At 36.4% G+C, this 72,089-nt stretch overlaps 2 protein-coding genes across 3 annotated transcripts in view; both read left to right on the top strand.

Moving 5' to 3' along the window:
* Positions 1–21,173, top strand: part of LOC141495136 (muscle, skeletal receptor tyrosine-protein kinase-like) — a 123,391-nt gene extending 102,218 nt beyond the window's left edge. The window contains exons 8-9 of the mRNA XM_074196119.1: positions 2,757–2,881; positions 18,466–21,173. Coding sequence (XP_074052220.1) covers positions 2,757–2,881; positions 18,466–18,699 — 359 coding nt within the window. The 3' untranslated portion in view covers positions 18,700–21,173. The remainder of the gene's footprint in view (positions 1–2,756; positions 2,882–18,465) is intronic.
* Positions 21,174–32,859: 11,686 nt separating this feature from the next.
* MUSK (muscle associated receptor tyrosine kinase) lies at positions 32,860–71,768 on the top strand. 2 transcript variants are annotated; one of them, XM_074196494.1, is made up of 9 exons: positions 32,860–33,017; positions 37,732–37,907; positions 38,752–38,775; positions 53,601–53,689; positions 54,137–54,296; positions 55,260–55,452; positions 56,441–56,632; positions 59,256–59,404; positions 69,187–71,768. In XM_074196494.1, the coding sequence occupies exons 1-9, from the start codon at positions 32,938–32,940 to the stop codon at positions 69,867–69,869; spliced, it is 1,746 nt and encodes a 581-aa protein (XP_074052595.1). In that variant the 5' UTR covers positions 32,860–32,937; the 3' UTR covers positions 69,870–71,768. The 2 variants fall into 2 exon arrangements, with proteins under 2 accessions (XP_074052595.1, XP_074052596.1); XM_074196495.1 differs by lacking the exon at positions 38,752–38,775.
* Positions 71,769–72,089: the final 321 nt, after the last annotated feature.

Below are 72,089 nucleotides of genomic sequence, written 5' to 3'. Positions count from 1 at the left end.
TACTGACTCAAAGAAACAGAACAAGACACCTTTCACAAACTATGGGACTTAAAAAAGGATTTTGTTAGGGAAAAGAAAACTGTTTCAAAGTGATAATTCTTAATTTCTTGATTCCTTGATTCCTTCCTTCCTTCCTTCCCTCCTTCCTTCCTTCCTTCCTTCCTTCCTTCCTTCCTTCCTTCCTTCCTTCCTTCCTTCCTTCCTATCTACCTATCTGCCTATCTATAACCTACATGTTGTTTCTTATAGCTCAGACTAAAAGTCATTTATCAGCTGAGAAGAACCATGGTATGGTAAATTGCTGCAATCTTCAGCAAAATAAGACATAGGGGAAATTATTATTGTTTATATTCTTTTCCTTTTTTAATATAATGAGGATACTAGTAAAACTTAACCTTGTACAATTGTTGGGAAGACCAAATGAAATCATAATTGAAGAGTTTAGCTTAGCTCTACATTGTACATGCATCATAAATGCTATAAAAGGGGTAGATATTATTACTTATTTTCACTGGAATATATATTTTCATCAAGATAAAGTCTAATGTTTTATATATATATATATATATATATATATATATATATATATAAATGGAACAGAAACTAGACTAATGATATCATTAATATGGAGGAAATTCTCAGTAAAGAAATTCCCTCTAACAGTAGAGGTTGGCACCTTCTTTGTAATTTATTCAGAATCACACAACCCATAGGTGACAGATTGAATTTTTTCACTTTTCTGGGAGCTAGCTCTCTGTTTATTTTGTCACCTTGTTACGGCCACCTCAAAGACATGCCTATATATAACCAATATATAGGTAGATGATGAACACAACAATAGATTTTGACATATAATAGTAATAATGATAATAATAATAACTAACATTTACATATAATCTATTATACTAAGTGTTTTACCTTATTTGATCCTTACAACAACTGTGGGAACCAGGTGCTCTTATTATCTCAATTTTAAAACTGAAGAAACTGAGGCAATGTGATGTTAAATGACTTGGCCAAGGTCACAGAGCTAGGATTGAGACTGAATTTGAACTCAGGTCTTGAGTTAAAATCACAGGCATTCTATATACCTAGTTGCTGAGCATGCTCAAGTGCAAGAGAGAGAGAATGAAAGCATTTTTTACATACATATCCTTTTACAAAAGGTAGAGATGATGCAGATATCACAGGAGCCATATATATTGTGATATGGAGGTGACCTTACATTCGGTTGTGCCAGGGGAATAAGATACCTGGTAAGTTCTACTAAGCTGGAAAGACTTTAGATATGACCCTAGCAAAAGGATGCTTGCTGCCCTAGGAAAAACATAACTAAGTACAGAGTACCAGAAAATCAGCTACTAGAGAATGAACTGTGTGACTGTGATGAAGTTGAAATGGTTGTCAGTTCTATATTTCTCTTTTCTGCATCTATTAATGATGATGACAATGTAGTAGGTAATTGGGCAAATAATGGTCACCAAATGGTAGACATCAGCTTTGAAAGGATTATGTTATTTTGACCAGATGACATAATGAAGGAAACAGCTCATGACTGACCAAAAGGCTGAGACATAAAACACGGAGTCATTGTATGAAATTGATAGTTCAGAGGTGAGCTCAATTCTGCACTGATCAGTCCAAGTTTGGGAGGTAACAATCCCACTTTAGTGGGAAAGAACCACCCTTGGGTAGATAAGAGTTTCTCTCTTCTATTCCCCTCTATGTCATTAAAATAATTTGACTAATCAAATAAGCTAGATCAATAAGAGATAACGTATCCATACAAGAAAAGAGTCACACAGATATCAGCTAGATGCAGAAATATAGTACCCTGAAGAGGGAGGCATCTGTGAAAATTATGAATCGATAAGAATATCAACTCTGAATTGAAATAAAAAAGGACATTAAGACCAGAAAAAGCCAGGAGTCATATTACTCCTGTGTCACACATGAATCTTATATAAATGCATTTAACTTCACTGTGTACATGGATCCATTATGTATTTTGGGGAAATATATCCCAAGATTTTGAAGAGACATGTTTTGTCCCAGCTATTTCTGTCATACCATTCTTTTTAACATCTCTGGTAAAATGAAATAAAATTTTTTATCTTATTTACTTTCACATACAGAAAATATGAGAAGGGTTATAGCACTGGAAGTCGAGAATGATCACCGGATCTTGATAGAATCACAATCATTTTTCATTGAGTCATATTGGTAGTCTCAAAAGAGGTCCTGCCAAAACATTGATGAGTAGTTTAGGAGAATAAAATAACACTGAACTGGAAATCTGAAGTCTCAATTCTAGTCTCAAATTCACTTTTAAATAGTTCTATGACCTTGGACAAGTTATTTCATCTCCATGGTTCTATTATTATGTGTGTAAAATGCCTGAGCTAGGCAAGATGATTTCTTTCAGTTCTATCAATTTTATCATTTGAAAATTATATATTACATACTGAACTTGAGTCATGCTTTTCAGTTAGAGGTAAAATTACTACTGACATAGAAGAAATCTCAATGAAGCCAAATGGAATCCATCTAGAGAAAGGAATAGGCTTTTTTTCTCAATTCTGGGGTTGTTTGTATTAGTTCTTTCCTCAATAATCATCTCATTCCCTTGTGATCTCCTTTCCTATTGTGACTTATGGATAGTGGGATTTTTTAAGAAGTATACAGCTAATTCCTTGGAGCTTTGGTTGAAGATATACTTTCAGAATAGTCATGTGGCTTCTCTATCTCCTTAACAGTGTTTGCCAGAATTCTGCGGGCTCCTGAATCCCACAATGTCACCTTTGGCTCCATAGTGACCCTACGCTGTACTGCAACAGGCATTCCAGTTCCTACTATCACATGGCTTGAAAATGGAAATGCTGTGAGTGCCATTTCTATGTCTCCATGGCTAGGGAAGACTGGCTATTGGCTTTTAAGTTGTATTATGTGTTGGTAAAAGTCATATAAACTTCTGCAGTTATACAAAGGTTAACATTCATTCCTTGATTCTTTGTCTTGACCAAGTCTTGAGTAGTCTCTATCATTGAAATCATGATTTGGCATAATATTTTTGGAGGTTGATAGTCTAAAATATATAATAATAAATAGAAATAATAATAGTTATCCTTTATACTTAGAAACCCAAATACTGATAAAGGAGACTGGAAACCTTGAGTTCTCTTCTTTTTCCTTCTACTGTTTTCTTATAGCCAATGGACAAAGTTAAATTCTTACCTCCCAGGGTTGTTGTAAAGATCAATTGAGATAATAATTATGAAGTGTGTACCATAATATCTGACACATAGCAAGTGCTATATAAATATTAACTATTATTATGTATATATTATGCAGTTTAATTCTTTTTTAAAAAGGCCTTAGAATAGTTATTATTGGGGTGGCTAGGTGGTACAGTGGATAAAGCACTGGAGTACCTGGGTTCAAATCCAGTCTCAGACACTTAATAATTACCTAGCTGTGTGGCCTTGGGCAAGCCACTTAACCCCATTTGCCTTGCAAAAAAACAAAAAAAATAGTTATTATTGCCATTTTGCATTTGAGGAAACTGGGTCCTGGAAGGTTAGGTCAATGAATCTGATTATAAAGATCATGTTTTATTAATGGCAGAGATGTGACTAGATCTCCAGTCTTCTACTTTCCTAGTCCAGTATTTTTTTTCCACTAAAGAAGCTTGTTTCTATTTCTTAGGCATAAGATTACAAATTGCAGAGTTTGAAGAGATCTTAGCAGTTATCAAGCCAGCTCCCTCATTTTATAGATGAGGAAATTAAAGTATAAACTAGATAGTAATTTATTCAAGGTCTTACAGTCAAGTGTTTGTGACAGGATTTGAACTCAGTTCTTCCTAATTTCAAATCCAGAGGTTGAGGAATCAAAAGAAGCAGGAAATTTACACAGATTTCCAACATAATTCAAGATGTGAACACAGGCCTTGGAATCGATTAAGGGCTATGGTGAGCCCTAGCTATTAGTTTTGTACTGTTCTTACCACATTAAAAATAGTTCTGCTTCTAAACCTTTGGTGTTAAAAAAAAAAAGAGTCCATCTTCCTCCTCACATAGATAATGGCAGCATCCATGGAGAAAGCAATTTTATTTTTTCCAAGTCCTAATATGTCTGATAGACCCATTATTACAGTCACCATCATTTTCCCAGCTTTATGTATTTTGCACATTTGATGAATCATCGTGTCACTCTTTTTCTATTCCATATTTAGTCAACACAAAATATTTGTTCTAGACTACATATCTTATTAGTACTCCTCATTTTTTCCTTTAAGGTGATAGAAATGTCCATTATTTCAAGACAGGTCAAATAGGAAGACAGAGCAAGAAGAGGATATAGAAGTTTTTCTTGTAGGTTCCAAAATTATATCCATAAGGAGATTGTAACCAAATGAAGGAAGTGTTTGATCAAGTAACCTGTGTAATGCATATAAAAGAGGCCATAATGTCCCCTCAAAATCATGCCTATGAAAACATGTTTAAATGTGCAAAATACAACATAAATGCCACTCATTTTTACTGCTTACAAATATCCATTTTTATCCATGAACAAGGAAGCATATTTGTGTTTTAAGTTGAAAAAAAAGAAATAAATGTCAGTTAAGAGAGTCAACTCATCCTTCAGGAGTATGACTGCCTAAAGAAGAAGCATTGGACTTGGACTACACAATACTTTTGTTCATATTCATTCTCAGTCACTTAGTAATGACACAATGTAGGACATTTAAACTCTTTATACCTCAGTTTTTACATCTGTAAAATTTGTATTTGGATTTGAAGGTCACTAAGAGACCTTAAAACTCTAGATCTATGATCTTGCCATGATGGAACTAGTGACTTATTAAGGTTCTTTCTAATTCTATAGCCATGACATGATTACAAATAATAAGAATTGTTGTGGAAACTATTAGTTTTACAATACAGCCTCAGGACTTCATATTAGATAAAAAGCAGGAGTGCAAAACCGTAAGAGCTTAGAATGAAGCAACAAAGAGTAGGATGGGATAAAGGGTGAGATAGAGTAGAGAAGGAAAATGAGTACAGTCTCAAGAAAGAACAATGAGAAGACAGTTTGAAGTTGGCCATCAGAAGAATCATGAACTGTAGTAGTAACTGGTCACCACAAGATGTCATTATTACAGATAGTATTTAAATATTCATATTTCCAGATAGAGCTAATATTACAGGCTGGGTTTTTATGAAATGTTTAATATTGATATTGAATTAGAGGGCTTGAATAGGGACTGAAGAATAATCTTATCACTGTTCAGCTTTAAGACATGCAACTAAACCATCTCATTGCTCAATCTCTAGAGATCTCTAAATATTTCTGATGGAAATTTATTCCAACATCTCAAAGTTCTTTCAGTTATAAAGTTTTCTCTAATGTCTTTTCTATGTCCCCTGGCTTTTTTCTTTCTTCTCATTTTGTATTCAGTGGGTAATCTTATAATCATAGAATCTTAAAGGCAAAAGAGGTTTAAGAGCTATTTAATCTAATCTATCCTTTGGAGATAGGAAATTAAGCCAAGAGAACAATTTCATCATTGATTTAGGTAGGTATAATATGCCATTCAAATCTGCAAAAGACAGAAATCTGGGATGGCACTGGATGGCAATCAGGATCCAAAAGGATCCTTAACACAATAGAGTATTGAGCTAAATCTAATAAAGTGATATTCAAAAGGGATTAATTGTAAAGTCTTATACTTGGGTTCAAAAAATTAACTTCATAAGTATAATTGAGTAAGAGAGACATAGAGGAAAGCAACTTATTATTTTGGAAAATCTCGAGGATTTAAGTTCAATATGAAGAAGTCATATATGTTGGGGCAGTCAAAAACACTAATGCAATATGGGACTGCATAAATAGGAAGCTGTCTTATAGAGAGGAAAGATTAGATTTCTTTTTCTCCTTCCCCTCCCAACCCCCACACCGTTTAGTTTTAAAGAGAGAACTGGAAGAATGGAGTAGAAGTTACAAAGTGGCACCTTTAAACTGATGTCAGGAAAACTTGCAAACAATTTATCTTTCTGAGAGTGGAATGGGCTATCTGAAGTAGTGATGACTTTCTCCTTGGAGATCTATCAGCAGAGGCTAAATGATCTCTTGATGTATATTTTATTATGAGATGTCCTTTCATGGATGGTTTGAACTAGATGACAAATGAAGTCCATTCCTTTTTCAAATTGTGTTATTCTATGAAGAAGGTAATTGATAATCACTCCTACCTTGAGCCCTCTCTGAACAAAACCATAAAGTAAAAACATTTATTTTCAGAAGTCCTCATACTTTGAGGGTCCATGATGTTATTGCTCAGTCGTTTCAGACTTTTCATGACCCCTTTTCAGGTTTTCTTGGTAAAGAAACTGAAGTGGTTTGTCAACTCCTTCTCAAGATCATTTTACAGATGAGTAAAGTGAGGCAAACAGGGTGAAGTGACTTACCCAGGCTCTAGTACATGTCTTAGGTCAAATTTGATCTCAAGTCATACTAACTCCTGGTCTGGTGCTCTATTTGCTATGCCATCTAATTGCCAAGAGGGTTCATAGAATAATCAGTTTAAAGCTGGAAAGGGACTTTCACCCTGTCTCTATCACCACTTTATTATTCTACAGATGAAGTAAGTCAAGGCTAGAGACATTTAGTGACTTTTTCATAATCATAAAGGGAGCTAATAGTAGAATAGGTCATCTTAATCCAAAGCTATAGCTCCTTTTACTATCGGGCCTACATCTCTCTTTGACGGTCTATACACTCTTATACTCTTGGGCTCTTTCTGGTGCTTTAGACCTTTTAAAACTCCATCTCATATCAAAACTCACCTGTGTCCTTTTCCCTCCCCTTTCATTCATTATATTTCAGGACGTTGGCCAAACTGAAAACTAATTCTTGCTGAAGTGTTAATGGAGAAATGTGTCTGACCTCTTCTCTAAGTAACACATTTTATAAGGATTTGGGCTCAGGTGCTCCTGGCTCCAGGGCTGGTGCTCCATCCATTGTGCCACCTGGCCATACCTACAATTATTACTATTTTTTTTATTTTAATTTTTTCTCTCCCCTTTATCACTCAAGCGAGTCTATATTTTTTTGGGGGAGGGGGTATTTTGTTTACTCTTAAACAAGAATATTTTATTAATGTATAAAAACATTATTTGTACAAAATGAGAATAAATAAATATTAAATATAGAATATCTTATGTGAAAAAAATAAGTAGGCTTTCTATAAGCGATACCTCCACTTCTTTTACCACTCAATCTTTTCTTAAACTCTCTGCAGTCTGGCTTTTGACCTTATTATTCAACTGAAATTATTTTCTCCAAAATGGTTTATTATTTTTTTCATTGCCAAATCCAATGACCTTTTCTCAATCCTCATTGTTCTTGATCTCTCTCAAATATCTGACACTATCCCCTTCTCCTTGATATCGTCTTCTTTCTAGGTTTTTGTGACACTACTCTTTCCTGATTCTCCTCCTTCCCCTCTGACCTCTCTTCTGTTTCCTTCACTGCATCTTCATACAAGTCATTCCCATTAACCACTGGTATAGCACAGGTCCTGTCTGCCCCTCTTCCCTTTTCCCTATATACTATTTTGTTTAGTGATCTCATCATAAGAAGTGGCTTTGTGCAAGGGTAGGAAATAAATTGGTGACTGGAAGAAGGCCATTTTAGAGAGATGAAGAAGCAAAGTGGAACTTTTATAGAAATGATATGACCAGAAATCATTCATTAGACAGTGCTGGTCCAGAATTTTATTTCCTGTACTGGCTGGAAAAAACATCTCAGAAAATCCTGCATTGGCATTTTTTTGCTTGAATCTTTCTCTATTCCAAGTGAATTCAACTATTATCTCTGTGCAAATGACTCTCAGACCTTCTTGACCAGCTTAAGTTCTCTCTCAGTCTCCAGTCTCACATCTCCAACTACTCATTGGACGTTTTGAACTAGACATTTTATAGACATCTTAAACTCATTATGTTCAAAACTGAATTCAGTTAAGGTCTGTTAACAAACCAGTGGAGTCAGAGTCCTATCCCAAGGAGCAACTGTGTTAGTGGAAATTATAGACACTGTTGCAGTGCAAAGAATATGTTTTAAGTCTTATGTTATCATTCAAATTCAAAACAATATAAGTATTAATTCTTTGTATGGGGTTTGCTTTTCCTTCACAGTCTTAAATATTCATTCCCTTGCTTTTTTTTCTTTTCTAGGCTAATCAATCAATAAGCATTTATTAAATGCTACTATGTACCAGGTGCTGGGGAGTACAAAAATTGAAATTATATCTATCTGCAAGGAACATAGATTCTAACCCAGAAATAACATGCATAATAGGTTTATGCAAATGATATTTTAAAAAATACAAGATGATATAGAAAGGCAAGGTAATTGCTTCAAGTACAAGATGGCAATTAACAGGAACCAAAAATCCTAAGAGATATAGAGGTGAGGAGAAAATATATTCCAATTATGGGGAAAAGACAATTCAAAGTCATGGAGAAAGGAGATGCAATATCATATGTAAGAAACAACTCTTATTGTCATGATGTTTTCTCATAGCACCTATGACCTATCCTCTTCATCATCTTAATTACTCTCTCAGGATCCTTTATAAGTGTTTTTCTTATTTCACAAAAGTAACAACTTTTACAAATAAATTCCATGCTCTAATAAAAAGCCAACAAATGTTGAAAAATCAGGGTGGGAGAAGGACTGCCTCCTGGCTCCTACATATTGCAATTCTGTTTACTCATTCCAGTGAGGCTTTTTCTTCAACACACAGTGTCCAGATCTCAGCCCAGCCAAAGCAGCTGGGACAGAGAGGGAAGGGAGTGAAAGAACTGTGAGGGAGGCTGCCCAGCAGGGTGTGCCCCTCAGAAGGCTTTTCAGGAAGGACAGTCTCCACCACTCTGGTTATAGTCACAAGCTTGATGAAAGAACCCACGCTTTCCATAATAATGAAGAGTTTCATAAAGTGGATAGAGTAAGCGAAATTGGTTAGGTCTCAAGATGAGGAGGAGGAGGAGGAAGAATGGGAGACTAACCAAAGAAAAAGGGACAGGAGGGCTGCAGTAAGGCCTGAGGAGTAACAAAAAAATGTTAATGTAGGACATGAGAGATATTTTTCCATCCAGGGCAGGAAATCAGATTCTGGATTGGCCCTGTCTAATGAAGGACTTCTGGTCACATCATTTTAATAATATCTCCTCTTTGCTTTTTTGTTTTTTGAATATAATCTTCCAGTTTCCACATCTTTTTTTCCTCCTATACTTGTACAAATCTACTTCTTCTTTGTCTTATATTTGTAAAGTTCCTCTCCCTCTTTCTTAAGTGAATTCTAATCCCTGTGCACTATGGCAAGGCATTACATGAACAAATTTCTACTCTCAAAAAAAGTAACTGCTATATTTGTTAAGTAACTTAGATTCCAGTAGAAATGGAGCCCAAGAGTCTGAGTCTGTTGATGCTATTTTCTTCAAATTATCAAGGTCATTTTCAATTCTATTCCACTTTGCCAAGGGGTTATATAAAGTCTTTCACAGGAAGAAAGGAAGGATTGTAGTTACAAACTGTTCCACTATACTGTAGGTGAATGAACATTGGGGTACATGTCAGAAGACCTGGATTTTATTTGTGATGCAACCACTTAACTGAGATACCTTGAGTATGTCCCTTTCCGTCTTTCAATCAAGCAACAAGAATTTATTAAGTGGTCAGAGGAACCATGAAAATAAGGAGTTTATTGTCTACTCCAGTGCAAAGACTTGGGAGATGGTACAGCATTCTTAGGAGATATAATATGATAGGAAATAATTTAAAATTATCTAACACATCATAATGTAATACAAGGTTGAGCAAGATTTTTAAGGAGTTTTAAAGTATCACAACAAGATATTGCACTTAATCCTAAATGCAATAGGAAGCCACTCAGTCTTCTAGAGCATATTAAAAGGCACATTCAGACCTGCATTTTAGGATATCAACTTGACAACTATGTGGAGAATGAATTACTAAAGGGATAAGCTGAGTGCAGTTACCAATTAGGAGGCATTTCAGGTTCTCTGAACCTTATATTCCACATCTATAGAACAAGAGGGTTAGACTATTAATCTCAAAATTTCAGGCAGTCAATCCTTGGGCTTTCTATAACCCACAAAAAGTTGTCTTTTTTTCCAGTAAAAAGAAACAAAGATTCATATAGCAATGACACAAAAATAATGAGTAATAAAAATTTAAAACAGAATGCAATGTTAGTTAAACATCCAAGAATTTTCTTTCTGAGATTCTGTGAGTATCTGCTAGAATAGAAAGATGTTATAATTAATTGTGGTTTGGGCTTCTTCAGGTTGCTAATTAAAACCAAAATCTAATAAGCCAAGGTACTGCTAAGGAAAGGGACAGAACAGCCTCAGGACTCCAAATGCTAAAATAGAAATTAGGTAGACAAACAGTATAGCTCCAAGAAAGAAGTCAAAAGTACATTCAATGTCCTTCTGGTCAGAGACAGTCAGTTACTATTACTGCCAAGTTTTACACTGGTAGAGCTACCTAGGAACAAAAGAAAACTGAGCTGTATGAACCAATACTAAATTAAAAGTAGAAGAAATTAAACTTATTGCAAAAATCTATTGGTAGGGAAGCAGCCACAGCTGTAGCATAACAATAGCAATTTCCACTGGGAAGTGCACTGTAAGTTCACAGATCTGATACTGGCTAGTGGGAGTAGAGAAGAGGAAGAATAGGAAACAGGCAAGGAACAATCAATGAATCAACCTAGACCTGAGTTGAAGCTAGTGTCCAGTAGCTTTATCTGCTGGAGTCCTGAAGGTTCCAAAAAAGCATAAACACCCCTTTTCTCACTTTTGTTGATCATGCTGTGAAACCTTTGTACATCTGTGGCCAACAATCAGACCTATGTATGTGCCAGAGACTTCAGGAATACCAGATGGCAGAACCTCATAGAATTTAAAAATCCTGTGCCACTAGTTCATTGAGTTTTCATTAATCTTTTAAGTATGGATAAGGTCTGAGTCGAAGATAGCCTTATTGTCACAATATGGAGGAAAATGAATTATAATATTCTCATAGATCTAAAGATTTAAGGAGTCTCAGAGTCATCAAGTTCAACTCCTTTATTTTAAAAATGATGAAATGGAAATCACAAAATCATGTTAGCAAAGGTTGGGTTTTAACCTGAGATCCAAAATGAAGACAATATGGGACAACTGTTCATTCAGTCATTCACAACCAATTTTTAAAGCATCTATATGTAAGAAGATGCAGAGATTAGTGATCGATCAATCAACATTTATTAAGCGTCTATTATGTTACAAAAAGAGGCAAAAGACAGTCCCTGCCCTTAAGCAGTTTACAATCAAATTAGGGAGACAGTATGCAAACAAAAGTGCAGGACCTGAGATCTGGAAGACTGGAGTTCAAATCTTGTCTTATACACTTACTAGCTGTGTGACCTTGGATATCATTTAAACTCTATTTACCTCAGTTTCCTCAGCTATACAATGGGAATAATGATAGCATCCATCCCCCTAGGGTTGTCCTGAGGATCCGATGAGATCATATTTTTTAACATAGTAAATGCTTAATAAAGATCCCTCTCTTTCCCTCAGCCAAGAGAGATTTTTTTTAAAGAAAGATAAGTGACAATCTTTGCCTTGAGAGAGTTTATAATCTATGACTGTTCTCTATAGGAGATTTAAGACAAAGACAGCCACTAATTCAAAATGTATGATGATAAAATTACAAGAAAATTAATAGTTTTGTGAAAGTTCAATGGGAATCTTAAAAATGATTTTTTTAAACAAAAAATGAATCTTAAGGCTATACATTGAATGGAACCTTTAAAGGCAGCAGCACTAAATATTAAAAGTCCATTCTTTTAAAAATTCAAATTGAAATTCACCATTTTCCTCACACTGCTTCATCCTTCTTTCCTTTCTAGCCAATCTCCAGTATTCTCAGTGACTATCTTCTTTGTATGGAAATGCTTCCAGAATCAATGTTCAAGGCAACATTAACTCCATAATTTATGTGATGGGGACATTGGGATTAAAAAAAATGAACTACCATAGATTTAGTCTTAGAAGGAGCTCTTCTAATTTTATCTCTACAACTTCTACTCTTAAGGAGTTACACTTAGAGGTTAAATTACCTGCCTTTAGTCACAGAACCTCTATAGTCCCAGGCTTGAATCAGACTTTCCTGAGTTGAGTGAGGTGTCTTTGAATGTATAGTTTGAAATTCTGTAAAAAAAAAACCGTATATATATATTTAAAAAGACATTTTCTAAACTTTTCACAGCACTCTTATGGATAGCAGCTAAGGACTAGAGACAAAAAGATCTGGAGTCAAAAAAAAAAAAAACCTGAATTCAAATCCAACCTTGGATACTTACTATCTCTGTGATCTGGGCAAGTCACAACTTCTGCAGGTTTTAGCTTCCACAATTCTAAACTGGAAATAATAATTAACACCAATCTCCTAGGGTTGTTGCGAGGATCAAAATGAGGAAATATTTATAAAGTGATAGCACTGTACTTGGTCCAGAGTAGACACTATGTAAATTCTTTTTTTCCCTATCCTCCTAATTACTTAGAAGAGCAAAGAGTCACAGAAGTAGAAAGGAATTTAGAGACCTCTCTAATTCTGCAGATGAAGATGTTATAGTTAGAAAAGAGAAGGAATTTGCCTTAGGTAATACAGCTAGTGTCTATCAGTCATATAAATTGGGTTTTTGGATTCAAGTTATAAAAAAAAGCTTTACTCTTTCTGACATTCATTTAAATTCAAGGGATACTTTAATAGTTTCTATGAGCAGAGCTTTCTAATGGCTGCTGAGGGAGATGCAAAATCTGCATAAGATATCTTGGTGACCCTTTTGCAGAAACTGGATAGATGGAGAAAACATGGGGGATTTGTTTCTGTAGATACTTTGATGCCACCATTACCAAGTCTAAGTCTAAAATGACCCTAAGTTCATTACCCAAAGAACCGTGAGAATTGAAACTTTTTCAGTTGCCCCAGAAACAAAAATTCAACTTCCTCTAAAGAGTAGTTAATTCCCCTTCTCCCTTTTGTTTTTGTCAGTCATTACTAGATACTCAGGGAGGAAATTTGTAGCTGAAAAGAACACAGAGATTGAAACCTCAGTATTTATAACAAGAAAAAGGGATCTCCTTGAAAGGGCATCTTCTTCAAAAGAAAATGTTTACATATTTTTTCTGAAATTTACTGAACATTGCCGTGGGAAGAAAGTCTTGTATATGGTATGTGGTGGGGGGTTATTCCAACAAACAAATCAAGTCAGGTAAAACTCAGCAAACAGAATAGAAAATTCTAACAATAAGAGTTAGTTTGTCATTGTTGTTGCTGATGATGATTTCATGGCAGAGATACTGTAGTGGTTTGTCATTTCCTTCTTAAGCTTATTTTACAGATGAGGACACTGAGGCAATCAGGGTTAACTTGACTTGCCCAGAGTCACCCAGCTACTAAATGTCTGAAGTCAGATTTGAATTCAGTCTTCTTGACTCCGGAACCAGTGTTCTATCCTCTGTACCTTCTAGCTACCTCCAAAAGAGTCACATTTGTTCAATCATGTCTGAGTCTACATGACCCCAGGGACCGCATTGACCACAGGGTTTTCTTGACAAAGATCCTAAAGTGATCTACCATTTCCTTCTCCAGTGGATTAAGGTAAACAGAGGTTAAGTGGCTTGCTCAAAGTCACACAGCTAATAAGTATTCATAGGTCATATTTGAACTCAGATCTTCCTAACTCCAGGTCCAAGGATCTATCCACTGAGCCACCAAGTTGCCTAGAGCTAGTTTAGGCAATAATAAATAATATGCAAAAAATCTTGAGTTTTTTCTGTTGTGCTTTCTGTTGGTGTTTTTCTGTTGTGTAAATGTCCCCACACAAATACCTTATGATATTCTTCATATATTCCTAATGATAAATTGAGCAGAACTGATGGACTTTGGAGGTTGGAGGATGGGGTGTAGAAGAAAAATTCTGTGATATCTCTGTTTTTTCTAGGGACATTCCTAGATAAAGTTGCAGCAGCTGCCTATCACCCACTAAATAGCTGTCCCCACCCTGCTTAGCAAGGAAATTACTTTTTGTACATTGACCTGTCCTGACATCTCCTCACCCAACATGAAGTGAAACCCTTCAAGTGAATTAGATTGTAGATCATCCAGTTATTCCAGGCCAATTTCCCTGAGTTGCCCTGTGGGGAAGTTTGATTGCTTAAAAAAAAACAGGGGGTTTGCCTGAACTACCCAGACATAATAATATCCTCAATTCACTACTTTACTTTGCCTGGAGAGATCTAGCCTAAACACATGCCTTTGATGGTTCCCTCTTGATATGACAGGAGACCTATATGGAAGGGAGAGAAAAGGTGGGTTTTTTTAGGTCATTTAAAATGTTAAGCAATTGGTCAGATGAACACTGGAGAAAGAAAAATAAACTCTAACCATAAGTAACAGTTTTCAGTGCATGAGTCACTTACAGAATAAACCCAGGACCATTTGAAACATAAGGGAAAGCATTTAAGAGAATTCTTAACAGGCTGTGGGCCCCTGCAACCCTTACACTTAGGTTAGGGCTTAACTGTTTCAGCACCTGGATGGGGTCCAGGAGATTATGGGTCTGAGCAGGGAGGAAATTGCTGCTTCTTCCTATAAGACAGAGCTCTTAGGGAAGACACAGGGGAAAGATTGAACTAAGTGTGAGTTGTGAGCAACCTTAGGAAAAGATCAGAGGATTCCTGTCTATTTGTTATAAAAGGTAACTAGATTCTGCAAAAGGGTAAAAGCTCTTTTCAAGAATTTCCAATAACATAAGAGTATATTATTCACATAATAACATTATTAGGCATTTACTTCCCATTTAAAGACAAGCATAAAAGATTTGGAACTGGATTGATTGAGTGTGAGAATTTTCTCTTTTCTGTAATAGCACCCCCAAAGAATCTATCAACTTCTGTCATTCAAAAAAAATTATATTGGTGTAATGGGGAGGGGGGTAGAGTGGAAAGATATATTTGGAGTCTAGAAGACTTAGGTTCAAGTCCTGACTAAAATCTAAAATGCTTATTATCTGTGTGACTCCCAGCAAGTCATTTATTCTCTCTCTCTCTCTCTCTCTCTCTCTCTCTCTCTCTCTCTCTCTCTCTCTCTCCCTTAGTTTTCCCAACTAAAAAATAGAAAAATAATAGTTCTGCAAACTTGATGTCTTATGAAGTTGCTGTGAAGAATTTTCATAAGATTATGGATAAAGCACTAAAATGAATCTCAGGGCCATTTAATTTGCCCTCTGCCATTTAATTAGAGGGCCTCTGAGATTCTTTTCAGCATATGAAAATTCTTATTAAAAGTTAAGTAACATGTCCAAGATCACATAGGTTTTTGTTGTTGTTCAGTTGTAACCAACTCTGTGACTCCATTTGGAGTTTTCTAGGCAACAAAACTTGAGTGGTTTGCCATTTCTTTCTTCAGCTCATTTTAGAACCAAGGAAACTGAGGGTTAAGTGACTTGCCCAGGGTTACACAGCTATTGAATGTCAGAGACTGGTTATGCATTTAGGAAGATGAGGTTTCCAGATTCTGAACCTAGAGCTGTAACCACTGTACCTTCTAGTACCTCTTAGTAATGAGCATCAAAAGTAATTTATAAGCTGCAAAGTCCTAAATCATTGATTGAAGATAGTTGCTGAAAATATGAATAATTATAATCTTTTCATAGCTTATTCCATGGATACCAGGATGGGTAAAAATTAGGGTCCTGATAAATACAATAACCTAAATTGAACTGTAACCTTCATCTTTATGACTATTTAAAGAAGGTTTTCTCTCAGCACTGCTATTTCCATACAGATGTTAAGGAAAATGCCCCAAAATTCAATCTGGCAACGGAAACCTCTCACAGATAACAAAGTACCTACATCCTTCTTTAAAGTAAAAGCAGAGTTTTGTGATTACCATTAAGGGCAATATTAAGTCAAGAATTGGAAATGAAAAAAAATTAGAATTCCAAAAATAATTAAAGCTAACCAGATGAAATTCTGTTACCTACTTTTTTTTTAAATTCTTTTGCAAGGCAATGGGGTTAAGTGGCTTGCCCAAGGCCACAGCTAGGTGATTACTATTAAGTGTCTGAGGTCAGATTTGAACTCAGATCCTCCTGACTCCAGGGTCAGTTCTCTATCCACTGTACCACCTAGCCACCCCATTACCTACTTTTAAAGATAGGACTTGCTGCTGGCCCATATAGTGGCTTTGACCAGTGCCTCTAGAGAGGGAGGAAAGGAAACCAGATTTAGTTTAGGGTCTCAGAGCTGTTGTTCTGATTCTTCTTCTCTTGGCCAATGTTTTCAGCATGGCTTATCCTCAGACCAACTTTCTTATACCTTCCCCAGTAATTCAGAAAAAAAGAAAACACAGAGAGAGAAAAGAGATGTAGGAGAAAGAAATGGGGAAATAAAGATGGAAGTAAGAAGACAAGGTAAAACATATATATATATATATGTATATATATTATATACATATATATATATATATATGTGTGTGTAAAGATTGATGATTACAAAGACTAGCAACTAAAAATGTCGATTGACGCACCTGGTAATGAGGACTAGGCTTAACTGAGCTACCAGACTACATAACTACATAACTGTAACTTGATTACATAAATGGAGTTTGCCTCTGAAATCTCAGGACAAATAAATTGACCCTACAGAGCTAGCTAAATGTAGGCTATATAGGTAGAAGACACTGGTTCAAAGCAATATCATAGTATCTTAGAGGAAAAATCATCTTTCATATTCCTTTATTCTCCATTTTGGGGACATTTCTTTTCATGGGAGTAAAACTTGAGGCTATTTATTATTATTAAACTTTATTATCATCAAGGCAACAAGGGATAGTGGAAAATAGCCTGACAATAAGACCTGGGTTCAGATTCTACTTCTCTCATTTCTCTGTGACTTCAGGAAAAGTCATTTGATTTTTCTTAGTCCCTATTTTTTACCTCAGTAAAATGAGAGTATTGGTCTAGATGACTCCAAGGTTCCTTCCAACTTGAAAACTGCTCCAAATGGTAAATGACTGCCCTCCCTACCCACCCCTCAAGACTTTCCTGCTATTAGGGAAAGGGAGCTTACTGTCTCAGAAAAGGTGTTGGTATGGGAATCAGGTCACTTGAATTGTTCCCTTAATCTTGGCAGTAATTTCATTTCATCTGAGAAACTAGGACTTTCGTTCAGAACTTCTGATCTCACTTAAGATACATATTTTTGATACATGCCCTTCTGTAGAACTAATATCTATGATTTTGTTTCTTTTTACAAAGATTTCTTTTATTAGATAGGGTCTGAATAAAAAGATGCATAACACCTGTGGCTGTAGCTGTAGCTGGGCTACAAGCCAGCCCAAATAGCCTTTATTAAAAGGTTTGAGACAATGAATATGTTTATGTGGGTCTCTGAGAGGTATTGAGAGGTAGTTCACCTCTGACACATAGTGACTGAATGACTCCTGGGCAAGTTGCTTAACATCCCAGTGTTCTGGCAACTTAGACTGTTAAGTCCCAAAGGTTTCTGTAGACCTGTTTCTATAAGGAAATTTCCACACCTAGAGTTCCCATTCATAAAACTGCAATTCTCCTAAAAATAAATAAATGGGGCGTGGAGGTGAGCTAAAGCTCTTTCTTTACAAGGATTCTGTGGTCTTAGAAGCATTTGTGTAAATGCATAGAAGGAAATTTAGAAGAAGACACAGATAGGACAGCTTTAAAACTAAAGTGTTAAATTAGACTGGAGATTCATAACTTTATATATAGTCTGTTTCTGTCCTTTGTATTAGCAACTGCTTATATTTGCTGGTGTTTCTCAAAGTCAGAACAGCAAAAAAGTATAAATTACCTTTAAGAAAAGTTTTAAATTAAAAAACAAAAACAAAAAACAAGAACCCATTTGGTCCATAATATCAGCATCATTAGTCCTATTTTACAAATGAAGAAAATATGGTAGGCTAGATAACTTACCTAGTGACATAGTTAGGAAATGTTATGGCCTAGAATCTGGTCTTCTAGCTTTAAGGACCAGTAATATCAGCATAATTCTCCCTATTTTATAGATGGAAAAAAAATGCATTAGTCTATGTAACTCCCAGTGACAAATAGCCAGGAAATGTTGCATCTAGAATCTAGATTTCTGGCTCTAAGTTCCAGTAGTATCACAATATTATCCCTATTTTACAGATGGAGAAAATGTGTTAGTCTAAATAATTTTCCCTGAAACACAGAGCTAGGCTAGAAACTAGTCTTCGAGCTCCAAAGGCCAGTTCAGTTCAGCAATGCAGTATACTTTTAATTTATTGACCTACTTCTTTTTCCATGTCTGCTTTCATTGCCAGGTGTCTGCTGGGTCCATTCTAGAAAGTGTGAAAGACAGAGTGATTGATTCCCAGCTGCAGCTGTTGATCACCAAGCCAGGCCTGTTCACTTGCATAGCTACTAACAAGCATGGGGAGAAATTCAGCACCATGAAGGCTGCAGCTACTATCAGCATAGCAGGTATGCCTGGAAGCTCAAGCTTGTACATTGGCAGTTTGCATTCATCCAGTGGTGGAAGAGGAGTGAAAGAATGACTCAACTCTGTAACCTCTTGCACAGGAATAAATTCCCTTTCCCTACAGCCCCTGTTTTATTTCTTGCTTTTGGGTTGCACTTCAGAGGTTGATTCACCTGTCATTGGGGAACCTATGTACAGCTTCCTTGAAGTCCTAGTGGAATCTATGTGAATTTAGCCTTCCACAAAAAAGAGACTTCTTTAATGACTTTCTTTCCACCTCAAAGTCATATGAAAATTGCTAGAATTAACTTCTCTTACCTTGTTTGGTATTATGGAAATGGTCTAGGGATCCATGTTGTTGTTCGATCTTGCCCTACTCTTCATGACCCCATTTGGAGTTTTCTTTGCAAAAAAAAATCTGGAGTAGATTGTCATTTCCTTCTCTAGTCATTTTATAGATAAAAAGAGATAGACCAGGAAACCAAGGCCCAGAGAGAGCAAAGGGTTTGCCCAGGATGCCACAACTAGGAAGTACCTAAATCTTCTATCTCCAAATTCAGTTCTTTTCATTATACTAAGGTATCTCAAGGAAGTAGAACTGATGTGTCACTTTGGGGAAAAGTGGAATTCACCTAGAAAAAGTATCACAAAGAGGGGTCTGTGTGGTTTAAGTCCTATTTTAAACTTATTAGAAACTACCATGAAGTAGCTTCAAAGTCAGGAAGAGTAAGGTTAAGTCATACTCATTGGAGATTTTGGGCAAGTCACAACATTTCTCAGTTCCAGGCTCTGTGCCTATCCTAATCACAGTCAACAGACATTCATTAAACCTTATTATGTGCCAGATACTGTAGGGGAAAAGTGCTTAGTACATAGTAGGTGCTTAATGTTTGTTGACAGCGAACTTAGCCAAGTAGTAGCTCAGAATTAGGAATACCAGGAGCCAAGTCTCACTTCAGACATACTGTGGAACCTCAATCAAGTAGATTTAACTTCTTTGTGCTTTAGGCAATCCTCTACAGGTTGCTTAAGGTGCCATCTTGTATTTGTAGAAGGAACTTCTTCATCTACACATTTCCTGTACCAAGTAAATCCCAGTTCCATTCCCTACTTAAAAAAACAAAAAAGAAAAACAGTACCCCAAAATGGCAATGAGTATGGTGAATACTAAGTTGAACTCTTTTGAATCATGAAGACCTGTATTCCAATCTTGCTTCTGACTAACTGGCTCTGTGTCCAGACTTTAATCTCAGAACCCAAGGGAACTCTCTAGTGCTCTAAATTACTGAGAAGATATGACCTCTTTGGTCACTTAAGTTTTCATTGTTTTTTTTTTAAATGAAAGAGCAATGAAGTTCTTACCTTCCCAAAGGCAGGATTCTGGGACTTCTTAAGTTTCCGTAAAACCCTAAGCTCTGTGAATTTGTAATATGCCCTCCCCCAAGAAGCCTCTCAAAGTATGCATGGGATTCCCAAAGATGTAAAGTGTTTATCTAACAGGAAGTGTCAGGCTTAGAGAAATTCATCTGATGATCAGAACATGTCTGCAAAAGCTCTGCAGGCTAGGGGTTTGCCCAACATGAACCCTAATCCTGATCTCAAGCCCAGAACTCTGGGTGTTGCTATCTTTGTTGCAATGATAAGACAGCCATTCACTTCTCTGCTCTGCACAGAAGATGAGAAACAGTTCTCTTTGGATTACGTGGCTCTTGTGTGCTCACTGGAACTCCCATTAGTACTGAGGTCTAAGGAGGGGGCCCTTCTAACTAGTTTTGTTATTTGAGATATGGGGTATAGTCTGAACAAAGGAGGATTGGAAGATGAATGAATGGAAAAATCATTTACATAACATGTGCTTTATAAATATCTCATCTGATCCTTAAAGTGATCCTGTTATCATCCTTATTTTACAGTTGAGGAAACATAGATAGATTTTTCACTGAGATCTTCCTAACTCCAGGGCCAGAATTCTAGTCACAAGGCCTTTTGAACTAGCTGTGTCAAGGGCCTTCTGAATCACCCAAACCTTCATTTCAACTGAACAGTTTAATGTTCATTATTTTCATCCCACAGTAAAGTTTTTCCTCCCACTGAGGTAAAGTATATCTGTGTCTCTCCTCTCCAGGCATCCCTGGAATTATCAAAGATCTTTACAGTAGGATACTAGCTCAAGTATCTCTAAATGAAATAGGTAATGGAGTTGGGGCACTAGAATACAATCACACACCTTTTCTCCCTCCATCTCTCATATATCTTACTTTACATTTAAGTAGATGAAGTACAGTGGGAAGACCACTGACCCTGGAGTCAGAAGACCTGGAATCAAATTTGGTCTTGAAAGCTTACTGCTTCTGTGACCTAGGATAAGTCACTTAACTTTTCTAGCACTCAGTTTACTTATCTGAAAAAGGAAAGGATTAGATTAGATAACCTCTGAGGTTCCTTCCCCTCTAGATCTCTGAAATATAATGCAATATAATGCAAAAAAAACTATACCTCTAAACTAACATATAAAACTGACATAATCATCAGATCCACTTGGGGATAACAAGATATCTATATGTGTGTGTGTATAAATATATATATATAATTATATGTATACATATATAATATATTCTATATAAACATATATCATATACATATTTGTATACACCAATAACACATATATGCAAATAATATATACAGAACAAATACTTTATATTATAAACCCATATATACATATACATACACATACATATAATGAGGGTCTGGTTTAAGATGCCCCTATGCAAGTATTGGAAAAAATAGCATGATGAAGCAGATAGAATGTCCCAAATTTGAATCCTGCCCTTGATATTTACTAGCTGTGTGACTTTGGGGAAATCACTTAACTTTGCTGAGCTTCAGTTTCCTCTATAAAATGGGAAGTTTCATTCCTATAATAGCTATTTCACAGAACAGTTACTCCTCTTTTCCTTACTCATTCATTTTCCTCTAGTAACGTTTTGACATGAAGAACTTATTTAGAATTCAAAGTTCTAAAATGATAAAAAGGAAGGGCTCAGAAAAGAAAAAGGAACATTAACTTTTGAGATGGTGACTTTAATGAAGATTTCCATTCTCAGAAAAGTATTGAAAATTTTTGAATCCAAGACATTTGGAACTCATTAATGGGCAACTTCTCACTCTATAGTCAAGCATCAGGGAAACAATCCAAAATACAAACTTTCCTTTCTTGTTCAAATGGTTCAATGAGACCAAATTTGTAAAATTTCTTTTTTTTTTAGGTATTTGCAAGGCAATGGGGTTAAGTGGCTTGCCCAAGGCCACACAGCTAGGTAATTATTAAGTGTCTGAGACCAGATTTGAACTCAGGTACTCTTGACTCCAGGGCTGGTGTCCTATCCACTGTGCCACCTAGCCACCCCAAAATTTGTAAAATATTTTGCAAAATTCTAAAACACTATCATTAACCAATATAATAATATTCAATATGTCACATTTCCCTATGGAGTGAGTACCCCTGGGAAAGTTTAGAGATATCTTTATCTTATGCTATCAAATGAACAAAATGGCAGACCTTATTTAGATATATAGACTTTCGGTAGGAAATGACCCCTATACCTAAAACCATTTTTTCCAGTGTGTTTATGCATGCAAGATAATGTTGAGAAAGTTAAATGAAGATCATATACAACCTCCCGTCAGAGGTTTTTGGTCATTTTTCATATTCACTCTAGTTGAGAAACTAGAGATGAGAAAAGCTTAAAGAGTGAGGTGCTTGAGAAGATATTTCTGACTGGGTTGGGTGGGTTTTTTTTGAGCGTTTGGATGCCAACAACAATAATAAAAATAAAACAACTCACTTCTCACCAGGCATTTTCCTCTTGGTTCCCAAAGTCCCGGTGTATTGCCTGAGGGAAATTAGAGCCACATGTTCCTGACACATTCCCATTTGCTGTAACTCATCAAAAGGTTCTTTCATAGGCATGACTTGGAGTGTGAGAACCTGGAGGAGCAGCCTTTCGAATCCCTTTGAACCAGGAAGTTACTTTCCTCACCCTTATCCCTCTTCCCTAAATCCCAGTCCCCAAAGGCTCAAGTTGCATCCTAAATTTGGAATCAGGTCAATGTGAAGGGGATAACTGGCAAAAAATGTTCTCCTTGTCCTTAGGAGAACTACTCAGCACTCTGCTGGAAATATAGTGGAACTCAGGAGGGAGACAGTGTAATATAAGAAAAAGGGTACTGGACTAGGGGTCAATAGATCTGAATTCTAATCTACGTGTATTATGCTTTAACTATGGGACTTTGGACAAATCCCTGTGTTTCTCCTTTTCTATAAAATGAGAGGACTGGTTTAGGCAAGGCTTTTTAACTTGGATCTGTGAATAGATTTCAAGGTATCCATGAACTTGAATGGGGAAAACAATTACATCTTTATTTTCACTAACTTCTAACTGAAAATTAGAATTTCCTTCAATTATTTAATGGCATTATTCTGAGAAGCAGTCCAGAACACAAAAGAAAGAAATCTCTGGTTTAAATGCTACTTGCTGTCCCAGCCATAGCTAAAATATTGTGATGAGGACATTCCAAGGACTTTGTACTGGGAATAGTCTTGGAATAAGGACCATCAGAATAAATAGACTCAGGGATAAAACAGAGAATTATTTTCCTATTATTCAGTCATCTGCAGTGATGGTCATAGTCCCTGCCCAAGATAATGACACTTAGTGTTTTTCCCTATTGATATGATCCTGGATCACAAGGCAGTTTCTATGGTTATATTCCATCTCAAATATTATGTCAAGAAGTTTAATGGTAAATGAATAAAATGCTGGGTTTGGTCAAGAAGACCTGAGTTCAAATTTAGCCTAATCATGTGAACCTGGGAAGTCATTTTTATCTCTCTCTCCTTTAGTTTTCTCAAATATAAGCTGTGGAATAATAGCACTTAACTTTCCAGGGTTTCTGAGAGGATCAAATGAGCTTGGCATAGGGTCTGGAGCATAGTTTGTAGTTACTTAATAAATATGATTGCTTGTCTCCTTCCTCTCATCCCTTCTGTACTCTGCTTCCATCTTCCTGCCCTTACCCCTTACATTAAACTGCCAGGGTTAAACTGTTCACATTTTTTGATAGGCTCAATGAATTTTAGACTCATATAAAAGACTTAAAACATCAAAGGCCTTAAAGATAGGGTTTTTTCCCACTGAATAAAAGGGTTCTTAATCTGGGGCATTAGGGGAAAAAATTGACAACTTTATTTCAATTTAATTGATTTCCTTTTTAATCATATGTACATTATTATATGCCTTTAAAACTATCATGCTGAGATGAGGTCCAGAAAGCCAAATTTTGCCAATTTTACTATATTGCCATAGGAATTCATGATACACATAAAGTTGATGACCACAAAAGCAATCTCCCATATCTTATTTTGAGGTGCCTCAGGAGCCTCTATTTATATGGGCAACCAAAGAAATGTTTGGATAAAGAAAATATGACTTTTTAAAGCTCTTTCACTTACTATCTATGTGACTTTGGGCAAATCACTTAAAATCTTTGGGCCTGAGTGGAGAAGCTCACAGGGATAGGTTGAAGACCAGACACCTCTTAGGTCTTCTAATAGTTTACCACATTCTACGCATGCCACAAGCATCTCTTTGACCACTGCCCCAATACCATTATTCACCTACCAGTCACCCTCCAGAGCAAGACTCGGTAAAAGGGGTTGATCTGCCTCTTTTTTCTATCTAAAGACCAAATGTTCCCAACCTACTTCCCAAGCCTGACCAGGATGTCTTAGGGAGAAGACATTTGTATGCCTTCTGTAGGATGATCTCAATCCTCTACCTCAGCAATCTGCAAATACAAAAGTTAATCCTGGTGCTATTGAATTGGCAAAACTAATACAAGAAATTGGAGACAAGCTATATTTTGAATAACTAGACCACATTTTCCAAAACAACCTGAAATTGACTTGAAAGCTTTAACACTGAAGACCCTCCACATTTCATCAATAAGAGACTGTTAAAGGATTAAGTAAAGAAACTTCTTAGGAGGTTTTTAAAGAGCTTTTCAATGAATGTTCCCAAAGAAGAAAGATTCATATCAGGAAAAAAAAGGCCTTTGGAGGTTTGTCAAAAGTCTTTCTTTTTCAATCATAGAAAATCATCAAAAGAAAAATCCACTAAAATACACAAGGATGTTGAGAAGTTGAAACTTTTTTTAGCTCCATTTCAACATTTTCCACCAAAGTTCAGTATGGAAAATTAATGCAAATATGAATGAATGACATTTGTCACTACATGTGCAAATAAAGTATATTTACCTTGTGAACAATTTCTCAGCTCTGCAATAGAATTTCTACTTACATCTGCTTTATATGACTACTGAATGTCTATCCTTCCTTCCTTCCTATCTTTCTTTTTATTCTTTCTTTCTAGGGTCGCACAGATGTCAAATTTGAACTTGGGTCTTCCTAACTTCAGGGCCAATGCTTGATAATCCATTGTGCCACCTAGCCAACCCTGAATGTATTTTGCTATACTTTGATAATGCTGCATCTATTGAAAGATCAGTGATGTCCGACTGCATGTGTTTATATAAAGAACTTGTTTCTTAACACAGCAACATTTTAGACCTCACATGAACTTTCTATGAAATAAGGATTGATTGTTCATACAAAGTATATTACAAAATTGACTTAGTTTCTTTTAGATGTAATTAGTACAGAAATCTGAAAGAAAATGGTTTTTGCAAGAAAGGTGATTGTGGGTTTAAGAAACAGATCAAAGAAAAAATTTGACTAATTACTATTGCAGATAAGAATTATCTCTTTCCCCCTACCTAAACCACTCATGAAATCTCTATATTTGAGTTACTTGCTGAAAAGCTGTGCAATTGTAATGTCTTCCATTTTAATTGAGTCGAATTGAATTTTCAGTGGAGGCCACGTATTTATTCAATTTATGGTTAAGAGTTCTCTGGTAGTAAACTCATTTTTGTAATTATGTGTGTGTGTGTGTGTGTGTGTGTGTGTGTGTGTGTGTGTGTGAATTTTTCAAATCTATGTGAATTGACTAACTTTATGAAAAACATTTATTTCTTTGGTGTTTAAGGCTATTTAGTTAATGTTTCTGAAGGTACAATGGCTGTTAAGTTTTGCTAGATGTATTATTGAATTAATTAAAGTCATTACTTATTTTAAAAAATCTCTGGGAATCAGTTTCCCTAATCTATAAAAAGAGATGGGACTAGACTTCCAAGTTCTCTTCCAACTCCAAATTCATGTATATATGTCCTAAGCTCCAGAGGGGAAATAGATCATTGTTGGTTATATTGAGAATCTGAAATATTGAAAAAGATGTTAATTGGCAATTTTAGAAGCTTGGTATTAAAGAGAAATTCCTTTTCTATTAAAAAATCAGATGGTTTTTCCTCTCATGTCATAACAAAGGCTGTCTATTTTACTGACTTCTAGATAAGCTCAAAGAAATTCCAAATGGTAGTTCTGTTTATTTGCTGTTGATAAAACTTATTTTCACATGAAAAGAACATGTTTAGACTCCCCAAGGTTCTGGTATAAATAGAGGGAAGTGTGACTGAGGAAACTAGTCTGAAAATCACAGGGAAACATTAATTTGTGATGGTGATCACTTCTAAACAGGGAAGTTTTGAACATCTTTAAATTGAGACCATTTTCGACTCACTTAGTGGCAACTTCTCCAACTTCATTCCATTGTAAAGCAACAGGGCAATGGACTAAGACCCAAAACAAGATAGAGAAAGGAAAAAAAAGCAAAAAAAACACCTAAATCATAGCTCTGAGGTATGGAGAATTTTCCTACTTCTTAGAAAGTCCTGAACTTCCTTTATAGGGTTGGTGAAAAAATAATGAAGAAGCAGCTTGGTATCACAAATAGAATGCTGGCACAGAATCAGAAACATTTCCTCTGATCCATACTGGTTGTGTGACCCTAGGCAATTCACTTAACTTCTCATTGTCCCAAGCAATATTTTAGGATTCTAAGTTCTAATCAGTATTGATAAAGGAAATTCCTATTACAAGTCTGGCAAAAAAGGGGAAGGAGAAAGGGAGAGGAGAGAGAGAGAGAGAGAGAGAGAGAGAGAGAGAGAGAGAGAGAGAGAGAGAGTGCAACACCATACAGAGGTATAGAGACAGACAGACAGTCAAGACAGAAAGAGGTAAGTGATAGGGACAGAAAGAGGTAAGAGTTAATAAATAGAGAGATAATTATAATTATATAGGGGAAGCTAGAGTCATGTTTGAGGAAAATAAATGGAGGTTGATATAACAAGTTTAGCTGCTCTTCACTCCAAGAAGCTTTATTAAGCTCTTGACTCAAGAAGCTTTATTAAGTGCCCATTATGTGCCAGACATTGAAGACACAAATATGAAAGGAGAAGTAATCCTTGTTCTCAAAACTTACATTGGATGATTTCTTCATGTTTGAGCCAGTAATGCTCCTAAAAGTCTTCAGAAGCTCATGTTAGCTAATATAATGCCAGAGGGGAAGAAGGATACTATGGGCTACAGAGTTAGCAATGTTCTCAACTGTGAGCACATAACAACTATATAACTTCTCCTTGCTTTGCTTCTTCTTCCAGTGATCATCCTAATTTATTGGTGAAAAATATCTGGTGTGGAGGGTAAATAGGTAGAAATTAATTCCAACTGCAAAATCAGTATATACTGATGACAACAATGGTTGACTCTACCTATTGATATCCATCAAAACATCAAGAATCTGGATGTCCAAGACTGTCCCATTGTCCCCCCCCCAAACTCATATGTCAACCTAAGGGCAGGTCTTGGATGGATCTATAATCATAGGAGACCTAAGAGACCATCTAATGTAACTTCTCATTTTACAGATGAGAAAACTGAGACCCAGGAAAGTCAAATGACTTGCCTGAAAGCATAAAGGATGTAAGCAGCAGAGGCAAGATTTGAATCTGAGTACTTTGAATCCAGAAACACTATAATTTTCATTTTGACTACATCTTCCAGTAAATTAAAGCCAAAATTTCTTAAAAGGTTAGAAATAATCTAGTTATAACAGAACAAAGGAAGCAAGAATTCACTAATTCTTTTTCTCTTTTACTCCTTCATCTGGTGACTGACTGTGGGGTCTTCCTTTCCTGTTCACATAGCATGGAGGTAAGAAAACTTAGCAATGAGAATATTATTCCTTTGATAACACAAGGGACTTTAAAATGTTTTTTGTTACTCTTTTCTCTGCCATAATTTCAGTCCTGGAGATGAGTAAAGTAGATGAAAAGTTGTAAGACAAATGCACATTTTAAATGGTAAGATCATACCTAGTATCTCCCCACAGAGCTTCCATTTATTCATTGGCACCTATAATATGCATAGCCTTGTGTTAGGTGCAGGTAAAACTTCACCTTTGGTTTTTATTTTCTATGACCTTCTAAACTACTTTGGCAGCTAAGGATATTAAATTCCATTGTACTTACTTTGATACATACATACATACATACATACATACATACATACAAAACTACTTTGGTAGCTAAGAATATTAAATTCCATTGTACTTACTTTGATACATACATGCATACATCCAACTCTGTAGGATTTAGTGGAGATCTCAGAAAGGAGAAGACCTGGGATGGACTTCTAGCTCTCTCAAGAGTGTGACTCTGGGCAAGTTACTCAGTCTCCCAGCCTTCAGTTTCCTCATCACAAAATGGTAATAAAACATTTTCATTGCTTATCTCACAGAATTGTTATGGGAAGAAAAATATGCTTCAAAAAATTTTAATTAAAGAACTAAACACAATTTTATTTTCTAAAATATAAATGTCATAAAAAGTTATGTATTATTGATTTGATATATATTTTGGCCTAATGAAGCCATTCTGCCATGCATATCATTTTACTTTACAATTCACATCCAAAAATAGCTTCTTCCTCTATCTCTTCTTATTCATTACTCTAAAACCTTCTTTCTGATTTTCTCCATCTTGTCCCATATTCTTTTTAAAAATTAAAGCTTCCCACCCCACCATCACTGTGACTTTCCAATGTCTTCCTTCCCCAGAAAGAATCCTCACTCATAAACTTTAAAGCTGATTTATAAATACTCTTTTTATCTTGTCAATGTGGGTAGTCTTATAACCCTGACATGCTTTCTCATCCTATATCATTCTTGTTTATATTTTCCCATATTTTCTTCATGATGGCTCTGCCCCAATGTATTAAGAAGCATTTGAATTAGCATTTCAGAGGTAACAAGGTAGTACTTGAGTTATCCATATGTTGATAACAAAATGAGTTTAATGACAAGGTGACAATACCAGGGCTATAAAAAAAGGGTAGTGTCGAATTAAAGGCCAAATGAGTGTCAACAGCAATAAATTTCTAATCTCTTGTGTCCTCCAGTCATGGAGTATAATGTAAAGTACTGGATGCTCTGCAAACATGAAAAGGATTTAGGAGAAAGAAGCAAAGACAGAAAGCACTGTTTTATGCAATATAAAAACAAGGAAGTAATCAATTCTAATAGAAAGTTGAGAAAGTAGTCATAGATTTGGGGAATGGGAAAAGAGAGAAGTGAGGTAAAAGATAATGGAGAGTAGAAGAAGAAGGAAAGAAAAGCTAACAAATAGTACCACTGACCATTCCAAAATAGCAAGCATGTTGTGAACTGACCTCTGTGACCTCCGTTCAACTGGAGGGATGAGCAACAAGGACAGCTGCTGTGAGTATTGCTGCTCCCTGGCAGAGACACTAAGTTCCACATAGAAGATCCACTTTGATTGGCCAAGGATTTGGCTTCTTCTCACTTGCAAATGACAACTGTGGAAATCAATGGGAATGCTTTGCATTCATTTTCTATCCAAATCCTAGCTAAGAGCTGTGAGAATGTTAACCATATAGTGTTAGGGATAGGGAGAGGACCTAGGGAATTGACTGAACAACCCTTTGAATAAATTGATTATTGAATTTCTCCTACTGAATTGTGAGACTGGAGGCTTAAACACTTCTTCATATAGAAAGGTAGAGAAGAAAAGGAAGGTAAAGTTTCTTACTGGGGAGGTAGGAGGCTCAGACACTGAGATGGTAGCCTTGTAACAAGAGACCTGCTTCCTGACCCCTTTCACAAGCCCTGTGGAATAGAACCAAGCACACTATGTTGCAAGAAGTTCCACAGAGCAAAGGAACCAGATAGTGGTTTGGCCAGGTGCCATGGGGTTATATAGCCAGCAACTCGGAACTAAAAGAAGCCAAAGCATCCCCACGTCATTTTTTGGAAAGTTGTCACAGAGATTTCCTTCTGATTAAGGAGACACAACACATTACACAGAATGTGGATGAGGGGTAACTTGATTCTCAGCAACACAACTCATCCACTGGGGTGGCTTGAATAAATTCCCTCATTTCTTTCTGACTCTGCATCTATACTGTAAAATGAAGGTGGTGACATTCAATCATATGTCCCTTTGTGAGGATGTCCCATCATGATTGAAGATTCCTTTTTTATGGGGGGAAGAACAGTCTAAGTCATTTACATTAAAGTCACTTTCTGAATATTATATTCTGAATGACATTTTCTTTTACTACCTTGTATTTATATTTACTACAAGTAAGCATGGACTACTAAATTTCCTGCTCTGAAACTCCATATTTGCATTACTGAGTCACAGAATTTAAGTCAGAAAGTGATTATAGATTGTCATGTCAAATCTGAATAAGAATATGAGATATCATTCAGTCTCAGTCTGAAATCCATCAACAAGAGAGAATTCATTCATTTCCAAGACAGTTTTTTCCACTTCAGTAGAGATAGCTATAATTACTTAAAGCAAACAAACAAAAAAGACCAGCTATGCTTCTGCACCTTCCACATATTGCTCCTCATTCTGCCCTCCAGAATCAGACAGAATAAATGCAGCTCCTTGCCCACATGGCAATCTTTGCCCTGATGCTTACTCATGAATCTGGTTGATCCTCAGACCTAGAATGCTTTCCTTCTCCAGTCCAACTGCTGACTTACCTGACTTCCTTTAAATCCTAATTAAAATCCCACTTCTTTCAGAAATCTTTCTTCAGTTCCTCTTCATTCCATTGCCTTCCCTCTGTTAATTATTTCCTCTTTATCCTGTATAAAACTTGCTTTGTATATATGTGTTTATGTGTTGTCTCCCCCATTAGAAGGTAAGCTCCAGGAGAACAGAGGCTATCTTTTACCTCTTTTGTATCCCCCAGAACTTGGCATATAGTAGGTGCTTAATAATTTTTTAATTGAATGTTGAATTTATAATTCATAAAAACAACTAGATGTTTTTCAAAGGAACTATTGACTGGTCATACTTCCTTATCCTCTATTTGTGAAGACATTTTTGTTTTGTTTTATAACTAAGAACAGAACTTTACTTTTATCTCTATTAAATTACTTTTCATTTGATTTAGCCCACTTGGTATTTTTTGAATCCTGGCTCTGCCATCTAATATGCTAGTTCAGCTTCTCAGTTTTCTGTCCTCTTGCATACAAATAAACCAGCATTCAAGTCAATGATAAAAATGTTGGACAGAGCATGATCACGGGCATTTCTCCATTTTTGACCTCCATCCATTAATGACTTTTCTTTGGATCTGGTCATTCAAATAATACCAAATCTACCTAACTTTCCAAAAATGAGAAACTATTAAAGGTTTTGCTGAAATAGAAGTATACTTTACAATGATAGTATTTCCCCTTATCTAGTAATCTAATAACACTAACAAAGAAGAGAGTGAGGTTAGTCTGGCATCATTTTTCCTTGAAAAAATCAGATTGACTTAGTCTTTACTGCTTCCCTTTCTAAGTTCTTGGCTACAATTGCTTAATAATGTTTCCTAGAAATCTTGTTAGCTATAGAAATAAGCTCATTGGTCAGTAATTTGCAGATTTCCTCTTCCTTTTTTAAAAAATTAGGAAAACATTTTCCCTTCTCCAGTTCTGTAGCTCCTCTGCCTTTTTCCAAAATCTGTCAAAGATCACCAACAGCTGCTCTTCCAATTCTTTCAATACTTTAGGATGCAAATCATCTGGATTTGGTGACTTGAACTTCTTGATAGCAGCGAGATTTCATCTGTCTCCCAATTTATCTTTAGTGAATTCAATGAATATTGCATATATACCAGCTCACTGAGTTATGTTAAACTATGTTCAATTCAAATATTTAGCCTGGTATGCAAGAACTTTCACTATCTGGCATTACCCTTCCTTATAAACCTATCGCATCCTTCTCCTCTTTATATATATATATATATATATATATATATATATATATATATATGCATATATATATATATATATATACACACACACACACATATATATATATATATATATATATATATAGTCTCTCATAGCCAATCTCTACAACTTATTGTTTCTAGTACATTCCCTGCTCTTTTTCTAACTCTAATCCTTCATGTCATTCTTTTAAAAACAGTTTAAAAATTACACTTCCCTTAAAAATGTTTTCCCTGATCTCTCCAATCAATAAAGATCCTTTCAGATCACATGGTTTTACCTTTATGCAATTATCACATTTTATTTTGTATGATAATTATTTATACATATATCATATCTCCCTACTAGATGTAAACTACAGGTGGGCAGGCACTATCTCTTATCTAAACTTCCAACACCCGCATTCTATCAGGGTACTCTTGCACACAATGGATGAACTGGATCTACATATGGAGCTCTGAAAATGGAACTCTACCAATACAAGTTTGACTTGTTGGGGATCACACAATCAGAATGTATCAGAGTTAGGACTTGAACTCAGGTCTTCCTGGATCTGAGGTCAACTCTGTGGCAGCCATTTATATTGAAATAACAGTTATCAGTATAGAAAAATCAAGTTTCTGGATTCTAGGCAGGGAACATTATCATATAACAAATATTGAATTGAAACAAATTCCAATTTTATATGTAAAATGGAAAGCTTGAGATGAATGCAGTAAGTAGATTATGGCACTGCTTTTTTTTTTCCTTTGCTCTGATTTTTCTCCTGCCTCTAGGATACATATTTGGAACAAAGTAGTCTGAATGCCAAGAAGTAGCATCTCCTTGGGAACTTTGTTCATTACTTTTTCAGTAAACTGCACCAAGAAGATCCAGGCTACTGCAGTACCTACAGAGGGAAGGTTTGCAGTGCTGTCTTGGCAAAGGATGCCCTTGTTTTCTACAACTCCTCCTATGGGCACCTGGAGGACACCCAAGAACTTCTTGTCCAAACCATCTGGAGTGACTTGAAGGAACTGAGTTCATTCTGTCAGCCAGCTATGGAGTCTCTGCTCTGTAATCACATCTTTCAGGGGTGCAACCCCGTCGGATTTATGCCATCTCCAAAACCTTTATGCAGGTAAGAGATTTTTCATTGGTTGATATGCACTTGTTCAGATTTACTAGGAGAAATCAGGGATGATGTTTCATGAAAGCAGAAGAGGTTGTGAGTAAGAGTGAACAAAGCAGTTGCTTTTTGTGTATTAAGAACAATGTACATTTGATGCATAAATATAATCCCAAATTAGGCTTTATTAAGCCTTCTGTATTAATTTTTTGGCAAGGTAATGGGGTTAAGTGGTTTGTCCAAGATCACACAGCTAGGTAATTATTAGGTGTCTAGGGTCACATTTGAATTCAGGTCCTCCTGACTCCAGGGGTGGTGCTGTATCTACTGAAGCACCTAGCTGCCTCTGCATTAATGATAATAGGTAGAGTTGATAGACCATGGAAGAAAAAGAATATCTTAAAAAAGCTATTTGTACTGTAAAATCAGAAAAATAATGTTACATTGATTTTGGGGGGAGGTCAGGGGTAGGGAATGGGGTCTAGACATAATTTTATCAGGGCAATGAACTCTCAGTGTGGAAACTTCCTTTGGTATAGCAGATAATCAGTCACTTATCTGCATCTTACAGTCTTGGGGACTTGCCTGGGGACTTTGTGAAGTTAAGTGATTTTCCTCAGTTTTACATCAGAGGCAAGAAAAAGAAGAGAGAGAGGAAGAAAGGGTGAAAGGAATGGAAGGAAGGGAGGAGAAAAGGGAGGGAAGGAAGGAGGAGTACCTACTATGTTTGAGAGACTGAGCTAAGGAAATATTATTATCACATTTGATCCTCACAACAACCCTGGGAGGTTGGTACTATTATGATCAGGGAAACTAAAGCAACAAGGATTAAGTGAATTATCCAGGATCACACAACTAGGAAATGTCTAAGGTTGAATTTGAACTCGGGTCTTCCTGACTCAATCAATGTACAATGATTTATCTGCTGCTCTACCTAACTGGCACAGAAGCTAAGCATGAACACACCCAAGGCTTCCTAACATCCAAGACAGCTTTTAATAAAATGTGCCATGCTACATCTCTATATTATTCATTCCAGTTAGCATTTTAAAAAATAAAACTGTGATTTCATGCACATAGGGAAATTCATGGAAAGAAAGTCTCTTGACTAATATGGGTTGGTACTTTCTCTGAAACTTCGAGTTGCCTCAGACTTTGAAGTGTTAAGTGAACTTTTCATGGTCACATAGCTAATGTGTAGCAGAGACAAGACTTGAACCTAGGTTTTGCTAACTGTGAGACCAGGTCTTTAATAACACCATTCCATACTTTCTCTCTGTGACCATTTGTCATAAAACTATTATTTTTTAAGTTGTCCTGTTAATTTTTCTTTGGAAAAGGAAAGCATCCTATCCATACCTGTCCCCAAGAAAGCAGAACTGTAAAAATGTCTTTATAGCATATTTGGTTAATGCATACAGTCCTAGTGTAGATGTAAATCTTAATAAGTTGAAATTTAATGTTTTAATCACATATATGTCATGCCATGGGAATAACTACAGGGTTTATCATTATTTAATCTCTCTAATTTTCAGTTTCCTCCTGTGTAAAATAAACTTATTGGTTTAGATGACACTTGAAACTCCCTCCAATCTCTAAAGATATGACTGTGACAATTCCCAACAGTAGCCACACTCTGATTATAAAAGTCTTTATAATCCTCACATACACCAGAATCCCTGATATGAGGGAATTCAACATACCCATTCTTATTTTTATTGCCTTTCACCCCAGCCCACCCACACTTTCAAGAATATAAGCAAAAACTGCCCAATATCCCTCCATGACTATTCTCATCTTGGAAAATAACACAAATGATCGAGAAAATTATAGGACTCCAAAGTCCACTTCGGGATGATGGACTTTGAAACTAGGAGAACTAGATTTGAATCCTAACTCTAACATTTACTGATTGTGTTACCTGTAAACCTATTTCATCATCTATAAAACAATTCTAAATGTATATAGTGCTTTAAGGTTTGAAAACTCTGGATGTTGTAGTGGATAGAGCATAGGTACTGGGATCAGGAAGTTCTGGGTTCAGATATGATCTCAGATACCAGCTAGTCACTGGGAAAGTCACTTAATTCTGATTACCCCCCCCCAAAAAAGAAACTCTTTACATGATTATCTCATTAAAGAAGAGGAAGCATGGTTTCATGGATAGAGAGAGCTCATGGATAGAGAGCTCATCTCAGAGATCCTCATTTTCTAACCACAGGTAGGTCCCTTTCTCTCTCAGAGCCTGCATGAAATTGCCTGACACTATAAGGTGAAAAATAGTCCGCACTGAAAGAGGGCATTAGCTCATTCGAGAACTTCCTATTCCAAAGAAATTACAGGTTCAGACAAAAAAAATTAAAATGGAGATAATCTACTTCTCTGTCTGCCCTAATGAGTGACTATGAACAAAGTACATTGTGAATGTGATCTACTATAGGCAAAATATATTCCTTGCTCAAGCCTGCAAATGGTAGCATAGAGTATTGTGGGCACATATTTCTCCTCTATCCCCTACCACTATTTTAATGCTTTTTCTGTGGTCTGAATGGCAAGAGGCAGAATTTGTCTGTTAATGTCCCACATTTTCCAGAAGTTTGGAGTTTCCCCCATCTAAGCTTATTTCATATCTTCCAATCTGTTCATCTAAAGTTCTGCAGCTCTATAGTCATCCTTAACCAGAGAATTCCCTGCACATAATAAATGGAAAGGAAAGTGAAGACAGCCACTCCCCAACAATGTCATCAGGACCCCATCATAAGCTACAATCACCTTTGCTGTGGATATTAGGAGAGTTACCATGCTTATAAAGTGACTCAAAGGCCTTTAACTAACTCTGCTATCCTTGGATCAAATTACCAAGAGAACTCAGCTGACACCTGTTTGATGCAAATAACTTATTAGAATTTAAAGAGGTTTGAAAAATTGTCATTTATATGAATTTGAAACAAAGCCAAATCAGTTTTTAAAACTATTGAATTTAAAACATATTAAACTATAATATATCTATAAAAACAATTATCCAATAATAATTTAATCAGTTACTCTCTATATGTTTCCTTCCATTTTTAAAAATATTTGTCTATTTACTCTATGAACACACACACATTCTCTTTTTAAAAGGCATGTGAAACACCATGACTTGTTCAAGGTATGCCACTAATACCTGTGTGTGACCTTGGGCAAATCATTTAATCTTTTAGTGCCACAGGCAACTTCCTAAGACTCTAGAACTGGTGCTGCAGTGGATAAAGTGCTGAGGTGGGAGTTAAGGAGACATCTTTCTGAATTCAAATCTAACCTCAGACACTTACTAGCTATGTGACCCTGGGCAAGTCACTTAACCCTGTTGCTTCAGTTTCTTCCTCATTAAAATGAACTGAAGTATGATATGGCAAACCACTCCAATAATTTCCCAAGAAAACTCCAAATGAGATCATGAAGAGTCAGCCTTACGCAAAAATAGCATTATGGAAAAAAGTTTATGGAAGAGTTGTTGATCTGTATGGTGAAGGGAGTTTCCACATCAGAAGTTTCCTATTTTAATAAAATCACTGGTCCATACCAAAACAACAAAATATTAAGTAGGTATCATTTATGTATATACTATTTTCTGTTGTTGCTTTCTTAATTTTGCATAATGACATTTTTATATTTCTCATATTTGTCAGTCTTATTGGAACCATAATCGTTCTGTTAGACAAGGTGCCCTTGGTACATTTTTGTTTTACACTTTTAAAATTGCACCAAAATTTTGGGGACACTGTATCTATCACAGTTGCATAGTCAACTCTCTCCTGTGGACATTTACGTAGCTTCATAGCTTGTAGTTTTTCACTATCACATATATTTCAATATGCGTACAGAATAGAGATAAGATGATGTAAAGGAAAGAGAATTAGATTCAGAAAACTAGGGTTAGGGTCAAAACTAGAAGGAACCTCAGAAATCATCTAGTGCAACCCCATTTTACAGATAAGGGCCTTGAAGTTTAGAGATATGAAGAGATTCACTCAAAATCACAGAAGAGGGTTAGTGATGGAACTTATACCCTGATCATCAGACTCCAAAACCAGGGTCCTTTCCACTGTACTGTGCTGTCTTTTAAGATGTTTAACCTTTTTTAGGTCAAAATTCTGAAGGGAGAATCAAAAAAGGAGCTAGCAAAAAATGAGAAAATTCTCTCCCAGATTAAAACTTGATATCTAGAGAGACAGATGGTTCAGTAGAATGAACACTATTCAAATCATGCATCTGGCACCTACTAGAACTGTGACAGTCATAATTCAATCTCTCTAAATCTCAGATGTCTTTTGAGTTTTGTGATTCTAACTCTAATTCTAATAAAAGAATGTATTTACTAGAGTTAATTATATCTCATTCTTCTAAAATGACCAACCTTGAGGCTTCCATACAAACATACAACCTATGTTATACCTTATTCAGAGATAACTCCCCGCTTTGTAATTCTGGATTATAGAATTATTTATATTGAAAAATCAAGCTACACCATTGGAATACACAGGATAGAAAACTATGTGTTGCCAATAAACATTTCTAAAACTTAGAATAAAAGAATGAATTCAAAACCCCTTTTTGGAATAAGAATCAGAAGTATTGCCATGTTGTTTTAAAAACACAGTATATAAATTGTACCTTAAATGCTGTGCTAATATGTTACACTTCTAAGTAGTCCCTCTCACTGTTTTCTATAAAAATATTTTAGAGAACACTGCCTGGCTGTAAAGGATCTATTCTGTACAAAGGAATGGTTGACACTGGAAGAAAAATCCCACAGAGGCCTGTATAAATCTGGATTGCATCTGTTGACCTTGCCTGAATGCACCAAGCTTCCTAGTATGCACAGGGAGTCCATGTCTTGTACCAAAGTGACACATTTAGGTAATGCAGCATCCTCTATCTCAGGAGTTCTTAACCTGTGGTCCATGAACTTTTTTTGTGAAAAAAAAGTATTTTGACAATTGTCTAGTACTGTAATTGGGTTCTTATTTAATACTAAATATTTTATTTGATGCATTTATAAACATTGTTTTAAGAAGGGATCCCTAGGCTTCCCTAGATGCTAAAAGGTTACATGAACCACCCCCCCACACACACACACACAAAGATTAAGAACCTTGTTTTACTTAGTATTTGGAAGAGACTAAGAGGTGTATGTTCCTAGGGCCAAGTTACTCTCATGAATCAACTCTTCATTTCCTTAGGATAAAAGAAAAATTAGACTACCCAGTTTCATAGGTCATTGTAAAAAATTGATGAATTCATTCTAAACCTTTTGGAGGCTTTATCCTTACCTGTTGCCCAACCTTATTTCACAGTGGATCTTTACAAATTCTGTAACTTTATTTGGGATGTTGAGAAAAAGAGCTAAGATTTGCCCTGGATTGACCTAGTCAGGTGAGGCAAAGACTAAGATCCCCTTTAAGAAAAAAAATCTCCAGAGCAGCTTAAAGCAGATACTTAAGCAAAAATTTCCATTACCATGTACTTCAAACTGCTGACCTCACCAAACAAACTAATCAACTCTACATTACCATAATGACCTTCACAAATTATCATGTGGTTATCCCAAATATCTGAGTTGATTTCAGGTAAATCTGTCTTTCACACGAGTAGGAACAATTGTAAAACTGATGAATGATTTGTATTTCTTAATGAACTCTCACAAAATAATTGGAAAATCTGCTCTTCATTTTTTTTAATGTTCACCTTTCTTCCCCCTCAGATTTGAAAAAAGATAATACAACAAGTAAGTAGCTTTGAGTGTTCTTGAATTCTTGTGTGCATTTCACTGATAAGTTGCATGCTTTTTTGCATCTATTTCTTCACCTATTGGAGAAAAATATGGAACCACAAAGGTCTTGGAGCATTTATATATAGCATAGAACTTGGGTCTGATCATTTGATGATAAAAGTGGCTTAAGATGAAATCTGCACTGTGATTAATATAGAATACCATTCCTTTGGAAGTAAACCCATGATTTCATTCCCCAGGTGAGGAAATTCCCTCAACTAATACAAGTTGGTAACTTCTCTGCCACCTTTCATTTAAAACTTCTGCCTGGAAGCATCCAACTAAATAGATATGGAGATCATTAAAGGGCACTAGGGAGAACTATGGGTTTCATGTATGTGATTCAGAGCACCTAGAGCACTAATGGGTTAAGTGTCTTGACCAGGATCACAGAGGCAATGTGTATCAGAGGAAAGGCTTGAATCCAGGCTTTCCTGGCCTTGAAGCTAACTTTTTCTCCATTACCCTATGACAAACTCAAAGTTACTAGGGAAACTGGATGGCAAATCTCCTTGTCCAGAGTTGGGAAGATCCGGGCTCACATCTACCACTTAATGGGTGTGTAACTCTGGACAAGTTTCAGTACCCAAAGGAGCTAAGAGTAGAATTTTCTGATCTGCATTAATAGATAAAGTTTGTCACTAGGCCTTCCCTACAATGATGAAATCATAGAAGGAGGAGGAGGAGGAGGAGGAGGAGGAAAAACAATAGTAAACTGGACTCAGGGTCAAGAAACAAGATTCCTGTCCTAAATGCTATCTCAACTGTCTCTGTGACCTTGCAAAGTCTAGTCTAAGTTTCTGATTCCATGAGATAAAGATTACCAAATCTTCAGTCATTTGCTAGTTGACTTCTAAAGGTCCCTTCCAGTGCTAGGGTTCTTTAAATTTGTATTATACCATTCATGTCTATGATCAGAAACAAACCATAAAAATACTCTTCTCATTTTTGATGCTTGATTTTTGCTTATATGAATAAACTGAAAGATACTCAATGAATCTAGCCTCTGTGCTAGATTTCTCTAAACTTAATGTCGAGAGAACATGAAGAAAGACCTCAAAACATTGGATGAACCCCTTGTATAAGCTTTATGGGAGGGTTTGAGAGTTACAAAGGAGGAAAGAACATGAAGAAATTTTTGTTCTATAGCCTCTAAAGTAGGGGTGAGGAACCTTCAGGCCATATCAGTCTGGCACTGCAAAAACAGCTGCAGGAGGGACTCAAATTTCAATAAGTATTTTTTTTAATTTATTTTATTTTACTTTATTTTAATACATTTTATTTGTTTTCCAATTATATACAATAGTAGTATCTACCTATCATTTTTGTAAGGCTTTGAATTTTACAATTCCCCCCTTCCCTCCCCCCCCAGAAAGCTGTCTGATATTCTTTACATTGCTTTACATTGATCAAAATTGAATGTGTTATAAGAGTAAATATAAGAGTAAACATAAACCCCCTTCCTCCCCCAAGAAGATGAGAAACCTCAAGAATAGTGAGAGAGAGGGAAAAAATGTACTTCAGTTTGTGTTCAGTTTCCAATGGCTCTGTCTCTGGGGTGAGTTGCTTTCTTTATCATAAGTCCACCAGAGGAGTTGCTTCAATATTTTTCCCACCATTGCTATTATTAGCTGTACCTCCATTCTATTTCTCCCCACTCTCATTTATTTTATTCTCGCTCTCCTTTTATCCTGGCCCTCTCCAAAAGTGTGTATCTGAGTACCCTCTCCCTCAATCTTCCCTCTCTTCTATCACCTATTCCCCTCTTCCCTCCCCCCATTCCCCCTTATCCCATCCCTTTCTTCTCATTTTTCTCTAGGGTAAGATATTTTTCCTCACCCTATTAAGTGTGTATGTTATTTGCTCTCTGAGCCATTTCTGATGAGAATGAAGGCTCACTCATTCCCCCTTGCCTTCCCCTTTCCACTCCATTGAAAAAAGCTTTTTTTCGTTGACTCTTATATGAAATTTCTTAGCTTCTTCTTTATCTCCTTTCCCTTCCTCCCAGTAATTTATCACCCATTGACTCCATCTTTTTACTATATTATACTATTATATTCATATCCTTCCTGTGTCCTGTCTATATATGCTCCTTTTAACAGCTTTTATAAATGAGAAAGTTCATATGAGTTATTAATATCTTTTTCCCATGCAGGAATACAAAAATTTCAATATCATTAAGTTTCTCATAGTTAGTCCTTCTCTTCCACCCCCTCTGTGGTTCACTAGAGTCCTCTACCTGGAGATCAAACTTTCTGTTCAGCTCTGGTTGTTTCAATAGGAAAGTTTGAAAGTCCCCTGTTTCATTGAAAGTCCATCTTTTCCCCTGAAAGAGGCTGTTCAGTTTTGCTGGGTAGTTGATTCTCGGTTGTAAACCAAGATCTTTTGCGTTCCGGAATATCATATTCCAATCCCTATGAGTCCTTAATGTAGATGCTGCCAGATCCTCTGTAATCCTGACTATGGAGCCTTGGTAGTTGAATTGTTTGTTTCTGGCAGCTTTTAGAATTTTCCCTTTGATTTGGGAGTTTTGGAATATTCCTGGAAATTTTTCTTTTGGGATCTGTTTCAGAAGGTAACTGGTGAATTCTCTCAGATTCTATTTTACCCTCTGCTTCTAGGATCTCAGGACAATTTTGCAGTATTATTTCTTGAAAAATGGCTCTTTTCCTGATTGTGTCTTTTAGATAACCCAATAATTTTTAAATTATTTCTTCTGGATTTGTTTTTGAGGTCAGTTGTTTTTTCCAATGAAATATTTCACATTTTCTTCTATTTTTTGACTTTTTTTGGAAGAGTTTTATTTTTTCCTGATTTCTTGCCAAGTCATCAGCTTCCTTTAGTTCCATTCTGCATTTGAAGGTGCTATTTTCTTCAGAGAGCTTTTTTATCTCCTTTTCCAGTAGCCAATTCTGCTTTTTAAGGCATTCTTCTCCTCATTTGCATTTTTGTTTTACTTTTATCCATTAGGCCTAAACTGGTTTTTAACATATTATTTTCTTCAGTATTTTTTGTATTTCTTTCACCAAGCTGTTGATTTGGTTTTCATGATTTTTCTGCATCACTCTCATTTCTCCTCCCAATTTTTCCTCCATCACCCGTAATTGCTTTTCTTTTTTAATTTAATATTTATTTATTCTCATTTTGTACAATGTTTTTTATACATTAATAAAATATTCTTGTTTAAGAGTAAACAAAATACCCCCTCCCCCAAAAAATATAGACTCACTTGAGTGATAAAGTAAAGGGGAGAGAAAAAAATTAAAATTAAAATTAAAAAAATAATAGTAATAATTATTACTACACCAGGCAGCACAGTGGATGGAGCACCAGACCTGGAGCCAGGAGCACCCAAGCTCTATCCAGCCCCGTACACCCAACAATCACCCAGTGTTATGACATGCAAGCCACCCCAACCCCACTGCCCTGCATAAACCAAAAAAAAAAAGAAAAGAAAAGAAAAAAAGAAGACCTAAAATAAAATAAAATAGTAATAATAGTAGGGGCGGCTGGGTGGTGGACAGAGCACTGGCCTTGAGCCAGGAACACCTGGGTCCAAATCTGGCCTCAGACACCCAACAATCACCCTGCTATGAGGCCACAGGCAGGCCACCCAGCCCCATTTTCCCTGCACCCCCCCAAAAAAAATAATAATAATACAAAATGTGCTTCAGTCTGAGTTCCAACACCACCAACTCTGTCACGGATGGATCACATTCTTTATAAGTCCATCACAAAAGTTGCTTCCATATTTTTCCACCATTGCCATTGCTGATCACAACTCCCTCCTTTCATATTTCTCCACTTTCACGTACTATATTTTCTCTCTCCTTTCACTTTGACTCTGCGGTAGGGTAGCTGAGTGGCCCAGCAGACAGATCCCTGGCTCTGGGGCCAAGAGGCCTCAAGCCCCCATACCACCCCTTAGGCCCAGCATCCACCTGGCCCTATGGTCCCAGACAGGCCATCCAATCCCAGCCCCTTGCAAGAAGTAAAAAAGAAAATGCATTGTATCAGACCACTCTCCCCCCATGGTCCATCCTCCCCTTCTTCATTCACATTCCCACCCCTTCCCCCTGCCCCCCCCTTCTTACTCCAGATGCCTATACCCCATTGAGTATATATGCTGTTTCCTCTCCTAGCCAACTCTGAAGAGAGCGAAGATTCCCTCATTCCCCCTTGCCTCCCCCCTTCCATTATCATTGCAATAGCTCATTGTAATAAAGAAAAATCTTATTATATGAAATATCTTGGCCTATTCCCCCTCTCCTTTTTCTTTCTCCCATTGCATTTCCCTTTTTACTATTGACTCCATTTTTACACCATATTTTATCTTCAAATTCAGCTTTCTCCTGTGCTTCATCTATAAAAGCTCCTTCTACCTACTCTGTTACTTGAGAAGGTTCATATGAGCATTATCAGTGTCATTTTTCTATACAGGAATACATGCAGTTCATCATCAAGTCCCTCATATTTTCCCCTTCTCCTCCAATCTCTATGCTTCACCTGAGTCCTATATTTGAAGATCAAACCTTCTGTTCAGCTCTGGCTATTCCAACAGGAACATTTGAAATTCCCCTGGTTCATTGAAGGTCCATCTTTTTCCCTGGAAGAGGACATTCAGTTTTGCTGGGTAGTTGATTCTTGGTTGCATTCTAAGCTCTTTTGCCTTCCAGAATATTATATTCCAGGCCCTATGAGTTTTTAATGTAGTTGCTGTTAATTCCTGCGAGATCTTGATTGCAGCTCCTTGGTATTTGAACTGTGTTCTTCTGGCTGATTGTAATATTTTCTCTTTGACTTGGGAGTTCTGGAACTTGGCTATAATATTCCTAGGGGTTGTTTTTTGGGGATCTCTTTCTCGGGGGGATCTGTGGATTCTCTCCATTTCTATTTTGCTCTCTGCTTCTAGGATATCAGGGCAATTTTCCTGTAGTAATTATTTGAAAATGATGTCAAGGCTCTTTTCCTGATCATGACTTTCAGGTATTCCAACAATTTTTAAATTATCTTTCCTAAATCTGTTTTCCATATAAGTTGTTTTTCTCAATGAGATGTTTCACATTTTCTTCTAATTTTTCATTCTTTTGGTTTTGAAGTATTGAGTCCTGATTTCTCATAAATTCATCAATCTCCTTGAGTTCTTTTCTTTGTCTGAAGGATTTGTTTTCCTCAGAGAGCTTTCTTATCTCTTTTTCCATCTGGCCAATTCTGCTTTTTAAAGCATTCCTCTCCTCAATAACCTTTTGAACTGTCTTATCCATTTGACCTAAGCTGGTTTTTAGCATGCTATTTTCTTCAGCATTTTTTTGGATTTCCTTGACTAAGCTCTGACTTCATTTTCATGTTTTTCCTGCATCTCTCTCATTTCTTTTCCCAATTTTTTCTTCTAACTCCCTCATTTAATTTTCAAAGTCTTTTTTTGAGCTCTGTCATAACCTGAGCCCAATTTCTGTTTTTCTTGGAGTCTTTAGATTCAGGAACTTGTGCTTCCTCATCTTCAGACTGAGTGTTTTGATCCTTCTTAGGCTCACAGGCAAAATATTTCTCAATGGTGTTTCTCTTGTTTCTCTGCTTGCTCATTTTCCCAGCCTTAGCCTGTTTTGGGGGTGCTTCCTGAGCTTTTGGGATACTCCCACAAGGGTTTCAGTGTGAGAGGCTCTGTCCTCCCTCCTGGTCTGTGAAGGACTATATGTGCCCCCCTCTGCCATGGGGCTGAGGTGGGGGGGGCTGCTGTTCGATGGGGGGGGCCTAGACTGCAATCAGGATCTGAATGTGGTCAGAACCCCAGAATCCTGTTCCAGGGGCAGAGCTCTGCAGTCTCTCTCTCTTCTCCCCTCCCTAGGTTCAATGGCCTCATGCCCTGGGGGCTCCTGCTTACCGGCTCCACCTGCTTCTGTTTCCTGGATTGGGACTGCCTTGGCCACGCTGCTTCTTGCTGTGTGCCCTGAGGACTGGGTTTCACATGCTCGCTTGGTGTTCCCCTCCCCAGGGTGTAGGTCAAGAAACTCCACTGCTGCTGTGAGCCGGGGTTCCCAGTGCCCTGGGGCTGCCTCCAGGAGACTGAAGTTCTTTCTCTCTGGGGGGTGACCCCTCCAAACCCAGGGAGCAGAGCCTTTCTGATCTTTTCCAGTTTACCTTGAGTAGGAGAACTGCCTCACTGAGTCCCTCTGTGGGTTCTGTCTCTCAAAAATTAGTTAAAGTCCTTAGTTTAGATGTTTTATGAGAGAGCACCCAAGACAAGATCCACTCTTGTCTCCATCTTGGCTCTGCCCCCCCCAATTGCTTTTCAAAGTCTTTTTTGTGTCCATCCATAGTCTGAGCCCATTTTCTATTTCTCTTGTAGGTTTTTCATATGGATGCTTCAATTTTGTCATCATCTGAGTATGTGTTTTGATCTTCCAAGGGACTAAAATAATTCTCTATGGTCAGATCCTTCTTTTTCTGTTGTTTACTCATTTCCCCAGCCCAAGACAGCACTTCTGAGGCTGTGGGTTTTTTTGGGGGGCACCCCACCGGACCTTTACTTCTCCAAGGTCTTATGTTCTCTTGCCTAAGCTTTGATATGTAGATCCTCCCCCCCCCCCCCACTTCCCTCTGCCCTGGAGCTATAAGGAGGGATCCAGCTTGGCTGCTTAGTATGGAAGCCCAAACTGCAACCTGGATCTGAGTGTAGGCAAACAGCAGAGTCCCTCCCTGAGGGAAAGCAGAGAAATCTCTGCAGACTTCCTTTACCTTCTCTGGGGGTGCAGGCTACTTTCTCCAGATTCTTGCTACAGATTCTATAGCTGGCTGGTACTCCTCACTCCATACTCATTTTGGTGTAGCAGAGTTCTCTCACCACCTCTTCAAGCTGTTACCTGTGATCTCTGGGTTGGGCTGGGCTGCCCTGTGCCCATGGCTTTTTTCCAACCCCTGGTCCCCATGAAACATACCTTTCCCATGGAACCTCTAAGTTATTTTGAACTTTGAAAATGTATCACTCAGTCTCTCTAAATTTTGGCTAGAGTCATAATTTGTTAGCTTTTGGAATTTTGGGAGGAAGGAGTTTCTGTGAAATGCTGCCTTCACACCACCATCTTGACTCTACCCCCCAAAATTCAATAAATCTAATTGCTTCTTGTGTTGAATTAATTAAATGCTTGACCAAATATAGCCTTAGAATTATATTATAAATATCCAAATGGCCCTTGGCAGAAAAAGGTTCCCCACCCCTGCTCTAAAGAAACATCAGTGTGGGGCAGCTAGGTGGGGCAGTGAATAAAGCACTGGCCTTGGAGTCAGGAGTACCTGGGTTCAAACCTGACCTCAGACATTTAATAATTACCTAGCTGTGTGGCCTTGGGCAAGCCACTTAACCCCATTTGCCTTGCAAAAACCTTAAAAAAAAAGGAACATCAGTGAAGTTTGATCAGATCTCATGCAGAAGACTCACAGACCAACTGAAGCACTGAATTCAATTTATTATTCCCCAATGCTATTGTAGATATATAAAATTATTCATCTGGTAAGCTGATCCTATAATTCTTTTATTGATGGAGGCATTTACTCCTCCAAAAATTCAATTGATACCACATGTTGTAGAAGTGAGTTTAGCTTTTACAAGATTGTGCCAGCAGAGCACAAGTATTGGCTGATTGTACCAACTAGGGAGGTCCTAGATATAGAACCAGCAACAGACTCTACCTATTGTACAAGATCAAGCCTAGCTAAATGCTAAGAGCCTCATCACCAATGGTGGTGAATTAATTGGCCATTGAGATTCATGAAACAAATAAAAATACAGCATGACCCTCAGGCCTACATGATCTCTTCTGCTTTACAGTGATGGTGGAATAGTAACAATTTTTGTATCATTTACAAACAAACATTAATTCAGCTATTTGTACTTTCAATGTAAGATTCTTATTCCCTTATACTACTGGATTAGATGGATATATTACTAGAAAAATTGCACCATATATATATATATATATATATTGACATAAACCCCACAAATTAAACCATAAAACATAGGGAAATGTCAATGGAAACAAGACTCAGGTTCTGTTTAGAGGGAAGGACAAACAGAGGTATCAACCAAGCACATTATACTGTGCACCAATGGCAACAAGAAATATTTAAAGGGATACATCACCTTCTTATATTGCAGTGCTAAAGACAAATATGATAAAAAGACTAATAACCACTGTAATTGTACTGGAGTCCACATCTGCTGTTGATAAGCAAATCAGCTTATACATAGATCTCTGGGTACTGTAATGATAATATGGTTCAGAAGAGAATGATGAAAAATATGCTAAACATATATAATATTATGAAATGGAAAGGGCCAATGATTTAGAGACCACTCAAAAACTTCACATTTATATAGCATAAATACAGTACTCAAGAAGAGAGTTAGACACATCTTACATGGTAAGTTCTAAAGATCAACACAAAACAGATGAAATTTAAAATATCTTAATAGACTAGAAATAACTGGATGCTGATAAGCCATGTACCAAACAGACATGGAGTCACAACTATTGACTAGTGAAAATAAAAATAAAAAATAATTACTCTGTATTAAAAAGATCACTGCATATACTTACAACAGCTCTAAGTTCAACTGTTCAAATAAGATGGAGTCACTAAAACAGGAAATTATAAAAGAATAAATATTGAGGGCAGCTAGGTGGTGCAGTGGATAGAGCACTGGCCCTGGAGTCAGGAGTACCTGAGTTCAAATTTGGCCTCAGACATCTAATAATTACCTAGCTGTGTGGCCTTGGGCAAGCCACTTAACCCCATTTGCCTTGCAAAAATAAAAAGAATAAAGATTGATTCTAATTTCCAGTTTTTCCATTAGAAGTTTAACTAATATAAAGCAACCACTAAAGGCCAAAAGAGTGCAAAAATTTTCTTAAGAAAGCATTTGATCTCTCTACTCTGAAGAAAAATGACAGCCAAAGCAATGTCAATTTAAAAAATTCATATGTAAAATTTTGGAAAATACTAATGGTGGAGGATTATTCAACAGTCTTAGTCACAAAACAGTGAATAGCCATAGAGGGGAAAACATGGAACACAGCTAAGGCAATCACTTAGAAAATATTTATTAATGAAATTAGAATAGGAGATATATTATGAAAAGTCTACCAGAATTTCCAATGAATTTGTTTTCTTGCATCAATAGTATGACATGTGGGTTTGAATTTCTCAATTTCTGAAGCACATATATGGTTAAGTAGAAACGATATTTAAGAAAATGAAATTGAGAAAAGCAGGTAAGGTAGACTAGACTGAATTCACAGAGAAAAAATTCCAAGCTAGACACAAAACAAGTTTGAAAGTATCATGTGATCACACTATCTAAAAGACCAGAAACCAAATGATGTGGTTAAAAATCGTATATGGTATTATAACCAAAAAGAAGGCAGGGAAAATATCAATAATATGCAAACAATACTCTATAAATTTATAATTATCGCTTCTAACTAGCTTTTCTTCTAGATTATCCTTTCTCTAATCCATTTTTCTAACTGCTTATTGTCTAAATAATCTCATTGTTCTTCCATAATCATGCCACTGCCATACTCAGAAACTTTCAGTGGCTTCCCATCATCAATCTTAGAAAAGCATTTAGTTTGAGATTTTTCTTCCCTCCCTATTCTTCCTTGGTTGACTTAGGAATATTATAGTAAGCAACTAAAGACATATGTCTCAGAAAAACTATAAGACATAGCCAAGGAGATCTAGATTTAGTACTATCAAGCAGCCAATGCACTACTTTACAGAAGTAGATAAAATGATAAATTGAAAGAAGAAAAGCTCTAGAATGCTGAGGGAAGTAACAGAGGAAAAAAGATGTGGCAAGAGCACAGAGCTTCTAGATTTCAAGCTATATCAATTTATTGATATTATTATTACTGTTGTTAATGTATAGTATTACATTAATATATCAACATATTGTGTTATATAATATATTTTGTATTATATCACAATATATTATGCTATATATTAATCACAATATATCATATTATATTATTATGTAAAATGGTGTATCATATAACAATATAATATGATATACTTTGTTATAATATATTATGTATTGATGTGATATTTTAGAAATAATAATGTTATAACTATTATAACATCTGTATCATAATAATTATCAATAAAATATAATTCTCTATATATTGTATTATAATGTAATATTGATATATTATATTGTAATAGTATGTGAATGTTATATTATGATATGGATATATTGTATCATAACATTTCTAAATCATTATAGTATAATATTAATGCTATAATGTTTCTCTTTAAAACAAATGGTACTCACTAAAAAGAAAAAACTAACTCAGACAAATAGAGAAAAAACAGATCTCAAAACCAGGAAAATCTAGACTGAAGTTCTATACTTAGTCCATAATTACTGTCACTTTCTCAGTTTTCTAGTCAACTGTTTAAGGCTATTAGTTACAGAGAAGAAACTAACTTTCATTAGTGAAGAAAGTTTCCACATCTGGAAGTTCCTTACTCTAATGAAAACTTAAATCAAGTACCTTTCCCTCTTCATATACCATATTTTTTTCAATCGTTCCCCAATCAAAGAGTATCCACTTTGTTACTTATTCTTTTCTGTTACAAAAGTGATATTTTGCATATTTTGGTATATATAGGGTTTTATATTTTCTCCTTGACAGGATATGAACAGGTTGTTTGTTTCTTTTAAATAAAAATTCTAAATTGTTTTTCCAAGTGGTTGGATCAGTTTATAACTCTTACCAACAGTGTATTAGTTTAGGTACTGAATCCTTTTTTAACCCTGGTTCTGTCACTACATGCATTCTATGCTTCTGTGTATAGGAAATAAATACTTGTCCTTGCTTATACATTGATTACTTTTCTAATTCCCTCCATTTTAAAAGGACCCTGGATATGAATCAATAAGTAAGCTTTAAATAATTTGACCCTAGGGTGCCAGTGTGGAAAATTAATGAGCCAGAGTGTGAGAAAAATGAACCCAATACCACTACTATCCTCTCCCTACCCCATATTGGGAACCAGAATAAGTATCCAACTTCTAACACAGCCCCCTTTCCCCCAGATCTTCAGTCCCAAAGTTTTTAAGCAAGTAGACTAGTAAATTTGGTCCTACTATTTTACAGAAATAAAACCAACTGCATACCTCTTTAGTCATTTATGTCAAGAAAGGAAGATAAAAACCTTTTCAACAAATTCTAAGCCAAAACTCATGAAAGAGAAGTCATCAAGCAGAATAAGGCCCTGAATTTCTCTGCTTTCCTTTGTGAAAACTAGTCATCCAAAGGCTTTAGAAAAATGATTCTTCTTGGTAAAAAAAAAAATTGAGTGACTTGTTCCTATTGTATAGTTCTTTGGAAATTATTTTGGGGGAACTAAAAGCTAGATTCTTACCTTATCTTAAGTATCTTATTCATATTTTATGTTTATAATTCTGGTAACATTGAGAAAAATATTAACTTTGCACCTCCCTAATTGTTACCTGTGTGGGGGTAATCTGGGCCTCAATCTTTTCATCTATAAATTTTGGGAGCTGAACTCCAGATGACCTGTCTGCTTTTCCAGAAGGTACATTGCCATATCCCATAAAAACAGGAAGGGGAAAATGGGGGGGGGGGGTTAAATGAATTCAATACAGTGTCATCTATAAGTCATGCATTTTAAGTGTTCAACCATATCATTGATATATACAACTGGTTGACTATAAAAACAGTTGTTTTAGTTTTAATTACAAATAGTAAAAAATTGAAAATGGAGATCATAATATTGTTTATTTTCCGTTGGCTGAAATATTCTTATTGGCAGTAGCAGAATCTACTGGAACTACCACTGACTAATAAAGTAAATCACTTGCCCTCCCTAGCCCTCAGTTTCCACATCAGTAAAATGAGATAATTGAAATGAGATCAGTATTTCTCAATCCAAACTAGACAGCAGACCAGGAAATTCATGACATTATTTAACATAGAACTCTCCTCCCTAGGCAGCTTCAGAGAGCTTGTCCTTGGCATGGACAAAAGGAAAAGAAGGAAGGAAGGAGGGGGTGGAGAAGGAGCAGGATGCAGGGATAAAGAAGAGAAGAAACGAGTTTTTGAAATTTAGAGGTCTTTAAGAATTAACTACTTTTGGCAGGAAAAGTCTCGTGGACCATGAAACTGTTCCATGGCACCTCCCCCATCCCTATTTCAGGGGGAACACTGCATATAATATCAGACTTATTTTATATGTTGATTTATTTTGCAGAGTTCTTTTAGAGTCATAAGTCTAGAGCTCAAAGGAATCTCAGAGTCCATCCGACTAAGCCTCTTTATTTTATAGATGAAGAAATTAAAGCTAAGAGACACTGTGATTCACCCAAGATCACATATTCCCCACTCATCCACAACCCTCCCTCCCCCCACAAAAAAAAAACCCTCTTTCTTATTGTTCTAAGAGAGGGCTTTCAGGGAGGACAAAGGACATGTTGAGAAATAAAATAAACAATTTTTTTAAAATTTCTGTCATGGACAGACTTTTGAAATGATCAGTAAGTCTTTTTCCTGTTTTAATGTTTGACCATAGTTCAATGCATTCATAAAGCTTTCCCTCAAGTTCAGCAATATCATATCAAAAATGTTTATCATGCATGTTCTATGTTTAGGCACTCAGGAGATAAAGGCTAAAATGAGACAGTCATCCTCAAAAATCTCACGTTCTGTGGAAGAAAACACATGCTTAGAAACAAAAAAATATACACAAAACAGTTTTGTGGGAGTTTCTGGGGAGATCAACGGTTGGGGGAATAGAGAAGGCCTAGTGTAGGAGCTTGCACTGAATCTAGGATTCTAATAGGCAGAGATGAGAGAGGGCATTCCAGGCATCTGGGATAGCTTGGGCAAAGGCATAGAGATGAGAGATGACATACCTATGAAGAGCAATAGCAAGCAGGCCAGAATAGTCCATCCCTGAAAATAGACTTCTCAAAGCAATAGCCTGTAAACAGTAGGTCAGTGACAACCCTCTCTAAAAGAGAACACACAATTTACTCGTAAAAAGAGTTAACTACCTTATGTGACCAAGAGACAAAAAAAAATCATCATAGGAAGTTACAATCATGACATTATGGGTAGTCTATTTCTAACATGCAAAGGAAAATAGGCTCACGCTAAACCAAATCCCATGAGTTATTCATTTATGTTCATGAGGACAAAATTTGACCTGGCAAGTTAGCGCTAGAATACTTATTGTGATAGAATGATTTTGTGTTTCACTACAGAGCTATTACTGTTAGATTTTTCTTTGTGGCTCATCTGTTATTAAATCAGAAATATATTTCCTAATGTTTTTAGTGGCAGAAGATTTTTATTTAATTTTTTTAAAGAATAAGAGAAAAACCCTTCAGATTAAATTCATGCCCCAAATTTGGAAATAGAATTCTGTAGAGTTGATTCTAAAATGAACAAAGTCAATACCATTATCTTTCAAAAGAGATCAACAGATATAGGGAACTTCCATAAGAAGAAACTATCTTTTCCACAGCAAGTTGGTTACCTATCTGTAACTTGTCTTGGGAAGTTGCCCAACATCAAGTTGTTGAACACACAACAGTAATCTGGATTGCTGGAACCAGATCAAATTGTAACTAGGGAATACTTAGCAAAATGAAAATAAAGTAGAATATAGATAATGAATATAGAAATAAAATAGATAATAGATGGCTTTCTAAGTAAGTATGCAACCTGTAGGAATCCTTGTGAATGATTTACTGGGCCCCATTTCTATTTGGTTTGACATCATTTGCTGAGAGGATTGAAAGCTTAAATTTCATACTGAGTCACAAAAACCAATATTGATCACAGTTGAGATTTAAAATACAGGTGATTTAACTTAAACTCACCTATATAATGAAAAGCATTAATTAAAGAACTAGGAAATCTGGGTTCTAGTCCCAGACTAAGTCACAACAGACATTTAACCCATAAAGTAGCACAAATGCTATACATTTATTTTTGGGTTGCAATAACAGTAATTTAGCAAACTTAAGAAATAATTTCCCTTCAATGCTGATGCTTGAAAGTATTCTCCCTTTCCTTAAGTCTTTTCAATATTTGCCCACAGCAGACACAAATTTGGTTATTTGTTTAATCCCCCTCCCTTTCCTAAGAGATAACAATGTTAGACTTAGCTAGTCCTATCTCTGCAAATGAACCTCTCTTCCCAGCCTAAGTTTCTTGACATGTAAAATGAATGACATCTTAGAGCCACTTCCATCCACTATCCTCAGAAAACTGACTGCCTCAGTGTCTTTCCAACATTAGGGGTAATAGTAATGGCCTTCCAAAAATGGGAGGCAGTTGGTAAATGAAACTGAAAACTGGTCTCAGAATCAGTAAGAACTGAGTTCTAGTCCATCTCTGAGACATACTAAGAAACCGAGTGACCTATCAGTGTACTTATCTTCTTTCTAAAATAAAATCAAAGAGAGATGAAATATTCTACATTGATAGAGGGAGCTTCTTCCACTATTGAAGTCATGAATCCCTTCTTTATCCTTTACAACAAAGTCATGAACATTCATGATATCATGTTAAGAACATTTGTGCTTTTCCATCCCTCTTACTAAGGTAATTTTTATTCTTCCTTTACTCCAGATATAGGGTGTATTTTCTGAAACCTTCATTTTTGAATTCTGACTTGCCAGTTGTTCCTTTGCCACTACAAATTTACTTTGTATATGGTTATTTTTTGTGGTTTTCTCTTTGTTTTAGCAACTTGCTATCAGGACAAAGGAAGATTATACCAAGGTACCCTCAATGTTACAGTATCAGGCATTCCTTGTCAGAAATGGAGTGAACAGGTAAGCTTTTAAAAGACTCCTAGAACGCAAAAGAAAGCTGTTGTTTATTTCACCTTATTTTTATCATTGACTTTCTTTATCTACATCCTTCTGTTGAGTGTTTGTGCTTCACCAATAGATTCCTATCTGTGGGAGATAGAGTTGCACTGCTTAGAAAATTTCCTAATCAATTGCTACTAAACCCTGCCTCCTCACCCCCACCTCAATTCATACAGTTTTTGAGGATTTCATTCAGGAGTTAAAGTGAATGGTACATCCTTTCAGACATAATATTGTCAGTGTCTAATCTTCTAATCAATCTGGTTGGGGAAGGGGAAGGGGAGAATCATCTGATCTAATGAAATTTATAGCAAATCAAAGCGCTTGATATCTAGATTTGATTTGGAAAGAATAATCAGCTGTATAGACTTAGACCTCTAATGTTGCTTTTCTTTTTCTTCCCTCCAGGCCCCCCAAGTACACAGAAGGACACCTCAAATGTATCCTGAGCTATCAAATGCAGAGAATTATTGCCGAAATCCAGGAGGAGAAAGGGATCGGCCCTGGTGCTTCACTAAAGACCGATCTGTAAGATGGGAATACTGTGCTGTACCTCTCTGCACCAGTGGTAAGCAGGATCAGGGCAGCAATTATTTCAGATGGTAAATAGTAGCGATTGATCGCAGTGATCTAAAAATTAACCCATAACCAAACAATTCTCTAAGTCTGGTAACTTTTGTCTTATTCTTATCTAACACTAATTTTTGCATAACATTTCTTAAAAGTTTCTCCTCTTGCACTGCATTTTCAAAAGTGTTTTTATTAAAGATTTGAGTTCCAAATTCTTTCCCTCCAATTCTTCCCAACTCTTTCTTACCAGAGATAGCTTGCACTGAATTTTGAGTTTAAGGCTTCTCTATTCTAGTACTGACAAACAGAATCTCCAGTTTGGGAGAGTTCTGAGAGATTAAGAAATTTAAACCATAACCATTAGCCAATTCAAACATTTTTTAAGCACTTAAGATATTTTAAGCAGTCTTATAAGTGCTGGGAATACAAATCTAAGCAGATTGATACCCCGCCCTCAAGGCATTGTAATGTGGGAAAACAGCATACAAAAAGGGAGAAGGCAAGACAGAGGAGAGAAAGCCAGGAATGCAGCCTAGATGAAGACATGGAGTTTCTGGAAGTAAACAGCTAATAAAGAGGAAGAGGTAGTAGGTAGGGAGGATAATTTCAATGTGGAAAGCAATCCAGGAGTAGCTTCCAGGGTACAGAAATCTCTATGACATGGTAGAGAAAGTCCCATGGAGATAAGTCAACACCATTGATAAGGCTAGCTTCTGCTGGACAATAGTATTGATCATCTTATGGGGGAGCCATGCTCAAACTGTTAGACAATTCTTTTTATTGTTTTATTCAGTAAGAATTTATCTATCTGTAACTTTGGCTGTTGTGTAATCAGAAAGTCCCTAGCCCCTGGGCACTTTATTTATACTGTATAATTTCTTAGCCAGTTTACTTTCAGTTCAGAACCATCTTTCATATTTGCCACTGAACTAGAACCCATTTTTTTTTATTTTTCTCACAGTCTCCCCACTTGTAACAGTCAAGCCAAGTGCAGACACTCTAGATCGACCTTCTTCCTCATCTGCATTTTCACCAACCTACTCTATGACTGTCATCATTGCCATCATCTCCAGCTTTGCAGTGATTGGCTTGCTCACCATGACTGTTCTTTTTTGTTGCCGCCGAAGGCGAAGACAGTGGAAAAATAAGAAAAGGTACGATTATATTTTTCTTCAGTCAGCCCCCTCAAGTAAGAAGTTAAATCCTGCATTAGATGGCACAATCAAGAGTAAGACCTGACTACTGTTATTTTCTCAGTCTGCCTCTGTCTTTAGTCATCCTGCTTTGCAGGTAATTATCAAAAATGACTTGGCCTATCTTGGTCCTGGAAGACAGGAGGGGAGGAGTACAATTCCCTCCTCTCCTTGAACAAGCAGGGAGCTATAAAGAAAAGAATTTTCCACATTCTGTCAAATAATAATTTTGTTGGTCAGTTTTACTTAAACAATTTTTAACTTGTTACGAGATTGGAATCATTTAAAGATGCATTGGGATTGGGGGGTAGATTAAAAAAATGACATTTTAGAAAAGCCATCAATTAAATGTTTAAAAAATAGTAATGTCTTTGAGGACAAAGGCCAATGGAATCTTTTTTTTTTTATTTTCATCAAATTCATTGCTTGAAAGAATTGAAGATTAAAATTTTATTTTGGCCTACTTGACAGAGTAGATAGTTCCAAATGTGCTGTGTAATTGTGTAACTAATATAGTGATATTATTGCTCATCATTATGGAATATGACATATTTGGATTTGAATGCCAATCAGTCACCAAGTTCCTACTAGGCACTGTGGACCTAAGTACAAAGAATGAAACAATCCCTTTTTGAAAACACTTCTGTACTTCTTTGGAGTCAGTCTCATGTGAAATCTGGAGAATGCCCATGAAATAGAAGCTTCTTGAAGGAAAGTGATAATATTTGTTATTTCATCTTTCTAACCTCAGATAAAAGTGTTGGATATTTTAGGAACTTCTTGTATTCATTCCTAGATAGCACTAGTCCAAAAGAATTCTTGAGCCCTTCCAACCTTTTTTTGATCAGTAAACTAGATGTCTTATGAAGGTATTATTACTGGGTAAAAAGAACAAAATAAGTCAGAGCTTTAACCAGTCCTGAGAGTTATATAGTGCTCTTCTCTATAGGGAATCTGCAACCCCCACACTCACAACTCTTCCTTCGGAGCTCTTACTGGACAGGCTTCATCCCAATCCTATGTACCAGCGCATGCCCCTCCTTCTGAACCCCAAACTCCTCAGCTTGGAGTATCCACGAAATAATATTGAATATGTGAGAGATATTGGAGAAGGAGCATTTGGAAGAGTCTTTCAAGCAAGGTAAAGTTTCTAAAGAAAAATATGAACTTTTCCCTTTTGAGGTGGTTTTAGTGACTTCTGGGTGAGTGTTATGGGACTTGAAAAGGAAACACATTGAATTTTGATGTGTATTAAATTGTGTGTGTTTTAATAAATTATTAAATTTCTTGATAAAAAGTCTTTGCCCATTTGACTTGGCATATAGCACACAGTGTTAGCTGGGTGGCACAGTGGATAGAACATGGGATAAAGACAAGAAGACCCATCTGGAGTTCAAATTTGGCATCAGATACTTAATTGTGTGACCCTACACAAGTCATTTAACCCTGTTTTCCTCAGTTTCTCCATTTAAAAAATGAACTGGAGAAGAAAATGATGTCACTCCAGTAACTTTGAAAAGAAAACCCCAAATGGGATTACAGAGAATTGTACACAGCTGAAAAATGACTGAAATATAACATGTACACATATTATTAAGAATCATGGTGTATTGGGAAAGAAAATAAGTGATGAAGAACAAGTGTACACACAACCACACAGAATAGCAGGTACTTAAGAGTCAATTGATCTTATTCCATCATTTGATACTACAGAATGGGAACTGAACTTAACACATAACCTAAAATCAAACTGTGGCTCTCCTACTTACTACTCACTCATTGGTACTTGGGTATGCCTCTTCAAATCTTTGGGTCTCAGTTTTTTCATCTCTAAAATGAGGGGTCAGACTGGAAGGCATATAAGACCCTTTCAAGCTCTATATCTGGATTTCCATTATCCCTGCATATTCATGCAATGACATTTTAATATAGTGCCTTATTTTCAATTAATAATTTCCTAATTCACTTACCAATTTTCAATTGCTTCATTTTTTCATTTCATTTAAAGATCACATTAAATCTTTGTTTTAAAGATTATTCTCAAAATTTTATTTTCTTACAGACAGCAATCCTCTTAATTGAAAGAGCACAAGTTTAGGAACCAGAAGACTCTATTTGCAAAAGTTTAGCCAGTTAACTTCCCCTCTCTTGTCCTCAGTTTCTTTATCTCTAAAGTAAAGATTACTATAAAATAGTCAGCAATTAGATCATCTTCAATTTCCCTTTAAACTCTAACAGTTTATGGTCCCATTAAAGATTAATGCTATCAAAAAAGATAAAATGAAATAGATGCTAAAAAATGAAAAATATATTAAAATGAAAGGATCACTTTGGACCTCATTTCTTTCATTCCATTGTATCCTAGAGCAGCTAACCATTATTCTCATTTCCACAATTTTGTTTCATGTCCCTCCTAAAATCTTTTCTTTGCTAGGTAGCAATTAGGTCTTAAAATATTCAATTAGACCTGAAAAAACAAAACACTTATCCAGGGCATTCAACAGCCCCCCTCCACGCCCAATTAGACTCCCAAAGCAATATAAATAGCAGCTGTAGCTAATGATATTAAGCACCTTACAAATTCTACACCAAACATTATATTCTTCCAACTTGTATGGAAGAGGAAGGTGTTGCCAATAACCTCTAAACTGCAACTGTCATAATGTAGGGTTGAGGAGTTCTAAGTTAGATCTAATTTTAAGGCATGTTAGAAATGTTGCTTCTAGGGCAGTGAGCAGCAGATAGGGTGCTGGCACTGGAGTTAGGAGAACCTGAGTTCAAATCTAGCCTCAGATGCTTACTAGTTGTGGGACCTTGGGTAAGTCACTTACCCTCCCACTAAAATTAAAAAAAAACATACAAACAAATTTTGGTCCTGGATTGAAATCTTCTCACATTAAATGGAATTAAAATGTTGAATTTGTCTTAACTTCTTTCTTGTGGAATCCAGTTTCTGGTAATATTATTCTTAATTAATATTACGAGAGTATTCCTCATATTATCTTAGAGCTAAACAGGCAGATTTCAGGAGTTTTCACAAACAGGGAAAATACCTTTATTTTTAATACTCTCTAACTGAAACTTAACATTTCCTTCAATCATTTAAAATGATTATTTCTGGGCACTTAGGCGGTGTAGTGGATAAAGCACTGGCCCTGGATTCAGGAGTACCTGGGTTCAAATCCGGTCTCAGACACTTAATAATTACCTAGCCGTGTGGCCTTGGGCAAGCTCCTTAATCCCATTTGCCTTGCAAAAACCTAAAAAAAATGATTATTTCGAAAATAGGGTTCATAGATTTATTTTTCTAGACTGCCAAAATTTACACACAAAGTTTAAGAATGCAGGTGGAGGTGGACAGGAGGGTCTAGTGGGTGAAGCTTTCATTTAATCTCTGATTCCCTTATTTTCCTCTTCTGTTCAATGGGAATAATAATAGCAATTACCTCTTTGAGTTTTTAGAACCAAATGAAATTAATAGAAATTAATTACTTTGCAAACCTTAATATCATTTTCTCATTTGAAGAGGCATTTATAGATTACATCCCTAAAATAAAATCTGAGAAGGAAAAAAATTACTGAAGTAACAACAATTTTAGGTCATATTCAAATTAAGCTAGTAATAAGGAGGTCAAATTTGGCATTGTTGAACCAGCACAATTATTATATTTTGGTAGATACTCAGTCTTTCAGTAAGGAAGTTGGGGTGAGCACAGATAGACCTACAATATCCATAAACATTGATCTTCATTTGTGATTTTCAGAGCTCCTGGCCTACGACCTTATGAGCCTTTTACCATGGTGGCAGTTAAGATGCTGAAAGAAGAAGCCTCAGCAGATATGCAGGCGGATTTCCAGAGGGAAGCAGCCCTCATGGCAGAGTTTGACCATCCAAACATTGTCAGACTCCTCGGTATGAAAGGAAAATGCATGATCAGGTCTTTGCTCAGGAAGCTATGGTTGTCCCTGCAGATCCTCACATCATCTATGGTGACTTTAAGGGCAGACCTAGCTCACTTAGGGAAGTTTGGATAATTTGCAATGAAAAAGATTATATGGTCAGTCATTGCTGGTGGGGCATAATGAATTAGCAATTTTAGGATCAGTGATTAAAGCCAAAGTGGTTTTTAGAGGTCTTCGAGTCTAAGCTCTTCATTTTGGAAGAAGTACCTGTGACATTTCCCTCTGACCTGTAGGGTTCCCAAAAGCCTGAAGACTTTGGTCCTAGATTTTGGCAGGGAAAACCTGTATCCATGCATTTGCTGCTGTTAGGTATGCTTAGTAAGGCTAGGAATTCAGACTAGGTGGCTGGAAAATACTCTTTAACTCATAACTTCTCTTACTCAAATGCATTTGCATCGAAGCCCAAGTGCTATATTTTGGGCAGAAAAATCTTCAGGCTATCCACAAATAGATAAGGATGATGATGAGGTGTGGAAGACAGGAAATGACTCACACCCAAGATCACACACATTAAGTAGCATAGAAAGTCATATAGCCCTGGAGTTCCATGACACAATTTCCAAAACTCTTTCACTATACCTTGCTGTCTTTGACATAAGAGTAGTACGTTGCAAGGATAGATGATTTATTCCATTGATTCCAAAGATTATCACCAGAATTAATTGCTGGCAGCCTTCAAGACATCACTATCATCTTTCTTTCCTTTTTATCCCTTTCTTGCTTTCTTTCTAGATGACCAATTGTCAGATAAAATTATAATGGGGTGGTCATAAATACTCTCTGATATACCTTCTGGCTCTAACATCCTATGATTCTCTTTCTTGCCTCTGTATAAGAAATCTGCCACATGGCACCAGTGGATATTCCTTAGGATCCCCTCTGCTCCCACCAATAGATAAAGAAATAGAGAAACACATGTCCAATAATTAGATGCAAGCACTGTTCATATAACTCAGTTTCTCCATCTATATAACACCTTTATTTGACTGGTGTCAAAGAGTAAGATGTCTGGAAAACCCTTTATACTTCTAAGAGGGAAAAATTGATGGGTAATCAAAAGGTGGGTCTGGTATAATATCGATAAGAAGCTAACTACCCTGTGATAAAACTTACCTATTGCCTCAATTCTTTCTTTTTTGATTTGGTTCTTTTTTTTTAGTTTTTTTTTGCAAGGCAATGGGGTTAAATGGCTTGCCCAAGGCCACACAGCTAGGTAATTATTAAATGTCTGAGGCCTTATTTGAACTCATGTCCTCCGGACTCCAGAGCCAGTGCTCTGTCCACTGCACCGCCTAACCACCCCTTGATTTGCTTCTTAAGACACATTTAATAACCATACTGCTTCCTGATGTTTTATATGTATATATTAGAAAACATTTATATCTCCTTTACATTCATTGTCTGATGTGACCCCTACAACAACCATGTCAGGAAATGTTAATATTTTTATTATTACAGCTAAAATTTATATATGATGTTTATATAGATTTACAAAATTACATATATGTATGTATATATATATATATATATATATGTATATATATATATATATATATTAGGGCAGCTAGGGGGGCATAGTGGATAAAGTTTTGGTCCTGGAAAAGAGAAGTCATTAGCAAAAATCCATCCTTAGGCACTAAATAGTTGTATGACCTTGAGCAAATTACTTTAACCTCTGTCTCCATTTTCTCATTTATAAAATGAAAATAATAGCATCTACCTCACAGGGTTGTTTTAAGCACCAAATGAGATAATAATTGTTTTTTCTTTTGGGGGGGTTTATTTTATATTATTACAATAATCTTATTAGAGTAAACATACCTCCCCCAAGAAGATGAGAAACCTCAAGAATAGTGAGAGAGAGAAAAAAATGTACTTCAGTCTGTGTTCAGATTCCAATGGCTCTGTCTCTGGGATGAGTTGCCTTCTTTATCATAAGTCCACCAAAGAAGTTGATTTTTCCTATAGTTGCTATTACTAGCTATATTTCTCTTCACTCTATTCCTTCCCATTCTTATTTATTCTATTCTCTCTCTCCTTTCACCCTGCCCCTGTTCAAAAGTGTGTTGTATCTGAATACCTTCTCTGGTGATCTTCCCTCTCTTCTATCACTTATTCCCCCTTGCTCTCCCCTCATTCCCTCTTATCCCATTCCTTTCTTCTCATTTTTCTCTAGGGTAAGAAAGATTTCTATACCCTATTAAGTTTGTATGTTATTTCCTCTCTGAGTCATTTCTGATGAGAATGAAGGCTCACTCATCCCCCTCGCCTTCACTGTTCCACTCCATTGAAAAAGCTTTTTCTTGACTCTTATGTGAAATAGCCACCTCTTGCTCTCCTTTCTCTTCCAGTATTTTCCTTTATCACCTATTTACTACATTATACTATTATATTCAGCTCCTTCCTATACTTGCCTATATATGCTCCTTCTAACTGCTCTTATAAATGTGAAAATACATATGAGTATCAGTATCTTCTTCCCATGCAGGAATACAAACAGTTCAACACCATTAAGTTCTTCATAATTAGTCCTACTTGTCCATGCCCTAAATGGTTCACCTGAGTCCTGTACTTGGAGATCAAACTTTCAGTTCAGCTCTGGTTGGTTCAAAAGGAAAATATGAAATTCCCGTGTTTCACTGAAAGTCCATCTTTTCCCCTGAAAGAGGATGTTCAGTTTTGCTGGATAGTTTATTCTCAGTTGTAAACCAAGATCTCTTGCCTTCCAGAATATCATATTCCAAGTCCTTTGAGTCTTTAATATAGATGCTGCCAGTTCCAGTGTAATCCTGACTAGAGAGCCATAGTAGTCAAATTGTTTTGTTTCTGGCAGTTTTTAGTATTTTTTTCTTTGATTTGAGAGTTTGGGAATTTGACTATAATATTCCTTAAAGTTTTTCTTTTGGGATCTCTTTCAGGAGGTGATGGGTGAATTCCCTCAATTTCTATTTTACCCCCCTGCTTCTAAGATCTCAGGGAAATTTTGCTATATTATTCCTTGAAACATAAAGTCTAGGCTCTTTTCCTGGTGGTGACTTTTAGGTAATCCAATAATTTTTAAATTATCTCTTCTCGATTTGTTTTCAAGGTCAGTTGTTTTTCCAATGAGATATTTCATATTTTACTCTAATTTTAGGGCTTTTTTTGGGAATAGTTTTATTTCTTCCTGATTTCTTGCAAAGCCATTGGCTTCCTTTAGTTCCATTCTACATTTGAAGGAGTCATTTTCTTCAGAGAGCTTTTTTATCTCCTTTTCCAGCTGGCCAATTCTGCTTTTTAAGCCATTCTTTTCCTCATTTGCCTTTTGTATGGCTTTTTCCATTTGGCTTAAACTGGTTTTTAACATATTATTTTCTTCAGTATTTTTTGTATTTCTTTCACCAAGCTGCTGATTTGATTTTCATGATTTATCTGTATCGTTCTGATTTCTCCTTCCAATTTTTCCTCTACCTCCTTTAATTGCTTTTCAAAGTGTTTTTTGAGCTCATCCATAGCCTGAGCCAATTTTCTATCTCTTGGAGGTTTTGGATACAGAAACTTTGATTTTGTCATCTTCTGACTCTTCCATGGTACGAAAGCAATTTTCTATGGTCAGATTCTTCTTTTTCTTTTGTTTACTCATTTCTTCAGCCTATGACTGATTTACCACACTTCCTGGGCTTTGGGGGGTTTTGTAATACCCCACTGGGGCTTTAATCCTTCCAAGGTCTTATGAGAGGCTCTGACTGCTTTCTTACCTGTGCTTTGATATGTGGATGACCACAGGCGCTCCCCTCTTCCCTGGAACTGTGAGGATGGTCCCTGCCTGGCTATGGTGGTATGGAATCCCAAACTGCAACCTGGATCTGAGTGTGGACAAACAGCTGAGTCCTGTCCCAGGGAGAACAGAGAGACCTCTGCAGTCTCCCCTTACCCCCTTACCATCTGTGGACTGCGCTCTGGAGGTGCAGACTGGCTTCCCCGATTCCTGCTACAAGTTCTCACTGAGGGGCTGCTCTGAGGCTAGCACTCACTCCGCACTCACTCTGGTACAGTGGAGTTCTCTCACCACCCCTTCAAGCTGTTCCTGGTGATCCCTGGGCCAGGAGGTCTGGAAACCACCCCCTCTGCCATGGACCCAGGTGCCTGCAGGGATCCAGGCACTTGACTCAGCTGAGCTGTGCATTGGCTTTTTCCTACCCCTGGTCCCAGTGAAACAGACCTTTCTTGCAGAACTTCTAAGTTGTCTTGGACTGAGAAATTGTATCACTCAGTCTTTCTGTGGGTTCTGCCCCTCTAAATTTTGGCTAGAGTCATAATTTGACATATTTAGAGTTTTTGGAGAATGAGTTTCCTGGAATTCCTGCCTTCATACCACCATCTTGGTTCCACCCCAAGCTAAGATAATAATTGTAAAGCATTTAGCTCAGTGCTAGTAAACACTATATCAATGTTAGCTACTATATAAATATATATATGTATGTATGTATACAAACATATATATATATATATATATATATATATATATATATACATACACTGACTTTCCATTTCCACTTTGTTATACTTTCTATTTTATTTTTTAATTTTGTTTTTTCACTTACATGTAAAGATAGTTTTCAACATTCATATTTTTGTAAGCTTTTGAGTTCTACATTTTTTTCTACCTCCCTCCCTTTCTTTCCTTTCCTCTCCCCATAACAGTGAGTAATCTAATAAAGATACCCTCTATTTTAAAGAAAAAATAATAATCTCACAGTTCTATTGTGAACCTTTTGATTCTATCCATTACTCTCTTTGGTTTATTTCTAACACACACCACATTCCTGAGATAGTAGGGGAGAATGTTGGGAGTCAGGAAGACATGGGTTCAAATCCTTATGCACTACTGACTAGTGTGTAACCCTGGTCAAATCACTTCACTCCCATAGGCCTCAGTTTTCTCATCTGAAAATGACCTTTAAGATACCTTCCTACTCTAAGGCTAAGATCTTATGTTCCTGGTATATTTATATTCTTCTCAGGGTAATGTCTTCTATATTACAAAAGTTGGCTACTTGGGGAAGGGGTAGAGCATTGGACCTAGTGTTAGGAAGATTTGAGTTCAAATTCCTCTTTTGACACTTACTAGCTGTGTAACCCTGGGCAAATCACTCTACTTTCTTCAATGGGGATCAATGATAACATCTATTTCCCAGGATGGATATTGTTGTTGTCCTCAGACCAAATATGGAAATATTTGAAAATCTAAGAGAGACATTATAAATGTTAACTGCTATTATTATTGTTCCTCTTCCTCCTTCAAGTTACTGTGACAACCTGGACCCTAAGAAAGAATTATAGGAAGGTTCTCATGTAATTTACTCTTTTAAAACATAAAAGAGAAACACTAGACTGCAATCCAGGGATCTTAGATGCTTCTAATAGATGGCTGTCAAAGTCCAATCCCATCCTGTTTACTGTCTCCAAACACTGAGTATTCAGCTCTGTTGAAGCATTTGGGATTTCACAATAACCCAGACCACTGGGAACAATGAAGCATTGTCTTTTTTTTTTAGGTTTTTTTTTGCAATGCAATGGAGTTAAGTGGCTTGCCCAAGGTCACACAGCTAGGTAATTATCAAGTGTCTGAGATTGGATTTGAACCCAGGTACTCCTGACTCCAGGGCCCGTGCTTTATCCACTGCACCACCTAGCTGCCCGGAAGCTTTGTCTTTCAATCACAGATTTAGTCTCTTTTAGGGATAAGCCCTCCAATATGCAAGGCAAAGTACCCCCTAGCAACAAGATTGTCTATGTTATCCAGTAGATAACAGCTTAGAATGGGGCTGATGTTCATGGAGGAATGCATTGAAATGCCACTGGCTGTGTCTTGTAAACATTGTCTGGTTTTCCTGATACTCATTCTTTTCTCAACCACATTTCATTAACAGTTTCTATTTCCTGGAAGGAAATAGCAATAAGGAGGGAAAAAATGTGCAATTTTTTTAAGCTAAGAATTTTTTTAAATTATTTAATTTTAGGGGGGGAAGCTAGGTGGTGCAGTGGATAGAGCACAGGCACTGGAGTCAGGAGTACCTGAGTTCAAATCTGGCCTCAGACACTTAATAATTACCTAGCTGTGTGGACTTGGGCAAGTCACTTAACCCCATTGCCTTGCAAAAAACTAAAAAACAATATTTAATTTTAAATTTATGGAATAAAACAAGCATTTCCATGACATAATATAATAAAAAAAGATGATTGCACATGAAACAGAAAAACTATTATGTACAACATGCCATTCCTTTTAAATATATAATAAAGGATAACATTTTGTGGGAAAAGAATCTGGAGCAGGGTCTTCAGGACCTTGGATTAAATATCAGTCCTTTCTATATATGGTGAATGTGTTCCAACATGCTTGAGTTTCTGAATCCATAAGTTAGAAAAAAGGCATTCTGAGATCCACACAGAATTTTGGATCTAAAGAGAACCTTAAATCATCTGGTCCTATCTCATCACTTGACAAATAAGGAAACTACAGCCAGATGAAGAGACTTGTTCTGAGATCATGCCAGACCCACACCCAGAATTTGGAGGTTTCTGATTCTCACATTATGGCCTTTTTTTTCTGCTTGACCTTGAAATGACCTACCATCCAATAATATAGTGAGAATTGCTAGGGGAAAACCCTTGCTACTCTTGAGAAGTTTGATGTAAAAAACACAATCAGTTATAACTGGCATGTGTCAGACAGCAAAGAATAGTGCCAACACAGTGTCTTATACATGGAAGATAATCATTGTTATTCAGTTTATAGAGTGTTTTCAAAATGATTTACATATATTATCTTATTTAATCTTCACAGTTAAAACCTGAGAATTAAGTGTAATCCCCATTTTTACAGATGAGAAAACTGAAACTCAGAGGTATAAAACTAGTTAAAAATCTAATGAGGAATTTATAGCCAGGCCTTTTTCACACTATTCCATTCTTTCTCCTCAGATCCATCCTATATTTGTTGCTTTGGGGAAGTATGAAATGTGCAAAATCAACCACCTAGAAAAAACACAGGCACAATCTTAGTAGAATAGCATATTATTTCTAGAGAAATTTCTAGAAGGAACATCCAATTACTCCAGAGAAATAAGCTGTCATTATTTATTAATTTCTAATTGAGTCTATAGGGATATGCTGGTTAATGAAGCCCCAGGATAAGAAATCTTAGTAAAATCTCAAGATCAGAGATGAAAATTAGGGACTGGGAGGATGGTGTCAAAGAGAAAGGTAAAGATTTGTTATTCAGATTTTTTTTTATCTGCCTAAACTACATGAAAATGGCATATTCTCAACATAGTTAAGAATAAAAATTTCAAAAATATGTTACTATTAATCCCTTTTAACATCTTCATTTATATGCCATCTTTTCAATTATAATTACTGATGGGAAAAATTTGCAATAATACTTTTATATATATGTATATATATATATGTATGTATGTATGTATGTATGTATAAAACACCTTTTAGTTTTTAAAACCCTGATACACATCACTCAAATGTTTCAGTATCCTATAAGATTAATGGGGCAGATATTATTATTTCCATTTTATAGACCAATAAATTGGATTTAAGAGTAGAGCATTACCACAGGTTACTTGGCCATTAAAGGGTAGGAGTTAGATGAGACCCCTGAACAAGTGCTCTTTCCAACATCTTGCCTCAGATTAAAACAAACATGAAACAAAAATGTAATTTTGCCAGTTCTTGACCCTTAAAATTTAAGGAACCTCAGAGGTCACCTAGTTAAAATTTTACCTGAAGCATGAAAAAAAGTAAGAAAGAAATCCCTATAGCAAGGTCAACAAGTGAACATTTAATTCACAAATAATTCATTTACCTGCTGAGGCAATTCACTAATTAGATCACAGATCATAAATAGACAACTAGAAAGAACCTCTTGAGTCTTCTAGTCCAATCACTTCATTTTACAGATGAATAAACAAAGGCCCAGAGAGGTTAAGAGATTTATATAAGTATCACCTCTAATTTTTCCTGTCTCTATATCTTTCTTGGAGTAGTTAAGCAGAATAGTAGAGAAAGCACAGGGGCCTGGAGTCAGGAGGATCTTAGCTCAAATTTGACCTCAGATACTTAGTAACTGTGTGACCCTGGGCATGTCACCTAGCCCTGTTTACCTCACCTTCTTCATCTAAAAAAGTGAATTGGTGAGGTGAAGGAAATGGCAAACTTTTCCAGTATCTTTGCCAAGAAAAACCTCAAATTGGGTCGAGTCAGACATAATTAATCAACCAAAAAAAAAAGTCTCTTTCTATGGTCTAAGATCTCATTATTTTTTTTTTGCTTCCCATGTCACTTTTAACTTATACAGAACTTGCAATCCATTTTCTTAATCTTTCTATGACTAATGCCAAGTGAAAGAATCCAGAATCTTAGGAAATAGTTGTTGCCTTTGGGCACAAGATGAAACCTTCTCTTCTGGTCCTTTGTACTCCTTATAGGAGACTCTTCCTACTGAAACTCTGCTGTCATTCAAAGGTCTTCTTCCTTCTTTCTTTTGTATCACATGCTTCCACATTCTAAGTTTTGGTGATAGATCATAGATAAAGACATCTCTCTGCTTCCTAAGAATATTTTGCTTCTTCTTTATGGCCCCCTTTGATCATTGCTTTAATTTTATCAAGGGATTCTTTTTCCAGACTACTCCCCTGCTTTACTAGTTAGCCAGAGAATGAAGCACACTTCCTGCCCTTCTACCTTCTCAAGAGATCAATTTGTACTCATTCTATGTTCTCAGAATCCTACTGTGATAATTAGAGCTCTTCCTGGACTGGACAGAGAAAGACTAGAGATGATCAAGATAATATATTTACAATAATAGGGAATATGATGGGGTGAGGGAGGGAGGTGATGAAGAGGAATACATTCAATCACTGGGATATTAAAATAACCCATTGTAGGAAGGTGGATGGCACTCACAGTTTTGATGAGAGAGAGAGAGAGAGAGAGAGAGAGAGAGAGAGAGAGAGAGAGAGAGAGAGAGAGAGAGGTTCAAACAGGAGATTCCATTAAGGCTTTAAAAAACCCTAACAGTAGGCAGAATGTGGAGGGTGGATGTCTAGATAGGTAAATAATCAACTAACAGTAAGAAAATTTGGCAGCACAGTCTAGTCATGTGGACTGGCATTCAAGGATAGGATGCTAGTCTCTACAAAGACTGATGATAAGGTAGATAGTTATAGGAAAATTAGGCAAGAATTTATTTATTGGAAAGTCTATAAAGGTCAATAGTAAAGATGACTTTATATCAAGTATTGGCATCTATATATGGAGATGAGTTTGTTTGCAAAATCTAGGGTAGAATTGGGACTAGAATTTAGAATGAAATTGCTCCTGTAAAAATTAGAGGGATATGGAATGGTAGAGCAGGGAGATCTTGCCAAATCTGTTATGTTGGAAACTACATTTTGAATCTGAATTAGATTAGATAGCTTCCCATGACCCTGTAATTTTATGATTTTTATGACTATTATACTTAACTCCAACAACCGAGGTATGACTTTGTAAAGTCAAAGGACCTGTGAGCCAATCCCACTTCTGAGACTGTGATCATTATTTAACCTCCAGGGTTAAGATTTAGATGATCTCTGAGATCTATCTCTAAATTTATAACTCTAGGATCCTGTGTTCCCTTTTTCTGCCCTCTATGTGATTTGGTAACTATAAATAACCATATTATTTTGGTTCTAGGAGTGTGTGCTGTCGGTAAGCCAATGTGCTTGCTGTTTGAATATATGGCCTATGGGGACCTCAATGAGTACCTTCGAAACATGTCACCTCGGACAGCGTGCAGCCTCAGCCACAGTAACTTAGCTACCAGGGTCCGGCTGTCCAGCCCAGGACCCCCTCCCCTATGTTGTGCTGAACAGCTCTGCATTGCTAGGCAGGTAGCAGCTGGCATGGCTTACCTTTCAGAGCGCAAGTTTGTCCACCGGGACTTAGCCACCAGGAACTGTCTGGTGGGTAATAATATGGTGGTGAAGATTGCTGACTTTGGCCTTTCCAGGAACATCTACTCAGCAGACTACTACAAAGCCAATGAGAATGACGCCATCCCCATCCGCTGGATGCCCCCAGAATCCATTTTCTATAACCGCTACACAACAGAGTCTGATGTCTGGGCCTATGGGGTGGTCCTTTGGGAGATATTCTCTTATGGTCTACAGCCCTACTATGGGATGGCACATGAGGAAGTGATTTTCTATGTAAGGGATGGCAATATCCTTTCCTGCCCCGAAAACTGCCCACTAGAGCTTTACAATCTGATGCGTCTCTGTTGGAGCAAGTTGCCTGCAGACAGACCCAGCTTCACCAGTATTCATCGCATTCTACAACGCATGTGTGAGAGAGCAGAGGCAGCAGTGGGTGTCTGAGGTGGGCAGAAGTCAAACAAAACGCCTCATCCCCATTATCTCCCCTATGAGTTGGAAGGACCCAAAGCCAGACTCTTGCCAAGACCAGGGTAGGGCAGATTTATAACAGACACGAGAAAAACAGTTCTTTGAGGCTTTGGGAAGATTTTGTTACAAAATTCACATGGTAAAGAGACCACTTGTAAATTAAGTGATCCATTATACAGAGGGTACACAGTGTCCAGTGCTCTGAACCTACTTACTCCTCCCACCTAGGAAAGTTAACATCAATATTTTACCAAGGATAATTTTATTCTCTTATCTCCTTAGTAGCTAATAGTGACATCTCATTCCTCTATATTAAATTTCAATATGAAATGGGGATTAGAGCATTGATGAAATAAAATGGCCAATCAGTTAAATTCTAAGGACTGCTTTTACCTTCCTCTTATCTTTTAAGTTCTTTAACATTGTTTTTCTTTGATTTGAGATGTACTCTCTCCTTACATCTTTTATTTTATATGCTCTTTTAACCATTTTGTGTCACTTAAAAAAATAAATGTGTCTCGAATGTGTATGCACTTTTCATTTCCTTCTACATTAATACATCATTCTTCTTTACCTTTTCTTATTCCTTTGATCCTTATCTAATAACTTCCTTTCCCTTTCCTCATTGGAGCTGTTTTCTAACCTTTCTTCGAAAATGTCTACATATTCTAAGCTCTTTTTGTATCTTAGGTTTGTGTTTTTTCAAACTCTTTAATTTTTCAGCTTCTACTTCTCATCTGTCAGAATGTTTTTCTTCCTGATTTCTCCTGTATAACTATATGTTTGTGTGCAAACATATTTGTATATACATATATTATATGCATGTATATGTATATGGCCTTATTGAATTGTCTTTTCCTTTATTTCTAGTCTTTTGTCTTCTTTTTACCCTCTCTTTAGTAAATAAAGTGAACTAGGGGAATTAAGTGAACTAAGGAAGGGTTAAAAAATTGGCAAATTATGCAAATACTTTCTGGAACCAAACTTGATCATTGTCTTCTGTAATGGCCTATGTATGGATCTGAGATAGAGTCTCACCAAGAACAATGAAGACAGCATTTTTTCTCAAGGCTGCTAATTTTCTTTTCTTTTTCCTTTTATAATCTGATAGGGAGAGTTGTTTTCCCTCAGTTATATTATCAGATCCCAGGAAACATTTCAGAAATGACTTCCAAATGGAGAATCATAGAGAGATGCACATGTGGACCTGAATTTGTTTCAAAATTCATTTTTTCTCATGCACTGTATACTCTTTGACCACTTTGGAAAATACATCATGATGTTACTGATTTGGTTGTGATTTACAAACCTATTGAGGATCAACATAATATTATGCTTTTGAGCAGCTGGGGTCTCAAAAAGACAGTTGCCCCATATGAACACCATGGATTTATTCTTGGAGGAGAATAGACATAACTTCCTCTGGAAACTCAATTAAAGTGGAGAGGAGGGATATCCCAAGTGAAATAGGGAGTTAAATCGATATGAATTAAAAATCTGTATTAGAGAATAATCTGTGAATGAATTACTTTAAAATATTTTCAGCAACTTTAAATGAGTCTAACAAAGTTTTATGAAGTGGAAATTTCAGAGGGAAATTCTTTAATGAATAAACAGTTGTGCATTACCTATCAGTTGCATGTCAGTGATGCTCCTAAAGTCTTTTAAACTATGTTTTTTCTCATATGGTTCAGACATTCCTCATTAAGATATTTTCATACTCTCACTTTGCTTAATGGAACCTCTCTTTAAAGGCACTTTTAAGGACCAAGTTTCAGCCAATCCCTTACAAAATTAATAACAATTCAAATTTCAGAGACATGGAAATCTATTACATATGCCTTGTTTTTAGGCCCATTCCCATAATTAGAAACCTGGGCATACTTTAATACTTATTTTCAAATAACTATCTATCTAATAAGCTAAGATAAAAATATATTAAAAGGAAATAAAGGTACCTTTATGCATATTTTATCAAATTTTTAGTCTTTTATACCCATGATTCTAAATAAATATACACACATGTATTTATAAAATAAAGTCCATTAACACTCCATATTATAACCCAAAACACTCAAGTCATTCACCAGTGATTTCAAATGTTTTCTAGAAACAGTCCATAAACCTTTCTCCACAGTCCTAAATCTCCAAAAACAAAAAGAAAAAAATTCTTTGTTGCAATCTCAAAAGCCA

The sequence above is a fragment of the Macrotis lagotis genome, chromosome 8 (genome assembly GCF_037893015.1).
Source record: "Macrotis lagotis isolate mMagLag1 chromosome 8, bilby.v1.9.chrom.fasta, whole genome shotgun sequence".
NCBI classification, from domain to species: domain Eukaryota; kingdom Metazoa; phylum Chordata; class Mammalia; order Peramelemorphia; family Peramelidae; genus Macrotis; species Macrotis lagotis.
This window is presented reverse-complemented; position numbering and strand designations above follow the sequence as displayed.

Bases quoted from the DNA above. Each gene is read 5' to 3' on its own strand.
- MUSK (XM_074196494.1), top strand. From the start codon at position 32,938: ATGGAGTCTCTGCTCTGTAATCACATCTTTCAGGGGTGCAACCCCGTC. The intron at 38,776-53,600 runs GTAAGTAGCTTT...TCTTTGTTTTAG, and splicing joins GAAAAAAGATAATACAACAA to CAACTTGCTATCAGGACAAA. The intron at 56,633-59,255 runs GTAAAGTTTCTA...TGTGATTTTCAG, and splicing joins GGAAGAGTCTTTCAAGCAAG to AGCTCCTGGCCTACGACCTT.